This window comes from Anolis carolinensis, chromosome 2 (assembly GCF_035594765.1).
Source record: "Anolis carolinensis isolate JA03-04 chromosome 2, rAnoCar3.1.pri, whole genome shotgun sequence".
NCBI classification, from domain to species: domain Eukaryota; kingdom Metazoa; phylum Chordata; class Lepidosauria; order Squamata; family Dactyloidae; genus Anolis; species Anolis carolinensis.
In genome coordinates this window covers 253720159-253778661 of record NC_085842.1, presented here as the reverse complement: position 1 = coordinate 253778661, position 58503 = coordinate 253720159, and the positions used below count along the sequence as shown (strand labels likewise).

The window sequence follows — 58503 nt, the reverse complement described above, 5'->3', positions numbered from 1 at the left end:
CAAGTTACCAATCTTGGATTTATTTTTATTAATCTCATATTTATAATTTATATTTATATGCTGCCCTTCAACAAAGTCTCAGAACTCCTTCCCTGAGTCACAGAAGCAATATGTGTCGTGATCATTCATGCAGGAGAATGGAAGACATCATATATCTTTAAGCATGCATCCAAACCTATGTTTTGGAAAATACGTATTTTTGTTTATGTTCTAATGTAACAGTCACATCTTTCCTATTTATTTATTTCAATTATTTATACCCCACCCTTTTCACCCGAGGGGACTCAGGGCAGCTTACAAGTGGCAATTGATGCCGTTACACTGTTATACAATGAACTAAAACATTAAAACAGTTAAAACAGTCATAAAATACAATATACAAAGTTTAAAACAATGCAAAGTGCTTATGCTATATGCACACACTCCCTCTTTGGCTGGACCCTAATGAAAAGGGAGAAGGCATAGCACCAGCTAGCACTGAATTAGCCAACTTGGGTGACAAGACAAATCCAGGCTTCTGCTAAAATAAATTGATAAGATAAATAAGCTATCTGTAGCTGAATGTATACTGTAGTCCAAATGCTGCAAAAGAAAGGAAAATGGCACAGAACAGAAGTAGGCTATTGGAGTCTCCAAATCTTGGGAGCGCAGCTCCCATTATCCTTTACTGCTTAACCTGTTAGCTAGAGCTGATGGGAGTTCTAGATCAATAACATGGAAAACTCAAATTGTTCACCCTACCACAGAAATGAAGCATCTGAGATGAAACAGAAGCTACAGTGACTGATTTTCCCAAAAGAATTTGGGGGGGGGGGGGGAGAGATTTCTCTTCACATGTTCAAGAGATTGTCTCCTTATGAATGGAAATCATGCAGCCTCTCAGATGTTGGACTGCAAGTCCTAGTGTTCTTCGTTGAGTATACAGATGGGTTGTTGGGAGTTACAGTCAAGAATATCTGCAGAGCTGCATTATTCCACTCTACATACCACCAGTAGACGTCATTCATTGCTTGAGTAGTTTATTCTATGAGAAGAGAGACACTTGGCTGCTAAAAACATTTTGCTGGGGAAAAGCTGGCATAGCTTTCACTTAGTCTAGTCATAAAAATTCCTGTGCCATGTAATGAGCAGGATCAGCACTCATCATTCCCACTCCAGGAACAGGTTTAATGGTAATGAGATGAAATGGGCCTAGATAAGGACTTGAAGGTACAGGATATTGCAAGGATTGAATAAATATTTCTACCTTCCTAATGATTAACTATCCAAAGCTTCTTGTTTGCCATGGTCTGGCATTATCTCAGTGCATTATAAAACACATTAGCACCAAGTTGTGACAGTGTTTTCTATAAATAGTATTTCCTAAAGAATAGAGAAGAGTACTGTTCTGACAGTTTTTGTTTCTCGCTAATAAAGCTATGTGTAAAATGGATCTATTCTAGTGTTTACCTGAAATGTATCTTAATATTCAGTTTTGTGTCCTAAACTACAGAAGATGGCCTATGATCTCTGAGTAATGTTGCGTATGTTCTAACATTGTGCATTGCAACTTTTTATGCTCTCTGTATCTGCAGTTGATCTATCATGGAATGTCTTTTTACAGTTTACCCCAGGATAGCTGATTTTCTCCCTGGAAGTACAGACAACCCCGATGATAAAATCTGTTCATCCCTCTGGAAATTTGACAGATTAGACTGCTTACACTTGCTGGGGCAGAAAAATCGGTGCATTTTGTGTCACTGTTTACAGAGAAGCAGACATTTTGGCTCCTGTTGTCCTCACTTCCAGTCCTTGATGCCCTGGCTAGTGTTGTGGGAGAGCCTATATTTGGAAACCGAATTGGTGGCAGCAACAACAAGAGAGAATGAATACAAAATAGTTGAGATCCATTGAGTCAGTTCTTTATTTCAGCCATTTTCTCATGGCCAGTTTTCTTATGCACATTTAATGTAGATTTGTTCTCATTGTGTACCTCATCTTATTCAAGGGCATGTTTCTGCTGTGAGATCTCCTTTTGTGGACGCCTGGTAAAAATATAAGGGCTGGGTTTCCTCCAGTCTGAATAGTCTCAGAGAATAAGATCTTTTGTGCCTTCCTGAGCAAGCATAATTTTACATACTAGTTTCTTCACAGATTCCTATGATTTCAGACTATTCCTTAAAAAAAAAAAAACCAGTGCTATGCGATCAGACTTATATTACAAGCAGAGCTCAAAAGTCAACTTTTTTGATTGTATAGTACAAACTCCTTATCCACAATTTTACTTACCCATGTTCCAAAATATATTTCCCCCAGAAGTGTTTGTGGGCCTCTGTAGGTTCTCCAGTTCTATGGTATGCTTCATTCCCATAGAATCATAGAATCATAGAATAGTAGAGTTGGAAGAGACCTCATGGGCCATCCAGTCCAACCCCCTGCCAAGAAGCAGGAAATCGCATTCAAAGCACCCCCGACAGATGGCCATCCAGCCTCTGCTTAAAAGCCTCCAAAGAAGGAGCCTCCACCACAGCCCGGGGGAGAGAGTTCCACTGTCGAACAGCCATGTAAGGTCAAAATATGGGGTTTGCTACTATCTACATGTGTGTGTGTTTTGGAATGTATCTTCTGTGGATACTGAGGTCACACTGTACTTTAATTCCACTGTTCCAAAACATTTTAATTCCATGTGATTTTCTTAATACATCACTACTTTAGAAATTCATTTGCATCCTATTTTTCACTGCTGGTGCTTCCTCTCCCCATGTCTCTAAGTGACCATTGGTTGGTTATGTGTGAGAGAGAAATCACATTCAAGCATGATGAGATATTGAATTATATTGCCTATTTTAATGGATACCAGACAAGGGAATGTATGGACGGATCACCATAAAGCCAGAATATAGGTTCTACCTAATCCTTCATATGATAGCAATTATATATTCCACCTGGTTCCTTTAGTAGGCTAAATCAAACAGCCCATAAATCTGCAGATGTGTTGTTGTGTATACCTTCAAGTCATATCTGACTTATAATTAATTTAATAAACTATTACACGGGTTTCTGTGGCTGAGAATATGTGACTTAACCAGGATTACCCAGTTGTGTTTTCAAGGCTGGCTGAGAATTCAAATCTAGTTGCCAGAATTGTGGTCCGACAATCAAACCACTGCACCACATTGGCATGCATTTCAGGTTATGATGACCCTAACCTTTCAGAGGGTCACCCAGTTAGGTTTTCATGGTCAAGCTGGTATTTGAACCCTAGTCCCCAAAGTTGTAGTCCAATGCTTATTTATCATGTTCTTCCTTATAAAGCAGTGGTTCTCAACCTGTGGGTCCCCAGATGTTTTGGCCTACAACTCTCAGAAATCCCAACCAATTTACCATCTGTTAGGATTTCTGGGAGTTGAAGGCCAAAACATCTGGGGACCCACAGGTTGAGAACCACTGTTATCAAGAAAGAGGGCTGTGCCTGATCAAAGCAACTTTTACACTGCACAATTACAGTGACTCTGATTTGGTTGCCTATGAAACACAGATTTGTAATTTGGTCATTTGCAGTATCTCTGGATAAAATGTTTAAATACCCCTTCCTGAACTATATATCTCCTAATACCATATGGCTTTCCAAGGCATTTAAAAATAGAAACATAGTGCTATAATTGTGAAAAGTCAGTGCCCAATAAAAAGACAGAACTATCCAGATATTCGATTTCATTTTATGACTACGCCTTTGCACGAAAGATCACATACATATGTCATCCCACTCCCAACACCATCCTCATAGGTAGTTCTTTGAGCTGAGCAAAACTGTCTTTGCTAGAAGCATTTGGTAATGTGATTGGTATTTTAGTTTATTGTGCATCTGCAGATATATTTTGAGAGTGTAAATCAGAAAAAAATATTGATGTAGCTGCAGGCAGATTAGATGGATGTGTGATATGTGTGTATCCAGTAAAAATTTGAGCATGAATCATCTACCTGAAAACAGATAAGTAAAGCAACATACATTGCCCATAAGGAATTTAGCAGACATTATAAATCAGTTCTTTGGTCAACATTTCTTTCAGGTGCAAGAAAAGCGCACTGTTCTAACACTGGAGCTGATAAACAGCTTCAGTGCAACGTGACTCAGGCTTCCAGGAAGAAATAGGTGTGTTGGTGTTACTTGGTTTGTACCAAGGTGAGGAAAAGCACACCAGCCCTCTCTTGCTCTCTCAAAAAAAGTAATGTATGTGTCTCTGCATCCCACAGGGAAGTAGCAAGAGCCAAAGGAATTCAGGCAGACTCTTTGGCTAGGTCACAATGTCTCCACTCTTATCTGTCTCCAGCTGTCCAGGGAGAGAAGATAAAAGAAGAAAAACCTCTTCTGCCATTGAGGCCAAAGCCAGCTCTTCCAACAAAGCAAACTGCTAGCACTTGAGTGAGGACTGTTCAGAGCAAACACTGAGATTTATTTGACAGCTCCCCACAAACCTACAATATAAATGAGATATGCTTCTGTTACATAGGCTCTGATAGCCAGCCACTCATCACATAGGCTCCCTAGGGAATGGTTGTCAAAGGAGAAATGTTTGTCGAGCATTTCAAGACTGACCTGGGGCAAGTTGCTCTCTCTCAGCCTCAGAGGAAGGCAAGCCCCCCCACACTGAGCAAACCTTGCCAAGAAAACCCCACAACAGAGTCGCCTTGAAGGCACAAAACAACAAATTTTATGACACCCGGGTCACTGAGCTCTTTCACTTTTCACAGTTTATTTCAGAGGAAAAACAAATGACATCTTGCATAAGATGCCTTCCAGTCTGCAGCAAGCCTGTTATCAATCTTTCAAACCATTATGTTATTTTGTTGCTATAGGGAACCATGGCTCCATTTATTTTTTAAATAATCAAGAGGAATATCAGAAAAAGGCATCTCTCTATCCTGTTCCTAATTCAGGCCACTGGGTGTGTTGTTCCATTCTCTGTCAGGTTCACAAAATAATTTTTTGTAATGGTTTCCCCACTACACTTCACAAGGTTTCCACGCTGATTTCTCTCTATTCTAGTTTCAATGTAGTCATGAATGTGAATAATATAATATACTATAATAATAATATGATAATATAATAATATACAATATATTAATGAGATAATATAATAATAGGATATAATAATAACAGAATATGATAATAATATGGTATTAATAGGATAATATAATAATGGGATATAATAACAGAATAGCATAATAATATAATAATAGGATAATATAATAGAATAATAGAATGGAATAGAATGATATAAAATATATTAATAGGATAATATAAAATGGAATATAATAATAACAGAATAATAATATAATAATATGAAAATATAATAGAATAATAGAATAATAATATAATGATATAATAATAATAATATAATATAATGATATAAAATATATTAATAGGATAATATAATAATGGGATATAATAATAGTAACAGAATATGATGATAATAATATGGTAATAGAATAATAGTATAAAATAATAAGTTTCATGGCATAGGATAGGAATAAGGATGAGAGGAGAATCCCTATGCGTCCTGTACCTTTAAGAAACAGAAAGAGCAGGACGAGTGGAAAGCCCTCTTCCTTCCCTCCCACCCTCCCTTGCCCTGGCTCCAGGAGCCAATCAAAAGCCTTGGGGGCGAAGGGAGCATGGCCAGGAGGACGGAGCCTTGTCTCCGAAGGAAGAAACGGCAGCGCAGCAGCAGCCACGGAGGCTGGGGGACAGGCAAGGCAAAGCCAGCAACACATTTATTTATTTATTTATTTACAGTATTTATATTCCGCCCTTCTCACCCCGAAGGGGACTCAGGGCGGATCACATTATAACACACATAGGGCAAACATTCAATGCCCATAAACACATCAAACAGAGACTGAGAGACACATGCAGAGGCAAGTTAACCTTCTTCTGAGGGGATGTTCGATTCTGGCCACAGGGGGGAGCAGCTGCTTCATCATCCACACTGACGGCACTTCCTCATTCCAGGTCGTAAATTAGTTAATCTTGCCTCCCCACTTTATAAGTGGTACCTTATCTCCTACTTGATAGATGCAACTATCTTTCGGGTTGCTAGGTCAGCAACGAGCAGGGGCTATTTTTTATTTTTAATTGACGGGTGCTCACCCCGCCACGGGCTGGCCTTGAACTCATGACCTCATGGTCAGAGTGATTTAAGGCAGCTGCTCAACAGCTGCGCCACAGCCCGGTCCCCTTTCTCTCCCTCCCTCGGTGTGTATGTATGAGTGCTGCTTCTGCCCTGCAGCCATGCTTCCAAATGGAACTCGGCTGCAGCCTTAGTTGCTACTAGGTCTTACTTTCAGGGGAGGCCTTATATTTGGCAATCCCCCCAAACCCCTACTAGGTCTTATTTTTTGGGGAGGTCTTATTTTAGGGGAAACACGGTATGCCACTGGCCCCCACTGTCTAATGGTAAGACTGGCCCTTCTTGTTGAGGCAGATTTGGGGTGTCATTAAAAGGCTGGAAATTGCTCATTCCTGACTTGTTTTATGATTGCATTACTGCTACCAGGGAGTAGAAAATGCGCTTGTAGAACATTCTGCTTCATGTGTTCAAATAATGTGTCTAGTTTTAAGGATTGCATCATCCTTAAATTGCAGGGCAGCATAACTATGGGTAAAGTAGCTATCAGGAAAGTGTGCCCAACATTATTTTGTATTGAGATAGACCTCATAGGAACTCCCAGGCTTTCTGGAACAACTTTTGGAAATCACTGCTTTTAATTAAGATACCCAGTCTGTGCAATTCTTTATGTATCTAGGAAAGATCTGGCATTCATCCTATTATTAAATAGGTAAACCAGACTATAAAGGAGACCCTGGTGGTGCAGCAGGTTAAACTTCTGAGCTGCTGAACTTGCTGACGGAAAGGTCAGCAATTTGAATCTGGGGAGCAGGGTAAGCTCCTGCTGTTAGCCCTAGTTTCTGAAAACCTAGCAGTTTGAAAACATGCAAATGTGAGTAGATCTATAGTTACTGCTCTGGCGGGAAGGTAACGGTGCTCCATGCAGTCATGCCAGCCACATGACCTTGGAGGTGTCTGTGGACAACATCAGCTCTTAAGCTTAGAAATGGAGATGAGCACCAACTCCCAGAGTCAGACACGATTAGACTTAATGTCAGGGAAAACTTTTACCTTTTAAACAGACTGTGTTGTAGTGATAAAGATTAGAAATTATATCCATGTCTGCCAGAATGCTAAAATACTACCTTCACTAGTTCATTGTTTGATTATTTTATTTATTTGTTTACCATACTTGTATCCCATCTTTCTAAACCCCAAAGCGGTCTCAAGGTGGCCTTGCAAAGGCAACAATTCAATGCCTCATCTAAACAATGAATAAATAAAACAATAAAACCAACCAATTAAAACATAACATTAAAAGAAGAATTAAAATCACATAATCCAGTCCATATTCCAGGGCCAGTTTAAAACAAAAACAAAAAACAACCCAAATGCAAATCAGACTAGATCCTGTTAATAAGTATTGTTCTATACTTATACATATGCATTTCTTTAATGTATCTGTTCCCATTCAAACAGATCTTCTGATTAAAAAAAATAGAGAGGCAGGTCTCATCTTAAGAAATAGTCCTTTGTTTGGAATTCTACGTAAATAATTTCACAATAACTGATACATATTGGAAAGCCCACGGGGTAAACTCAGAGGATGACATGAGCTACCACCTGGAAGAGCAAGAATTTAATTTGTTTTCAGATTCATGTGCTTTTCTTACCTCATGTCCACAAGTGGAAAATTATTTGTTGATACCAAACTCTGGTTTCCATTTGTGAGAGATCCCTTGGGGGATTTCTTCTCTGTATCCTTGATACAGTTTATCCAGCTGATGGAAACATAACATGATGTGTCCTAAAATGACCTTTAAATGATGGCTTCGGAATGGAAAAGTGCTTGCAAGCCTCTGGGTTTTTAAAAGTAAAAATTATAAGCCACAGAAATCCCCCTTTTATGCTCCACATTGTTATAGTATATATGAAGTTTAATTCATTTAAACAATTTATTCTGAATGCTGCTTTGGAGAATTGGGCTCAGTTTGCTAAGAACGGAATTTGTGAAAACTCAAGAAGAATGGGAGACATGGGAAATAGAAATGGGATAATAGGAAGGAGAGGCAAAAGAAAACCCCTTCTGAATAAATCTTGCCATGAAAACCCAGTGATAAAATCCTTAGGGTCATCATAAGTCTGAAGCAACTTGGAGACAAACAACAACATAACTTAGGAAGGAGGGATGAAAAATTTAGCCCTGGTGTATTTAAGGTGTATAAAACAAGAAAAGAATTACCCAGAAGGCCTTGTGATTTGCCAGATTTCATATCCCATGATACTTTATAAATATCATTGGGTGAAAAGTAATATACAGGCAGTCCCTGAGTTACAAAAATACAACTTACAAATGATTTAAGAACGGGGCTGAGGCAACAAGAATTGAGAGGAAACTACCCCTTGGAAGGGAAATTCACTCCTGAAAGAGTTATCATGGGTAAAATGATGTTGCACTGAAGCTTTAGCACCAATCCTTGTTTCCACAACAAGCCACATTTTTCAAAATCCAATTCTCACAGGGACAGAAAGTGAGGGAATTTTTCTGAACAGGGGCACGGACCGCTAAGCAAACACCACTAGGGTGTTACTCCTTCCCTATGCTATCAATATAGATATAGATTGTGTGTGTGTGTATGTGTATATATATATAATTTTGATAGGATAGGGAGGGGGTAATGGCTGGAGTTACATATATGGCTGAAGTTACATTTAAAAATATACCTGTTCTGACTTACATACAAATTCAACTTAAGAGCAAACCTCCAGAATCTATCTTGTTTGTAACTTGGGGACTGCCTATATAATCTAAACAGTGGTTGTGAGAGAGCTGCTGAACTTACCAATACAGAAATTCTAAATTAGAGGGTTGATTCTTAACTCCACTTACAAGCAACTGAGCTGAAGATGTGGCATGCACACATCTCGTGTTTTCTAAAGGAGAAACAGCTGAAAGGACCATAGGTGATTTTGGAGTGACTGAATGAAGACATCTACAGTGCAGAATTAATGCAGTTCGACACCACTTTAATTTCCATGTCTGAATGCTATGGAATTATGGAGTTACAGCTAAGCTATACAAGAACTTTAGTCTTTTCTACCCATGACTGCTGGTTTGTCACCAAACTACAACTCCCAGGATTCCATAGCATTGAGCCATGGCAGTTAAAGAGGACAAGAAGAAGAAGAAGGAGGAGGAGGAGGAGGAGGAGGAGGAGGAGGAGGAGGAGGAGGAGGAGGAGAAGGAGGAGGAGAAGGAGAAGGAGAAGGAGAAGGAGAAGAAGAAGAAGAAGAAGAACAACAACAACAACAACAACAACAACAACAACAACAACAATCTTTATATCCCACCACCATCTCCCAGAGGGACTCGGCACGGCTCACAGAATACTCAAGTTGTGACATACAGAATACAACAAGTGCAAAACAAAACAATTAACAGTCAAACATAGCATCATAAATTCACAGTACCCCTTGGTAAAAACAATACAATACAGCAATTGCTGTAGATAAAACAGCAGTATTCGATCTGAGAATTCTAAAATGCGAATAAAGAATCTAAAGGTCCTCATATGTATTATCAGAGTGTCTAAACAGGTTTGTTGGAAAAGCCAGGTCTTTAACTGTGTGCAGAAGGTTTTGAGGGGGTGGGCTAACCTGATCTCCCTGGGGAGGGCATTCCAAAGACGGGGAGCCACCACTGAGAAGGCCCTCTCTCTCGTCCCCACACTTGAGACGGAGGTGGGACCGAGAAGAGGATCTCCTTGGTAGATCTTAAAGCTCGTGCCAGTTCATAGAAAGAGATGCAGTCTCGATGATAGTTTGGCCCCAAAGCATATAGGGCTTTATAGGTAATAACCTGTACTTTCAATTGGGTCCGGAAACACATCGGCAACTACATTAATTCTGCAGCATAGATGTACCCTAGGAGGAGATGGCCATTTTTCAGATCTTAAAATCCCACTGCGCTTTCTAGCTGCTATTTCATAGAATCATATAATAATAGAGTTGGAAGAGACCACATGGGCCATCTAGCCTCCAAGGAAAGTGCTTCCACCATACCCTGAGGCAGAGAGTTTCACTGTTGAACAGCTCTTACTGTCAGGAAATACTTCCTAATGTTCAGAGGGAATCTCCTCTCCTACAATTTGAATCCATTGTTCCGAGTCCTAGTTTCCAGGGCAGCAGAAAACAAGCCTGCTCTCTCTTCCTTATGGCATCCTTTCACATATTTATACATGGCTATCATGTCTCCTTTCACCGTTATCTTTAGCAGCCCTTTGTAACTGCTATTGCACACAAGACATCATATGCAGAAAGTATCAGGGAAAACCCTTACAACCTTTCAGAACAAGGGCTGGTTTTGAAGAATTACCTGTAAATTGAATCCCAAGCAAAAACTGACTTGGACATACAGAGCCAATCAGTAGGTGGCAGTGGTGGTCATTGGTAGTCATAAGATGCAAATAGCAAAAGTTCATTCAAAAATACTGCATCACATTAGGAAATCATTTTGGACAGCAGGAATAATTCACTCCTACTCCTATACAAATTAATCAGAATGCAAGGAAATAAGTAATTCCTTTAATGTTAAGTTTCTGTTATTTCAAGAATATCCTAGTTGTGTATTACTCTTTTTGAGCATTTGGTCCGAATGCATAATACATGCATGCTTATAGTCCTGACCCCTATAATCTAAATATATGGTAATTATGCAGTTTGAGCAATGTATGATCAATGCTAGTCTAAAATTGGCCCAAGGGCATACAAATGTACGCAGAGAGCTCCATCCATGGAAACATGAAACTTGGTCAATCCCAATCCCTGTTTCCATACAGACGTAAATGTATTTGGGCCAGATTAATAACTATTCAATACAACAGATATGTGGATAATATATACATCAGTGTCTAGAAACAGAGCTAGCCATAGTGGTAAACTCAGAATGAGGCTTGTTGCCATGACAGTTAAAGTAGAATCATAGTGCTATATATTGTGTGTAATGTGAAAGAGAAGAATCGAATATCATTTTTTTACAAGAGAGGGCTGCAAAGCCAGCTAAGGTAGAATTAAAGTTGCCTATATTTAAGCTCATGTCATCCTCTGAGCTTACCCAGTGGGCTTTCCAATATGTATTGGTTATATGGCAGATTCTGTTTCCAATTGGATGCTGAAGTATATGTAGTTTTTTAAAGGCAACGTCGTCCCTTTCTCCAACATGTAATCGTTTTTGAAATCTTTCCAACTGTGCTATAGGAAGTGATTGGAAAAATGACCCCTCAAGAATAGCCAAAATGAGAGCAGTAATCTGAAGGAGTCACTTTCTTAGTCTCTGTGTGCAGTGATACATGTTGAAGTACAGAACTGCATACCCTTAGCAAGAACATAAATTAAAAAAACTAGCAGTTAATAGCATAATACCTTTTGCGACTTCGATTTAACTCTACTTGAACTCTGTGATGCTACCTTCCAAATCCATCATATTTAGCTTCCCTTCTTTTTTAAAGAAAAACAAATAAACAAAACCATGAACTGTTCCTGTGAAGTAGGGGCTCAAAGAAAGGGAAAGAAGCATCCAGCCTTTGCTCACTTAATTCCCTCACTCTCTGGTATTCTAAACTGTCTCAAACAAATCCAAACTTTAAAGCCTCATTATCACTGAATACAATTTTCATAGTCGAAGGTTCAACAGTTTCCATCATTTTTGCCCTGACAAAATGTTCTGCCTTATCATGCCTTTGTGTTACCCTGCTTTCCAATTGAATCGGTTAACCTAGGACCATTTTTATTTTTAATTGTTCTTCCTGATAAATAAGTATATCTGTCTTGACCCTTTGTTGTCCCTTGGAGGAAATATTGACAATGGGGACAGTAAAGTCAGTGAATAATTGGGAACTTGGTTTGGATGTTAATGCATTTGTTTATTTATCGATAGGTGGTAAATGCGGCATCAAATTGCTGCCTTTGTAAAGCTTCCCTGAGTCCCCTTTGGGGTGATTAGATTTTGAACTACAGTCCCCTGAATTCCAGAGCCTTCACAGCCCTTTTATCACTTGCTATCTGAACTTTTTAGAGTAGAGATGCTAAAGACTGAACGGAATACAGTAGAGTCTCACTTATCCAACATAAACTGGCTGGCAGAACGTTGGATAAGCGAAAATGTTGGATAATAAGGAGGGATTAAGGAAAAGCCTATTAAACGTCAAATTACGTTACGATTTTACAAATTAAGCACCAAAACATCATGTTTTACAAATCGACAGAAAAAGCAGTTCAATACACAGTAACGTTATGTAGTAATTACTGTTCATATGAATTTAGCACCCAACCATAGCAATGTATTGAAAACATTGACTACTAAAAAATTGACTAAAATAAAGATAGAATTGCATAAAATGAACATACAGTAACAACATTGTTGGAAGTTAAATCCGTAAAAAAATTTAGTCCTTGCTGCCTAGAGAAACAGCTGTGGATCCGAGCGGAGGCAGACTGCATTGGATAATCCACAACGTTGGATAAGTGAAGGTTGGATAAGTGAGACTCTACTGTACAAGCAAAACCATTTGCCCTGCTCTTGCTGAATTATTGTCCTTTCCAAGATAGCTTTGAGGAACTCATAGAATTATATGGATGCAAGTAGCTGATATGTGAAAAGTCCCATAATACACCGTTAAAACAATTTCATTTGACAAAAATTGTAGTTTATTTAGTTTGTCAATAAAAACAGGTTGCCTTATATAAGCTCTTTAGTGCTTATCACGGAACTTGGTCAAGTAAGGTTTTTTGTCAGAATCTGATCTACAAACACATGGATTTTCTCCAGTTCTGCCCTCTTTATTGTACTGTCTCTTTCGCTGAACTGACAAAAAGCACTGTTTATGTGCACTGAAAAACTGCACAACTAAAAACCGTAATGCACATCATGGCATCAAGATTAATTTTAGGGGTATGCTTCTTAAGTTTACAATGGAGGAATAGCCAAATAGTGCGGCAAATTATACACCTTTAGCGTATCTATAAAATATCCAAGACTGAATCATGCCAAAATGACTAAAATGAGGCTAGAGTACTTTTGTCAGATCACAAGATGAAATGATTCATTAAAAGAAATCAATAAGACTTGATATGATGGAAGTCAGCATGAAAACAAGGAGACCACAGAATAGATCTATGGAGAGATTCAATCAAGAAAGACACAGCTCTAAGTTTGCAAGACCATAGTAGGACTATTAACAACAGAGTGTCTTGGAGGACACAACAGTTATTGACAACAAGAACAATATAAAACAGCATATCTAAACAATATTCTTATAATATGGTACTGCTACCTTTTTGGAGAAAAAATGCATTAATATGGAGCCTAAAGTCTCAAAAGGAATTTGAATGGGAAGTAATGAGCAAACATGCTTAATCCAGTTATGAAATCCTTTATTACTGCATTGTTCACATCATCTTAAATTGATTTCCATAGTGAAGCCAAATCTATTTCATTGTAAGTGTCACAAGCTCACTGTAAGAGTCCTAGGAGGTGTAGTGGGAGTGCTCAGACCCCTCTAACCACCTCATCACATTGAGATGGGAAAGCATGAGATTCCTGTGTGTGTCTTCAAGTCACCTGTCTATTGATGGTGACCCCATATGTTTTATAGGGTTTTCTTAGGCAAGAAATATTCAAAGGTAAAGGTTTTCCCTTGACATTCAGTCTAATCAAGTCCAACTCTGGGATGGTGCTCATCTCCATTTCTAAACCAAAGAGCCAGCGTTGTCTGTAGATGCCTCCTAAGTCATGTGGCCGGCATGACTGCAGGGAGCGCTGTTACCTTCCTGCTTAAATGGTATCCATTTATCTAATCACATTTGCATGTTTTCGAAGTACTAGGTTGGCAGAAGCTGGGGCTAACAACGGGAGCTCACCCTGTCCCACGGATTCGAACTGCCAACCTTCCAGTCAGCAAGTTCTGCAGCTTAGCGGTTTAACCCACTGTGCCACCGCAGTCCCCAAAACTACTTAAAGGTAGTTTTGCCAATTCTTTCCTCTGAAAATACCATCGACAGAACAGATATTATTCTCATCCAAAGTGTAGAAGGGCCTAGTCTTTCATATCCTGAATTTTATATATGATATTCCTAAACTAGTACGTAGTTTGTCCTTATGGCCTATTTCATTATGAATGTCAAAGTAAAATTTGATTACCAGGCACAATCTTTTCTTTTATCTCAAGCAGTAAAATGTATTTGGTCCAAAAATGTTATTGAATTTGAGCCATTGTTTTGTTAGCATGTTTTATCCAGACTACTTAATGAATATGGAATCCAGCCATTTCCATTTCAGGTTCCCTTGCTATTCCACCAAACTGGATCAGATTTAGGGTCTATGAGGGCAATGATACATCATGAAATTATACAAAAAACTATACATGACTGACAAGTCACAATTCTTTTCCAAGATGTTAGTAAGGATAGAATGAAATCAAAGTGACTTGAGCTAGTCCAGATTCTTCCTTAATAGGTGACTATTGCAGCAAATATAGATGCCGTACATGAAGTACAGTATCTATTAATCTGATAAAGAGTTCTGCATACTGTTAAAAACAGCAAAAGAAGCACCAGTGACATGCATTTCCTTACATTATCAGTATTTGTTTGTATATATGGATTTTGGGGCTTCTGGAAAATAGCACCAACATGAGTTTTCCGGTTGCAGACAAAAGTTCTTAGGCAATGAAAGTTTTACTTCATATAATCCTGGAGTTTTTTCTAATTGCAGCATCTATCTTTCACATCAAAGACAATGAATTAACATCAAAGACTTTTTAACAATAGCTTCTAAGGCTTGATATCTCATTGTTTACAGTACAAAACTGCTGGTGAATATCCTTTGCATGCCTTGTCTCTTTTCATCACCAACCACACTGCAAGGTTCAGATGATGTTTATCATGGTCCCAAGTTGAATGAGTATATTCAGATTTAAAGGCAAAGGTTGTTCATGTCCTCTAGTTTTGATTGAATGTCATTCTGTGTTAGAAAATGTTCAGAAGAGATCAAAGTTGCCAGATAGTTTAATTTTCCTTCCTTGGAGGTAAGTGGTTCTTTGCAAACATTTTTTTTTTGTCCGGGGGACCCCAAACTTTAGAAGAATGCAACATTTAAATATGTTTTAGAGCATTCAATCCTTTTTTTCAGAGTAATTAGATTTGAGCCTTATTTGAAAGCAGTAAAAAGATACTTTTTAGTCAAAATTAATCACTCTAAGACATTTTAAAGGAAACATGAAGGAGACACTGTGGGAAGCATTCAATGAAATCCACTGAAGGATGTCCCCAGATGATCGAAAGATCTACAAGAAAATTATTACTATTACTTTTGATTAACCACAGGTTGAAACATCTTGAGCCTTTTTATTAACAAAACAGCCATATTTTCAGCATTTTGAAGTGTCTGGAGTTTGTTCTGTCTGAAAGTTTGAAGGATCATCTTCTAAATAACCTTCCTCTTTGGTTTAAGTATAGATGTCTGGGAAAGTCTTTTGATCTGCTCAGTATCTTTTGCAGTAAGCTTTGACAGAAATACTTCCTTGAACATTCTTAGCTTCCTCCACCTGGTGGAAGCCCTGATGTTAAGAAATGGCCTGTTTTATCCTATGATCTGCTCCATCCATCCTGGTTTATATTATGATCTGATTGAAACAATATCTCTCTGACACCACTTGTAAGAATCCTTGATCCCAGGACAAAAGTAATGGCAAAGCTTTCCAACTAGTTGTGAATGCATACTTGGAAGTGGTTAGGTATACATATATGAATGATTGAGACTACATTTGTGTCTACTCATGCATCATCCTTTGTTGAGTTGCCATCCTACTGGACCACAGCCAGAGTTTGTGGCCATGATGTTTCTGCCTTCATAAGCCACTAACTGGCCGTGGAGTGCATTCTAGCACTGGTTGTCTGTATGGATTGTTGAGCAAGTAGGTTTGAGCAATTACCACCTTCTTTTCTTTACTTACTTACTTAGACAACCCCCCGTAGCCTGAGGATGATGGCCTTCCAAGTGTAGTGTCTTGGTGATGGATTCATAGGTGGCTGTGGAGATCTATTCTTGACCTGCATATTTTTCCACTGTGAAGACATCTGCTTCCAAATGGAAGGCGGTACCGGTCAGGGTTAGCTTGACATGCCTTCCTCTTAGCACGTTTCTCCCTTAAACCTTCCATTTGTGCCTCTTCAAATTCTGCAGCACTGCTGGTCACAGTTGGCCTCTGGTTAGAACACTCAAGGCCGAGGGCTTCCCAGTTCCTGATGTCTATTCCACAGTTTTTAAGGTTGGCTTTAAGCCCATCTTTAAATCTCTTTTCCTGTCTACCAACATTACATTTCCCGTTCTTGATTTGGAAGTATAGTAACTGCTTTGGGGGACGGTGATCGGGCATTCAGACAACATGGCCATTCCAACAGCGTTGATGGCATAGGAGCATTGCTTCAATGCTGGTGATCTTTGCTTCTTCCAGCATGATGACATTTGTCCACCTGTCTTCCCAAGAGATTTGCAGGATTTTTCAGAGGCAACACTGGTGGAATATTTCCAGGAGCTGAGTGTAATGTCTGTACCACCTTCCACAATGACATTAAAGAGACATACATTGACCAGTGTATGTCACCAACAAGATTCCAGCTGTTTTTCCATATCCAAGAATTGCAGCCTTTCAGAAGAGTGATCAAAAAAGGCGGGTGGCAGCTTATTCTGTAGGCTGTTTTTCAGAATTCATGCAGTTTAGGAAGAGTACCATACACCTCTAAAGGAAGTGAGAAATAGCAATACTTTATCACCCCACACTTGGGAAGCGATGACTACTCCTAATACATGATCTTACATCTATTCAGAAATGTTGTCTTCAGTATAAGGCAGCAGGATTACTACCTTATGGGTTTTATGTATCTAATTTTATCTGTTCAGGTCAGTAACAGGATTATTGTTGCTGTGAACTCTAAATGATCCACCCATATATGTTGCGGATGTCATATTATTCATTTCAATAGTTTTTTTTAAAAAAAATCTCACTTTACAATAACTAACAAACCATGTCCCTTCAATTTAATGCTTTCCTGACCTTCAGGTTTCCCTATAAAATGCTATTAAAAACTTGTTTGTTGTTGTAAATTTCAACAGCAGACGAAGATACCATGAGGACATTTTTAAAAGGTTATAGAGGTGAAAAATTCAATGTAAATATTGTGATACATACCACTAGCATTTTACAGAAAGCAAAGCTGATTTTCAATTTTCATGATAACGTTTAAGTGGCTCCAATGGGGTATTTTGTTTCCACATATTGTTGTTATTCTTGGATAGCAGATATATACTTTTATTGCTCTAATTTTTTACCTTCAAGATTAGTATGACAAGCCATTGTGCGCTACAGCATTTTTAAAATGAGGGGGAAATGTATTATTTTAGAAAGTATGTTGTATAGCATTCCACAAAGAAAGCAAAACACATTAAGCTTAGATCTCAAATGGGCTATTCTAGGATTTGGACTCAGTTCTCTCTCTTAGAATATGCTGAGTAAGCCTTTTCAAAGAATTATTAGAAGAAATAGTCAAAGTACTGAGGAAAGTGGCAACATCTCCTTTGTTTGAACTATGTTGAATCTGTGTCCTGGAAACAATAGTGTTTTTACTTGAAGGACATCTGTATTGAGTCCAAGAGAAAAGAAACATTTGGCAAGTAACTTATAAATGTCATTTTGGAAACTGCTAGATTAATTCCACCTGATCAGGGGAGTGGGAATAAAAACACCTTAATAATGCAGAGAATGTACAAGAAATGTTTCTAAATGTGAAAAATGTAATATGAGTCTCCAAAATAAAATCAGCTTATCCAGGAATAAATGTGGAAGATGCTATTATCTTCTCTATTTGTGTTTTGCTACAGCACAGTTCAGCTCTGGAGAAAAACTGTGAATGCTAAGAATGCTCTGCATAGCACATCTATTTGAATATTGGCACATCAAATACACATTAAATTATATTTCCCTGCAAAAGAACAAATATATAAACTATAGGATATCATTATAAACTATAACTATCCCAAACAAAAAAATACTCCAATACCTGTGTAAAATCAGACTCAGAAAATCACCAGCTAATGTGAAACTAACATAATGTCTGTTCAGATTTGGATATCAATAATCACTGGGCACGTTTGCACTGATACTATACTGTGGCTTTAAGATGATTGCAGTAACCACAAAATGCATGCCATCAATGCACGTTGCAGCTAGGATTTAAGGCTATACAACACATTAAAGAAAGTCACAGGACTCCAAGATAATCCCTTTAATGCATTACAGCAGATCCCAATAAATCCCAGATCCAAGAGTGAAATCTGCTCTGCAGAATACGGAAAGCATTGTAAATGCCTGCCCTTGCTGAAGTACTTTGTATGGGAGCCGAGGGGGCTGCTAAAAATGCCCCAAGCTAATTGACCCCCTGAGAGCAGTAATTAAATTAACCTGTTACTGCCATTTTCCTTTTTTAAAAAACTTCCTATGCTACTAAGTGCTGATCTTGGAAATGGGGGGGAGGTGTTGCATGACTAGGCTGCGTAGGCACCTCTAAAAGAACCCTGGAACCTTAGAATATAAGCAAAATAGCTGTTTATTGAAGATTATAAGTAATCACAAGCAAATAAAGTTCAGAGTCAATAAAATGGGTTTAAATCCACAAGAACAATGTACTTGAAAATCTTAAAGCAAGAGTCTAAGAAAGTCACTCAAAAAACATAGTCCAAACCAGATATCGAACTCAGTCCCACGAAAGGCATCAAGAATAGTCCAACAAAGATTCAATTCCAAGGTATGAGACAAACTGTAACCACAGGAAAACAAGACAAGATTGCAGGAACAAACTCCCAGGTAATCCAAGGTAATAGAAATCCAAATAGCAAAGTTACTGGAACATTCAACTGGATTCAAAGGCAAAACAAGGCTGGAACTTGAAGCAAAATCCACAGCTACAAGAAAATTCAGGAATACAGAGCAAAGATCTTTCTCTCTTGAATTGCAATGTTGCCACCTTTGCTATGGCAGAGAAGAACCAGGCATTTAAGGAAAATCCAAGGTCTTTCTTTCATGAGAAAACTCTTTCTCTCATGAGAAAACTATTCATTAGAGTGCTTCAAAAGCAGTCGTTTACTTCTGCGCAAACATTCTCGTTCCCTCCTTTGATGAGTTATCACTCCCCTCCTGTCAAACTCATTGTCCTCCTCTAAACTAAAATGTCCATCTGGCACCTGGAGATTTGGCCTTCACTGCAGGGAGGAATGTGGTTCACAATACCTGCTTGCAACCATTCCATCTCTGGTCCCAGAATCCACTGGGACAAACTCTGTCTGCATGTCAGGCCCAAACTTTGGCTGCATGTCAGGCCCAAGCTGAGAATCCTCTGGAAAAACAGGTGCAGGGACAATTACTGGGTGAATGAGCCCCATCTCAGGCTCAGGCTGAGGTACAACAGAAGGGGAGAACCTGCAGAGCAGTTTGAGGCCAGATTCTGTAATTAATTTCACTAGCTTCAAACTAGTTCCAAACCTGTCAATCTAATCACCCATGCAAGAAAACTGGTTTCCCCCCCGCAAACCAGTTCCAAGTTGGATTTTAGTATCAGTGTAGATGGGGCCACTGAGGACCAAGTTCAATATGGTTTAGATTATTTTTATTGCATTCATGTCCTGACTCCCTCCCTCTCCTATGTAAGATTCTATACATGGCTCACTCCACCTTGCTGCTCCAACCTCACAACTATTCTATACAGTAGGTCAGAGTGAGAGAAAGTAACAGGCACAAGGCTGTCCATTCAGTTTTGTAGTTCATTCCAGACTAAATTGTAGAATTCCCAAAGCTAGACCAACACTATAACACAACAACTTTCACTCTTTGTCTCAAGTGAATCCTGATCCAAAATAATCCCCCATGTCATGCCCATATATTTATTCCCCGTTAGATGAAAGTAGCACCCATCATGTTAGTCTCTTAGCAAATGGTCAGTATGGGAAGGAGGCTACTGACTTATGATTTCATCACCCTGTCTTCTGGCTCCATCCTAGGATGTTTCCAGGATGGAGTCAGGACAGAACCCGTGAGAGCCCATCACACAATACAGGGCTACTTCTGGTGGGACTCCCTCCTGGTAGCATCTTAGGATGGAGCCCAAAGAACATGAGATTGCTTAGAATGGGACCAGCATGGGGGGGGGGGGGAGCCAGGCAGCAACACTTTCTGTCAGACCCCAGGCAGCAGGGCACCAAGAACCATACACGGAGGCCAATCTCTATCTAATATCTTTATTAAGGAAATATATAAAAGTAATAAAAACAAGTGAAGAATATAGTTTAGAAGCAGACCTTTCAAATGAGGTCAAATATAGTCCAAAAATGTATTGTCCAATAAATGATATTAGAGTTCAAAGTCTAAATCCAATACCGAAACACACACTATTGCCAAGCAATAGTGTGGGGAAATGCCAGAGTCTTAGGAGTCCAAGGTAGCTTGACAACAAGGCTGGAAATAATCTTGGTTCTTTAACAAGGTCCGTGACTAGGAACAAGGCAAACAGTGATTCTTGGAACGAGATCCGTGGTTAAAAGCAAGGCAAGGTAGTACTTGAATTCTTGATCCGGGAAGCAAGGAACTGGGGTTACGAAGTCCACACACGATCTTACTCCTGAAGCTGCTCTGTTGACTCCGCAAAGATTCTCCCGCGTCAGGCACCTATATTGGGGTCTCGTTTTCCCGCCAACAACCTCTTTCCCTAGAGAATGGGAAGCGAAACCCAACTTTGTCCAGATGCAAGACTCCTTAGAATTTCCCAAGGGAAGCGAGTCTAATCAGCCTGTTGTTTGGCAGCAATCCGTAAACTCCTGCGATTCTGTTCCCTCGCTCCTCTGTCAGCACAATAGGACTCTCTCCTAGGGAACGGAGGCAAGGAATGTCCAAGGTCTGTTTTACTGAATTCTTGGGTACAAACATCAACATCCGGCAGGTGAAAAGACTCCGGCTCTTGTTGAACCGGCGAAAACCCCATGTTTTCATCTTCATCTGCCTCGATGGCACTAGGAACAGGACTACAAGGCCCATGAGGCATCACACTTTCCCCCATATGATGGGGAAAGTGGTTATGCAGGCGATGCAGGGCAACCATTTCCCCCCACTACCCTACAGATTTATCACACTGCCTGGTGAATCCCATATTATGAGGTCCTAAGCTGCATGGCAAGTACAAAGGCTTAAGGGGATGCTATTACATTTTTTTAAAAAAATGTGTGCCATGATAAAGACACAAGTCATCATGCCATGTCGTCTACATTAGTTTTAAGCATAAAAGACAGGATGAAACACATGAACCAGAAAATGATATTCTTAAAATACTGATGTCTGTGACATATTTCAATAATCTTGAGCAGTGTCTTCATAGATGTAGTAGACACTAAGCTAGAAATTACAAAGAGTGACAGAAAAAAAAAATATTGGGAGAAGATAAGCAATCAAACAAGACCACCAACTAAATAACTCAAGATTGGTCAGAGACTTTTGAACAAAAGGTGTTATGGGGTCATGCAGTACTGGCTAGCGTTTCCAATTGAGTGGTGAATCCATTTCAGGGTTTGTTTAGTTTTACAGAAGCTGTCCAATGGAACGAACCTATTTGAGGACCTTGGACAGCTCATTTGAAGCCTAAATTAAAACACGATGTGATTCAGAATCCTACTAACGTAAGAGTCATGGGCTAGCCCTGCAACCACCAAGATGCCTTTTCTTCTGTTGACCTCCTGGCCTAGCTTCTCAACCAAGACCACAACTAAACTTTCAAAGCCAATAATGTACTTTGTTGGAAAGCTAAATTGAAAAGATTCCAGAAGCCTTTAAAGCACAGGATTGATACCCCTCCATCTTTACTTTTCTTGAAAGTACAATGCAGAAAGTCAACAAGGTACTGTAGTTAGAATGTTAGGCTGGGATCTGGCAAATCCATGGACAAGTTCCTACTGAGTCATGAAACACTCTCTCCTAGTGGAAACTACAAAGATTTTTGTGGGACTATAATGAGGAAGAGATAAGTTGTGTGCACTGCCTTGAGCTCATTGAAAGCACGTCAGGTTATAAATGCTACATATAAATAAATGGGACTCAAGATTAGGGTGGGTTTTTTTAAAGCAAGAGTCATTTGACCACAGACTAGGGCCAAGAAAAATTATTGCTTCTTCCAGCTGTTGTTTCCAGACTTTGATTCTAAGCCAGGATGAGATTGTATCCATCCTGTATCTAAGGACAGTGTGAATTAGATTTCAGAGAAAGACATGACTAAGCTACAAAGCATGACCTTTCGCTCTCACTAAATACTTAAAAACAAAGAGCACTCCACTTAAAGCCTCTATTATGCCAAGGTCCTTGAGGGATTGACTCCAAAAGATACTTTTATTTTGTAATATTTAAAGTAAGAGAGAGGCGTTGGATGTTATTATGAACAAACCTACTTACCAAACAGTCCATTGCGCCATCGCATAGTGATTTTGCTCTCTTTCACGTCTTTTTTTGGTAGCGTCAGTATGTGTGTGTTGTGCAGAAGAAAAAGTGGCTACCATTTGATATGTAATGTCCTGCATATGTTTAACACATTATGATCCAAATGCTTTGTCATTTAAATTTAATAGATCCGCCCGCACAAAGATCACAATGTGTTCTCAGTGTGAGAGGAAAATTTGATAGCTAAAAATAAATTAAAACATTGCTACCCCCAAAGGTTAATGCAACACAGTCAAAAAAATTTATGGATGTTAATAGCATAAAACAGGTGCTTATAATATTTGTGAACCAAAGTCCACACTAGAGAGACCACGCCTTGTTTCCACCTGCAGGTATATTCTTTTGTTACGTCTGTTTTCAAAATTATTTGTTTTGCTTATTTCTTATTCCTGCCTGGAATTTTTTCAAGGGGAAAATATTAGCAGCAAATTAACTATAATAATATTAAATTAAGGATTAAATAATACTGTATATTAAAAGTATATAATTTAAGATTAAAATAATAATAAACTATATAAAATGTATATAAAATACAATAAATATATGGTGTACATATGTTAACTGCAATTTATAATATAACATTTTGATTTCCCTCCACCTTTTCTTGTCTTTTATCCCTTGAATCCAATGCATAATGCCTTTCCCCTAGAACTGAACCAACAGCAACTAATCGTTTTTCCCTTTACAATACTTTTAAAAAGAAATTGCTATATCATTCAGATTATAATTCCTGCCTACCATTTTTGGTTCATCTTTCCATGCTTTCATGTTGCTGCTATTTGATTATTTTGATTGTTTTTGCAAGAAGATCAGAATATATCCAGTCACAGCCACATGCGGAGACAATGGTATGCTAGACCCTCAGTTTGAACTTAATGGGGATTAAGATGGTGGTGTCCATTTGTAGATTCAAAAAGGGCATGGAGTGATGCCTCTGAAAATAAAACCAGAGAATGGAAGGTGATAGCTATGTTGGTCTGTTGCAGACAAACATTTCTGTGGCATCTTAAAGATTAGCCAGTTCTACTTGAATTAAGATGCATTAGAGCTCTTTGTTGTATTTGAAGTTGCAGATGTCAATCCCTAATAGAGCATAACAGAAACTCATTGATTGAAAAGCTTTCATCATGCAATGTAGCAGGTAGCAATAAATAACCAAGTATTTTTGATGCCAGCTGCACATAGATAGGCAGTATAGTGTATCTTCACATATTGTCTACAGGTCCCCTACTGAATACACACAAGAAGTTTCTGATACATTTCATATACAGCTACACTGAATCACAGGCTGGAATTTTGCTGATGATCTACACAAGCATTATGCCTACCTAAGTAATTCTTGCAATTATCTCAAAGGCATGCACTTACCCTGTTTAGACGTTTTGGACAAAAAATTAACCCAAAAACCTGGGTCAGCTTATCTACAGGTCAATGTGAGTACTGTACCCTTGTTCTGAGATAGATGATGATGATAGATAGATAGAGATAGATAGATAGATAGATAGATAGATGATAGATAGATAGATAGATAGATAGATAGATAGATAGATAGATAGATAGATGAAGCATCTCCTTCCTGCTCCCCCCCCCCCCCCCCCGGTGAAAAGATCCTCAACTTATCTCCATAATTTTGCTCCTAAAATCTACCATCAAACTAATACCTGAGGCCAACTTATACATGAGTATGTTCAATACTTTTGTACTACTAGCAACCTCCCATATCTCATATCATTAATGGCCAAGGGAGGTCCGGGGGCAACCATGAACTATCTAACTGTGTTTATGCAACTGGGCACAAAAAGAAAATGGCATCTCCCTAGACCTGCCTCCTCCTGTAGCCTGCCTGGAATTTGAGATGCAATAGTTTCTTCTGACATTATTATAATAGTTTATAGCATCTCAGTACACATCTGCTTTCTGTATTATATAGACAACAGGAAATAGAATTATACCATATTTTTATTAATGGCTAGTGTCTACACCTTTAACAGTTTCATGCTGAGCATATATACCCAAAGAAGATTTTTATTCTCCCCAGGATATAATGCTGGTGGTAAATTCCCTCATTCACTATATATGCAAAAAAAATCACTCCTGTCTCTAAAAGCATGCCAACTTTATATGGAAGATTGGTTTCCATTGGTTTGACTTTGTAAATTCTTTTGCTTAAATCCAACTGCTCATCCCATGGCTGTCCCATTAAATTGATGATATTTCTATAAACATTGAATTACTATTTAGCAATTAATTTGGTGGTTCATTTAGGTCCTTTTTTCTTACCATGGAATCCTCAGCCTTGCAACACATTTCAAGTATTGAGAAAATGTTATGGATGCTTCAACAAAATGCTTTCCAATGAGGCTGTGGCCACTGGCCAGTAGATAGCAGGGACAAGTGATCAGTCAAAATATACTTTTATTAATGGTACATCTCACAGTTCTGTAAATTGCTCTTATCTTAATGTTCTGTTTCTTTTCTGCTTCCCAGAGGCCTTTGGTTGGACACTACTACAAACATAGTGCTGGAAAATTAGTTGTGGACGAGTGAGTTCTCCAAGAATACAAACAGAATATAAACCCTAAGATGAATTTGAACCACAAATAACATGTTATATTTCACACTACCTGTGCAAGGTCCCTACTGGTAATGGTGATGTGGACAACAGCAAACAATTTCCTGTGGAGATGCCATGCTGAGCAAAGACCTTTACAAGTTCACTGGCACAATTGTGTCCATGGATGCTGCACTGGAGAATGCTGTCTTTGGGATGTTTCAGGGGCGTTTAGGCACTGATTATCTTCAGTACTAACTGGTATGTTTGCCTAGGGCTGTTTACATCCACATGTGGTCTGTCTCTGATAATCCTTCCTTCAGTCTTTGGTTTGTGGTTGCTCATTCCTCTTCAGGAAGACACAAAAGACAGTAGAGTGCTATGTTACCTATTGTGAATCTCATCTCACTGGTAATCATTGTCTCTAAATATGGCCTCAGTAAATATATCTTTTTCCAACTATGTCTTGTTTCTTCTCCATGGTATATGAAGATCACTACAGAGCTTAAGGTCAAACACTAGTCTTCAAACCCACCAAGCATACACAAGAACCATGAGTTTTTGCAAGCGCCTCAATCAAATATTGAGACACTGGCACACCCATTTCCATTTACCACAGGTTTTTGTTCTTTTGAGTTTTGTTAGCTTTTTGAAGACTTGACATGATTTGTTCTGATCCAAGGTGAGATAAAGAAACTGCAAAGGGAGGTGTTAACACAACAGGATGGATAGACAGTGATTAGATGTGGCAGAGCTTTAACTTGCTCCCCCATTGAGCTATCTCACTACATTATTCTTAAGAATTCTTCTGCTTAATAATACCTCAGCAGAAGAGACAGCCTATCTATTCTGTGCATACCTTAGAGTGGATCTAGTCTCAATTCAATCTGCAATTTATTTACTTGCTTATTCTTATTTATCAGATGTAGGCCTTTCTACCCCAGTTTTAGTTTGGAAAAGCCCTCAAGATGACTTAAAAAGGAACATAATTCATTTACAAAATTTATCAAGGCTAAAAAACCCAACTCCTAATGGCACTGAACTGCGAGGAAGAACATATTATCTTCAAGACTTCCACTGTTCAAAATGGTGATCCCTGCACTACTGACAGTACCTGGAGACTGTTCTGATAAGAAACAATTGCAGCCAAAAGGCACAAATATGGTGCTGACACTGGACAAGAATTATTGTCCACATCAGATAGCACTGCTCTAGATGTTCTGGACTGCAGCTCACATCATCCATAACTATTCAAGCAAAGGCTGACTAGAGTTGCAACTCATCAACAACTGGAAGGCCTTGTATTCACCTCTACAGGTAGTTTCTGGGCAAATAATAGGTGCATTTCAATTGTTTGTGTGTCTCCAGGCACACACACTGATTTTAAGGTGCCCATGGTTCTCAGAATGTATTGCACAGAGAACCTCCTCAATGTATCTCTTAAAATGCACCGAGAGACAATGTGAATTCTTTATCACATCCTCTATTATATCTTCCATTATGATAACTTGCCATTTTTAGACCTACAGCAAAAAGACACATTCTTCAGGGCATCTCTTGATCTCCAATCTCATCCTACAAGGTCACTCTGCTCTTTCTGCCGGTGCCATCTGCTCATGTAGGAGGGACAGATGCAATGGAGAGGGATGTGTTTCCTGCTTATCTCAGGCAGGGGGCTGCAATGCTCAGGAAACGAGCTGGGTCTTCTGGTGGTTTCAAAATAGACTTCCACCGATGAAGGATTTTTTATTGCCCTCCCCCACCATCACCAACCTCAAATAAAAAGTACAGGGGTATATATTTCCTTGCCGCCCTCATGCCACTTGCACTGAAGCAAGGGCCATTATTATAATACTTGTCATCTGTTGGTGTCGCATCGAGACCACCTTAAAAGTAAGTAAGCTGCTTTCGGTTGCCCTCTGGACTATACATTTCAGTGATGTATGCAGCAGTAGGAGCAGGGCGGTGGAGAGAGTACAAATAAATACATGACTGTACCTCTAGTAAATAAATTTCAGGACATGAGAGAAACCCAGGGAAAGGTGCCCAGTTAATCACCATTCTGAGAAAGCTTAGTAGCGCTGGCACAGAAGAGAAATGGTAGGATTATGTCCCCTGTCACAGGCAGTGGATATGATATTGCAGGATTCTTCTAGGTAACAGGGATGGATGTTAGTTGTGTGCTTTTCAAGTCATTTTTTATTTATGACAACTGTAAGGCAAATCTGCAACAGGGTCTATTTGGCACCATTTGTTCAGAGAGGCTGTGTGCTTGCCTTTCTCTGAGGATGAGAGAGTGTGACTGACTCAAGGTCACCAATGGTTTCTATAGCCAAGTAGGGATTTGAACCTTGATCTCCAAGTGTCCTAATTCGACACTCAAACCACTACACTATCCTGGCTCTTTTATAAAGACAAGTGTAACACAGTTATCTTACAAATGTCCATAAAGTTGTGTCATGCATTTTTCAAAACATTTTTTCCTGTAGATATGGCATCAAATAAGAGGAATATTCCAGCCATTATTGAATCTCTGCATTCTTTCTTGTACGAAAACTTCAGTTTGTCTCTCAAAATCCAAATATTTAGCGCCAAGCATTGTTGTTGGGAATGGAGAAACCACAAATGATACATTACATAAGGTTATTCAATCAGTTTCAATTATATATGTGATTAATCTGGAAGTGCAATGAGAGAACAGCATCAGTTTTGGTTGTTTTGTACAAGGAAGTCTACAGCTGACGTGACAGTTATCAACAATCCTAAAATCCTACTTACAACAATTTTCATTCTTATGATTACATTCCTCCAGTGTAGTCCTATACATTACTGCTCAGTCCCATTGGGATCTGTCTGGCTTTACTCTTGGATAAATTGGCATAGTATTACATTTTAATCTTCTTAAATGTTCCAGTAGTTGTTACCTGTTGTTAATGATTTCAGTTATAAGATCTCTGGATGGAAACCTGTTTGCACGTTGTCTTCTGAAATTAGTGGAAATGTATATTTGTGCAGAGGACATCTGTACCCATCTATTCAAAAGTAAGTCCCCATTAGGCTTTATTAGCTTTATACATGGGGAAATGGGCATTAAGTTGCAATCCAAGTCTTTCAAATGTTCAAGTTTTGTAACTATTATGGTTAGTGTTAATCCCAAGAGTCCAAAGGACATTGTCTTCTGAAATCAATTGAAATATATACTCATTCAATATATATCCTAAGCATATTTTCTCAGAAGCAAGCCTTACCAAGTCCACTGGAATTTGTTGGTGTGTACCTTTGAGTCACTTATCATTTACGGCAACTGTAAGGTGAACCTACCATGAGGTTTTCTGGAGTTGAGAGTGTATGACTCATTTAAGATCATCCAATGGGTTTCTATGTCCAAGTGAAGAATCAAACCCTGGTTTCCAGAATCATAGTCCAATGCTCAAACTAGAACACCATGCTGGCCCTTAAATGAGTACAGGATTCCAACCTTAATGCATGAGACAAAACTGTTGAAAACTTGTCCTCATTAGCAGGATGTATTCCTGAAATTGATTAACCTATCTAAAATTTGGCTCATCAAACCATTTTCTCAGCTGCTTTTTGCCATGTAAATGTAGACTGTGGACTATGGAAACTGTTTTCACCTCTGTCAGTCTGCAGTTCTGTTTAGGCATTATACAGTTGCAGCTGTTTCTCTTTGGTTCTGGGAGTGGGCATGAGATGTCCTTGAGCTCACTCTTCAACAAAAGAATCACCCTTGCAATATTGTGTTGATTGGGTTTATTATTGCCACCCTTCCTCCAAGCAGCGGAAGTGGAATGCATTAATCTTCGCTTCTCCACCTGATGCTCACTCATCACAACCCTTGAGGCAGGTCACCTGGAGAACAATATCAGAATCAACAAGAATTTCACAGCTCAGGCAAGACTTGAAGATGGATCTTTAACTACTACATCACAGGGTGTTTTATTTGTAAAATCATAACCTAATTTGATGTTTAACAGGCTTCTCCTTAATCTCTCCTTATTATCCAACATATTCGCTTATCCAACGTTCTGCCTTCCCGTTTATGTTGGATCAGTGAGACTCTACTGTATATATATAATATATACACATATGCATACATACACACACACACACAGAGTATATATAAATTGCAAAACAAACACCACAGGGGTGTTAACCCTTCCCTATGTTATCCAAAGCTACACACACACACACACATATACATATACATACACATACACATACATATTCATACACACAGAGTATATATAAATAGCTGGAGTTACACTTGAAAAAATGTACCTATTCTGACTTACATACAAATACAACTTAAGAGCAAACCTACAGAAACTATCTTGTATATAACTTTGGGACAACCTGTACTAGAAGCCAGAAATGATTTGAAGACACACAACAAAAACAAATATTTTTCTACCTTTAAAAATATACCAGAAAAATGGATGGTTTCACTGTAGAGAGGGGCCTGGAGTGAGATCTAGTCTACTGTTTGATTTTTAGATATGAAAAAGACAAGCTATGAAATTGACATAACTCTGTGGGTGAAGAAAGTTGTATCTTCCTCCCTCCCTCCCTTCTTTCCTTTTTTTTTTGTCCTGATCAATGTTTCAAAGATTGGGGGAGGGGTCTTTATTTGCTGAGCTTTATTTTAGGCTTTATTTATTTATTTATTTATTTACTTATTTACGTAGTCAGTTATGAAAATAAAACAGGGGTGAACCTCCTGTACCTTCTTTCTTTGCTGAAGCAAGCAACTCAAGCAAGGGAAGGGAGAAGAAAGACTGAGAGAGGAGACACTGCAGCAAAATTTAAGACATGACCTTATAAAAATGATGTGCTCGCCAGCTTCATGTCTTTGCTGAAAACTATCTGGGAATTAACTATAACAATAGTGCTATGCATATCACTAAACACAAGTCAGCTGCCAGAAGCCCATTTTCTTCCCTGCTTTAAGCCTCCTGTGCTGTTTCAAGGTGATGTTGTTTCCTATGTCAAAGATTTCATATTCATAAGTCCTGGAATTTGCAATTTATTGATTGATCAATTGATTAATTTGTTTGATTTATATCATGTCAGTCTGTATAATGCACTTATTTGCAGAAAATTCAGGCTGCAGGATCTATTTTGGTGTTCTTTTATCTGCTACAGTCACAAGGTCCATGAATTGGAGCCAAGTCATTCAAGATGCTTAGAATTAAAGAATTTTGAAAGGAAACATGACCTGTTCACCTCCTCAAACACACAAAATGATTCTGGTTATGCCAGACTTTTTTTTTACATCACTGGTAAACCTTGGAAGCACTAATTTTTTAAAAAAGATAACTCCCAGAATTATTTAGCCAGTGTCTAGCAAGATCTTGAAAAGGTTACTTTATTTCAGTTACCAGTACTTTGTTTATCTGATGGAGCCCCCGGTGGCACAATGGGTTAAACCCTTGTGCCGGCAGGACTGATGACTTGAAGGCTGGGTTGCTGACCTGAAGGTTGCTGGTTCAATTCTAATTTGGGGAGAGTGCTGATGAGCTCCCTCTATCAGCTCCAGCTCTATGCGGGGACATAAGAGAAGCCTCCCACAAGGATGGTAAAAACATCAAAACCATTCAGGCGTCCCCTGGGTAATGTCCTTGCAGACGGCCAATTCTCTCACACCAAAAACGATTTGTAGTTTCTCAAGTCGCTCCTGACACACACAAAAACTCTGATGTGATAGATCACTGGGCCTTTTTTCACAACATGCCAGAAAGCAGCATCATATTTGTGCCCAATGATTAGAATGCATTCTTTCTTTCCTGATATTGCAGCCAATAGCTTGTGGACTAGCACCAGTCCACAGGCCACCATTTTGAGTAGCATGGCTTTAGTGGATATCTGTAGTATTTTATGCCAGCTAGAGTTAAATGACCAGGAATTAGTAATACTTGCCTATCTATTGCAAGTAAATCCACTTTGTGCCTACTGCTGATTTAGGCAAAATCTGAAGTAGTAAGTAATGTCAATTACATACAATTTTACTTGTTATGGCTTGGCTCCATCCAAAGAAATCTTGAGGTTTGTTGTTTGGTGGAGCATTTAGAAGCCTCTGATAGAGAACTCTAGTACACTTCCTAGGACTATAGTTCAGAACAGACGAAAAGGGTTAAGGCCCCGTCCACACAGCTGAATAAAATCCCACATTTTCTGCTTTGAACTGGAATATATGGCAGCGTGGACTCAGATAACACAGTTCAAAGCAGATATTGTGGGATTTTCTGCCTTGAAATTCTGGGTTATATGGCTGTGTGGAAGGGCCCTAAGATTCTGGAGGTCAGGGTTCAGATCCCTGCTCAGCCAGGAAAACCCACTAGGTGACTCTGGGCAAGTCACATACTCTCAGCCCGAGAAAATCCTATGATAGGATTGAGGTCCAAATTCCTTCGGGGAGAGGGGATGGGGTATAAATAAAGTTTATTATTTATTATTGTCTTAGGGCAGTCATAAATTGGAAATTACTTGAAGACAGCATCAACAAAATTATGTAGGTTAGACAAGTACATGGATTTGAGTCCTGTCCAGGGGTATAAATATAATAATAATAATAATAATAATAATAATAATAATAATAATAATAATAATAATAACAACAACAACAACAACAAAAACAAAAACAACAATATTTTCAAACTGTGCTACTTGGATATATAGTGGATGATGCTTCCCCTTCCTAGGGTTGAGGTACAACTCAACTAACAGATTTGATAAATGGAATGGGAGAGCATCATCTTGTCAGGCAGCAAAATGTCTGGGGTCAGACCATCATTTCTTGAAATATTATGTCTTCAGCAGGGCCGGCCGGAGATATCGCGGCCTGGAGGGACCTCCGCTGCTTTCTGGCCTGCTAGAAAAGGCCAGACGGGCAAGCGGGAGTAGCGTGGGAGGCGGAGCCAGCTCTGACGCCGCTCCCCCCCCGCCCAGCGTGCCTTGGCCCCGCCTCCCACGCAGCGTGGGAGGCGGGGCCAGGGCACGCTGGGTGGGGGCGGCGGCGCCAGAGCTGGCCCCGCCTCCCACGCTACTCCCGCTCGCCCGTCTGGCCTTTTCTAGCAGGCCAGAAAGCAGCGGAGGTCCCTGTAGGCTGCGATTGCGGCCTGGAGGGACCTCCGCTGCTTTCTGGCCAGCTAGAAAAGGCCAGACGGGCCAGGGCGCACTGGGCGGGAGGCGGGGCACCGTCAGGGCGGTGCCCCGCCTCCCGCCCAGCCTGACGGCGCCCCCCCGGGCCTGCGCCCGAGGCGGCGGCGTCAGGTGCCTCAATAGTGGGGCCGGCCCTGGTCTTCAGCTTAGATGCCATTTTAAAAATATACATGCAACTCTGATCTATTCAGTAGCATGGTTCCAAATGTAGTGAAATAACTCTATTCAATGGAGCCCCCAGTGGCACAGTGGGTTAAACACTTGTGCTGGCAGGACTGATGACTTGAAGGTTGTGATGCTGACCTGAAGGTTGCCAGTTCGAATCTAACCCAGAGAGAGTGCAGATGATCTCTCTGTTTCAACTCCAGCTCCATGCGGGGACATGAGAGAAGCCTCCCACAAGGATGGTAAAAACATCAAAACATCTCGGCGTCCTCCTTGCAGACAGCCAATTCTCTCACACCAGAAGCGACTTGCAGTTTCTCAAGTCGCTCCTGACACACAAAAAACACTTTTCAGTCATTAGCCAAAGTAATGATAGAAACAAGCAAGTGAGGTCCATTTTCACACATACCTATTACTCAACTTCCCTAAGGCATCCAATGTGCCATGGTGCCTTTAACCTCTGTGCAAGCCAGACTCTCAGAATACTACTGTTTGGAGACCTGTTATGGTAACCTGTAGTATTCTGGTATTGCATACCCTCCAACATCTCACAGATAGAATCATAGAATAATAGAGTTGGAAGAGACCACATGGGCCACCTAGTCCAACCCCCTACCATGCAGGAAAAGCACAATCAAAGTACCCCTGACAGATGGCCATCCAGCCTCTGTTTAAAAGTTTTGAAGGAAGGAACTTCCACCACACTCTGAGGCTGAGAGTTCCACTGCTGGAAGCTGTGATACAGTCAAGCAACATCAAGAGTGTGGTCAAGTTGGCAAAAATGGCTAATGAGGAAGAACACACAAGATAGGAGAGGATGCAGACATTTGTTTTTGCCTCAGTCTACTAAGATCTTGTCTCTTTTTTTCCTCTCCCCTGTTTAGTTAACTGAGTTCAAATTACTTTTTCCACTTTGAATTCAGTTTGCAGGAAATGAGGTAGGATGGATAAATAATGAAGACAAAGGGGGAAAGTGAGAGGCGAAACTGGAACATTTTAAAAGTGGTACAACAGTGGGTTAATTGAGATGTGCTGTCAAATCAAGACAGTTGGAATGTATAGTACTGTCTTGAGAGCAAGGATGGCTCAAGAAAATATGAGCATAGACAGTTCATATTACTGTACTTTCCCCCCATTCTGCTAGAATAAGATGTAAACAGGAAAACTTTTTCCTCTTGGAGCATGATTCTGTAAATTGTTCACAGAAAATAATTCAAGGAGGCAATGGGGCTTGGATTCCATATATAGTGTCATTTTTACCCCATTCTTTAAAAAAATGACATCCCCTGGGAATTTTGTTGTCAGTCCTTAGAGTTCAAGTGAGTTATGCAATGGCTACAATGGATCAGAATGTAGGTACACTTAATCCCATTGCACAAACAGAGTTTAAGTACACCTAACCCTGTCTTGGATTGTCGCCATTAGGTTTAGACTGACAAGCTGTATGTATATGGAAATGTACTTGCTTGCTAAATGCTTGCTAAATAAAGGAATGGGTTTTTTTTAATTGAATAGATGCACTTTAAACACCTAGGTGGTGGACATCAATGACACAAGTCCATTTGGACAAACAGAAATCAATCTTATGTGGCCTTCGGGTATCAGCAATATGAATTCAGTGCATTTGATATGATGTTGGTAAGAAGATGATAAAGCTCTTGTCTCCACAGTCTTAAAAAAAATCATACCTGATCCTGATGCACAACGTCTGTGATGATTAGTTTACAATGCACTTCTTTGAGATTCAAACCATCTTAAAAAAAAAACCCTTGCATTTCACTCTGAGGTTTTACAGATCTTTTAGGTGTGTGGCCCCTGGCCAGCCCTCCAGGTGGCATCACTTCACTATGTGTTTCCATGGAGGAGATGGTGATGGGAAGAACTGGTTGGTGGGAGGTGAGCAGTCACACCAAGAAGTGACAATTTCCCAGGCTGAATTTTAACTTTTATGGATCAATGGAATCTTGAAACCACAGCTCTTATTATTCCATAGCTTTGAAACATAGCAGGTAAAGTGATGTGAAACTGCATGAATTAGTGTGTAGATGTCCCCGTAGGCACCAGTAATGCTGGATGGGGAAGGTGGGAGTTAACTGTCTTTAAAAGTAATAATTCCAATCTTTGGTTGTTAATATTTCCAGCAAAGTAACCCTGGACCTGCTGAGGTGTTCGGACTAGAGAGGGATTAGCCTAGGCTAGCATCAACTTCATGTTTTTTGGACTAGGGAAGGGGATTATAGAAACTGTAAGGTAAAGGTACAGGTTCTCCCCTGACATTATGCCCAGTCGTGTCCGACTCTGGGGGTTGGTGCTCATCTCCATTTCTAAGCTGAAGAGCCAGCGTTATCCATAGACACCTCCAAGGTCATGTGTCTGGCATGACTGCATGGAGCGCCATTACCTTCCTGCCAGAACAGTACCTATTGATCTACTCACATTTGCATGTTTTCGAACTGCTAGGTTGACAGAAGCTGGGCTAAAAGCAGGAGCTCACCCCACTCCCCGGATTCAAACCACCAACATTTCGGTCAGCAAGTTCAACAGCTCAGCAGTTTAATCCGCTGCACCACCAGGGGCTCCTATAGAAATTGCACTCTCCTCATTATTCTCCAAAATAAAAGATAATTCAGATAAGGTGGGAAGACTAGACCTTACAGGAGGCATTGTCTGCTTGAAATCCCTCTGCATCCTGCAACTCTCTCTTTGGCAGGGACTGTCCCAATTAATTCCACTTTTTCCAATTGTTTTTACATCTTAGAGTGCATTGAATTATTGCAATCCAATGCCACTTTAATTACTGTGGCTCTGCAATGTAGATGCACCTTTAATTTCCTTCTCCTACTTTACTCCTTCATTCTCAGTTTACTGCAACTGGTGCAAATGGAGCTCAAAATGCACTCGGCTCTGTAGGGGGAAGAAGAGAGTTGAGGCAGGGAGAAGTCTTGACCACCCCACTAGGCAAACTGCTGCACCTTTTCTTAGTTTTATGTGGATTTTTTATAATAATTTTTGCAATCTTGTGCTTTGATGTCAAAGTTATTTGCACATAGAAAAGTACTGCAAGGAAATATTTTGTCATGGTGCAACTTCAAAGAGCAGCCCTTCATATTCTGTATACTAATGACTCGACCCCAGAAAGCTTATTCCAGACATCAACTTGCATGCTAGGATTGGCTATAAAAGCTAGATGAAAAATGCCTCCATTCTCATTTCTTTCCTGAGCTTTTAGACCAGGCAAACCAATCAAGATGCTGAGACACAGTCTATCACACTTTCCACATAACAACATTAGTGGCATTTCCAAATTTCCATTTACCCTCTTTGGTAATGTCGTTTCTTTCCAGTCCCTGCGAGGCCTACCTTCCCAAATTCAATCTAAAAATAATCAATGCACTCTAATATGATTAAACCTAAAAATAAGCCTTCCTGTGTTATCTTGTGCAGTAAAAACATTTTCTGAAGTCTGTCCCAGTTATTTCTTTCTGTTGGCAGGCAATGCATTGCCTCGGCCTGTTTACAACTGACGCTATGTCAGACATGATTGCCTGGGAGCAGGTTGCTCATTGTTGTCCTTTAGGAGGCTTGTCACCATGGACTTAAATTAAATCTTGTTCAGTCAGAACTAATGCAGCCGTAACAGGCCAGCTCAGGTCAGTCCTAACTCTGGAGATTTACAAGACAACTACTTGAAGTATTTCACATAGTTCGACAAAACATTAGGGTCTTCATGTTGTTGCATGCTTAAAAAATAGTCAACAGCTAATGCCTGCTTCAAGAGAAAATTGTCAATTTTCTAACACGCTCTTCGCCATATCTCCTGTTATATAAACATCCAGCTGATTGGTAAGAACTACATTAAGTACAGAATGTATTAGATGTGCTGTTATCCTCAATCCTAAATTTTCTGAATCAATACTGACATAGCTAATATTCAGCTGTCCTACTAGTTATTCCTCCTGCTGTATGAAGGACCAGATCACATGAGATGCCAGCCTTCCCTGCACTTGTAAATCACCTGTACTTTGACTACAATGCCTATCATCCCCAATTAGTGGCTTATTGTTCCTCCTTGTTAGGGTTGATGGGAGATGTCATTCAACACAGTCCCATTTAGAATTTCAATGACTATTTCTAGAATCATAGAGTTGGATGAGACTACAAGGGTCATCTACTTTCACCCCACCCTGAACTGGGGTGTCAGACTAGGAAACCACACCAGATTTCCATTATCAACAGCTTTTTTCCTGCTGCTGAAGGAGGGTTTGTTCTTTTTTGGCCACAAAAGTGTTTCATGCAGTAATTGAAAAGATGGGTAGAAATCCAGTGGTCCATTGGCCATGTATAGAACTAAGTCAATCTACACCAGGCATGGGTAAACTAAGGCCTGTGGGCCAGATGAGGCCCCCTGTGTGCTTATCTCAGGCCCGCCTCATTTTCTCTGCCCTCTCAGCATAAGGACACAGTGGCCCGCAGCATTTTTATGCACAAAGGACAGGGAGGAAGGCACACAGCAGCTGAGAGCCCTCTGGAGCGCTCTCAGCCACTCCTGTCTTGCCCTCTTCCTGACATAAGGACAATGAGAGTGGCCCCATCCTTATGCTGAGGGAATGGCTCAAGGAAGGCACCTAGCAGATGAGAGCCCTCCGGAGCATGCTTGGCCATTGCCTACCTTGCCCTCCTCCTGACATAATGCTGAGAGGACAGGCTGAAGGTCAGAGGAGGAGGATCAGGGAGGAGGATCGGGCGTTCAGTCGTTTTCCTCCTGACTAAAGGATGAGGTGGAGCAGCCCACCTCACCCAGTACATGCTTGGCCGCCCTCCCTCCCAGCCTGGCCCTCTTGGTCAGGCCCACAATGCGGCCCCAAGGCAAACAAGTTTGGCCATTCCTGATCTACACATACCCAGAATCTTCTATTTCATGAGAAAAAAAAAGGAAAACAGTGCCACTCCAGTTGGCACCTCTCTCCTCTAAGCTAAAGCCCCTCATGCCTTGTTTTAGCAATGTTTTTTTTTGGGGGGGGGGAGGGGGGGTGGAGTTGATTGGATAAGATGTCCAGATCTCAAGACCTAGTGAAAGGGAGAACACTCAGAGTGTGAACTCTGCCATAGAGATGTGTGTACATGTGTCTTTCTCATTTAATTCTTAATCACAAATAATGTGCAGCTATAATTGATGCCTTATATACTATTCTTCGTGAAATCCTTGGGGCTGACCCATACAATATTCTCAGGCTATCACAAAGACCCAGAAATCCTAGATTTAGCCTTCCAGCCATTTCTAGGTTCTCCATGAACAGCAGGTGTTGTCAAGGCCCTTAGATCCTTAGTGTTTTTCTCTTAGAGCAGAGGTGAGTTGGAGGACAGCTAGATCCAACTGCAGGTTCTATCTCCCATAAGAAAAAATGCAAGTTAACAGAAGACAGCTAATAAAAGAGCAGAGAAGAGCTTGAGAAAAAGATGCCATTTGAAAAGACCTGCTTCTCATTTCAAAGAAGATGTGGTGTTCCCAAAAACTTACAGCAATGAGAGTTTCCCTTTTACAAGGGATTCTAGGGGCTGTCCAGAAATTCCTAAAGTAGGCACCCCCCCCCCAAAGCACGTGTTAAGCATCAATTGGTAGTTGCCAAATTCCCTAATTGTCCCAGTTTGGCAGCAACAGTTTTGATTTATCTTCTGTCATTTTTTGGCTTCTTCTAAAATGTCTCAACGTCTCTTATCTCCTCCAACTTTCTCCCTTTGTTGTTAGCTTGTTAATTCAAAGTGTAAAAGTAGTTTACACTCAATTAACTTAGTGAAGGGGAAAAGACAGGAGATCTTGCCCTTCCCTGTAAGCTCAGGATTCATCTCTACACTTTAGAATTAATTTAATTTGATACCACTTTCATTACTTCATTGCACAGGGCTTTTTTTTTTAGCATTCTAGGATGCTATCCCACCAGTCCAGTGACGGATGGGCACACTGCCCATCATACAATATCAATGGACTTCCCTGACCACAACCAAAGTGGAAGCATCATATGATGCATCCCTCACAACATGGGAAGCTTCCTGTCTTGTGCTAGCTCCAATTGAGTTAGCATGGATTCACGTGGATTTGGAGACGCCTCCACTCTTTGTGATGGTGGGAGCATCACCGCAAGGGAGCATCATACGGGGTGACAGATTCGCCCTGCTTCCCCTCAGTTCACAGGCAGGACACTTTGCCTGGCTAATGTGATAAGGTCCGAACTACCATGGCCCAATGTTTAGAATCCTGGGAGTTGTAGTTGGTGAAATGCCAGCACTACTTGGGAGAGAAAGCTAAAGGGAGGCTATAGCTTCCATAATTCCATGCACCTATAATGACCCCATGGAGCCCCCGGTGGCGCAGCAGATTGAATTGCTGAGCTGCTGAACTTGCTCACCAGGAAGTAGAGTGAGCTCCCGCTGTTAGCCCCAGCTTCTGCCAACCTAGCAGTTCAAAAACATGCAAATGTAGGTAGATCAATAGGTACTACTCCAGCAGGAAGGTAATAGTGCTCCATGCAGACATGCCGACCACATGACCTTGGAGGTGTCGATGGACAACACTGGCTCTTTGGCTTAGAATGGAGATGAGCACCAACCCTCAGAGTCAGACATGACTAGACTTAATGTCAGGGGGAAATCTTTACCTTTACCACAGTGATCTCAGTTTTCACACTCTGCATGCCAGCAGTTCATACCAACATGTCACCAGCAGCCCAGAACACATGTCATTTTGCTTCTTCCTGGAGCTAATTTTCAGACATTTTGGTTAAAGTTGTTGAAAGGAAACCAGCATTTTTGGTAATCTGGGAGTTTTGAAACTTAGGAACTTAGGGGATAACCATACCCAAAAGGTGATAGGTGCCACCTGCAACAATTGACTCACTTTAGTGCAAATTGTTCTCCAGATTCAAATTATTAGAACATTTAGCTCAGAACTAGCTATTGGGGAGACAAAATGGGGATCTTGATTTTCTTCCTATTAACTTTCCCCTTAGTCCACAAATTTCTAGCATTACAGAGAATGAAGCATTAAAAATCATTCAGACCTAAAAGTCTTAGATTTCCTGTGTTCACAATCCAATGGGATCTCTCCACACTGATCAATATAACCCAGGACCGATTCTGCATACTGTACAGCAAATCAGCCCTAGTATGGGTCACACAAGATCTCCCCCAGCCAAATGCCTTCTGCCATCAAATGCTGTTCTGTGCTGCTAGGTGGCCACCATCCTCCTACCGTCCGTATTGTGGTGTTCTCTGGCTGAAACCTGGGTCCTGCATCCACTGTCGTCTGCTGTAACGTTGACTGGGGCAACAGAGCAAGGAGAAAGGGGTAAGAGCAAAGAGGAGAAATCCCCCCGACACCACTCCCTTCCTAGAGGCCTGGTTGATGTCACTGGGGAGACCATCATGACATGAAAGGGCAGGAGGGAACTGTGATTGCAATCCAGTGTTTCTGCACTGCCGGAGCCCGGGAAACACAGAATGGCAGGCAGCAGGAACAGTTGTGGCTAATTCTATTTTGGAACTGGCAGATCTGTTCTGATAGACTCAAAGTTGGAGGATAGTCAGAATTCTGGGCCAGAATTCAGAGTTTCTCCTCAACTTTAATCAATGAAGGCCAAGACCACGTTAAGGTAGCCTTGTCCCCTATTACCCTCAGGTCAGATCTGTGTGGTATCTGGCTATTGCAAAGCTAATCTGGCCCTACACCAATCAAAATTTCAGTGTAAATGTGCCCCATGTGTCTTTGCTCAATGCCTAAACTGTATTGCTAAATTCTCAACTGAAATATAATGCTAGAAATTTGGGAACAGAAGTAAAAAAAAAATTATGGGGGCAATGCCTTTACTTGGGGAATATGTCCTTGTTTTGTATACACAGCCCACCATTTGTTCTGCATCTGGTTTACACAAACTTGTATTTTGAGCCGATTCCAAATACCTGCATACACCAGACAACAAATAAAGCCTGGTACTTTTGTCTCTTGAACCAAACTCTTACAAAACTAAAGTACTACAAGTATCCTGTGACGGGACAGAAGGCTGCCGCTGAAAGAAGAAAAGTCAAAAACGCTGCTGGACATGCCACACAAATCCAGTGGCCTTGCTTAAAGTAGCTTTGAAAACAAACAGACCACTTCAAAGAGTTTATTTCTGTGCTTGACATACAAGATCTTTGGATTTCCAGTCCAATAATTAAATTTACATGAAGATTAGTAGTTCCCCGCTTTGTTTTTCTTACATGAGCCTGTTAGGAAAAGAGAAGCTACTGAAATTTGTGTGGTCTAAGAGATGCAAGCAGTATAGACATATGTCTAAATATTCTTTTTCTCTCTAGGATAAGAGATATAGAAGTTGAAAGTAAAAGAAACTGGAATCAGCAATAGCATTTTGATGGAGATAGAAGAGAGTATCATGCAATGTTAATCTAAAATAGTGGTACATTTTATTCTCTCTGAAGCTCTGTTCAAACATTTACTATTTCCAAATTTCTTAGGAAGCATAATTTCATAAGAAATGTCAGTGCTTTACAGTGTACTTTTTTTCCATAGGAAACGTCACTTGTTTACCATATATTATGTTTCTTAGGAAATACAATGCCTTTTAAAATGCCAGTGTTTTGTGATTAACCATATTTCTTAAGAAGTACTGCACATTTTACCATATGCCATATTTATTAAGAAATGCCACTGTTTCATCATATACTATATTTATTAAGACATGCCTCTGCTTAACTGTCAACTATATTTCATAGGCTCTAACCAATTTTTTGACTATACATTATTTGTCTTAGAAAATACTACTCCTTCAGAAATGTCCATGTGTTATCCTCCAACATTTCACAGATGAAAACTTGGACACATGTGACCAAGCAATATCCCAGTGAGATCAAGATAGCAAAAATTATCAACAAGGGAGAATACTCAAGCCAGGGAAGGTTGCAGCAATTTGGCTTTGCCTGTGCCTATTGCCTGTGCACCCTTAAATGAGTGCAAACTACTTTTGCACTTTGAACTCAGTTTGCAGCAACTGATCGACCTCATCATATGGGGCTAGATTCGGCGGCAAACAGCAACCTAGCCCCAGTCACCCACGGAGCCGGCCGGCTCTGATCACATGACATCATGCCAACTCCATGAGTGAAGGAGGGCGGAACTGGTATGCTCTAGCCACTCTGCCAACACAGGAAGCTTCCCGTGTTGCCATTGCTTCATTGAGGGAAGACGCACACTCCACGTGTGCACCACACTTCCCTGTGTGAAGAGCTGCCGGAGGAGCCCAGCAAAGCAGGACATGTGGTGGCAGCTTCCCAATGCCTAGTGGCGAAATAATTATATGGAAATAATAATAAGTAAATAAGAATATGTAAAGCAAAGTGAAGAACCTGCTTTGACTGAAGTCAAAAATCAGAAACTCCTCAAAGCACAGCAGACAAAAAAACAGTACAAGCAAACCACACTACAAACTAGAGCTGACAGCTGGCACAACAAAACATTGCATGGAAAGTTCCTTGACAAAATTGAAGGAAAAGCTGATAAAGAGAAGACCTGGTTATGGCTCACAAATGGGACCCTGAAGAAGGAGACAGAAGGCCTGATCCTTGCAGCCCAGGAGCAAGCCATCAGAACAAATGCAATTAAGGCCAAGATCGAGAAATCAGCTGATGACCCAAAATGCAGACTGTGCAAGGAAACCGATGAAACCATTGATCATATCCTCAGCTGCTGTAAGAAAATCGCACAGACAGACTACAAACAGAGGCACACCTATGTGGCCCAAATGATTCATTGGAACTTATGCCTCAAGTACCACCTCCCAGCAGCAAAGAACTGGTGGGATCACAAACCTGCAAAAGTATTGGAAAATGAGCATGCAAAGATACTGTGGGACTTCCGAATCCAGACTGACAAAGTTCTGGAACACAACACACCAGACATCACAGTTGTGGAAAAGAAAAAGGTTTGGATCATTGTTGTTGCCATCCCAGGTGACAGTCACATTGACGAAAAACAACAGGAAAAACTCAGCCACTATCAGGACCTCAAGATTGAACTTCAAAGACTCTGGCAGAAACCAGTACAGATGGTCCCGGTGGTGATGGGCACACTGGGTGTCGTGCCAAAAGATCTCAGCCGGCATTTGGAAACAATAGACATTGCCAAAATTACGATCTGCCAACTGCAAAAGGCCACCCTACTGGGATCTGCGCACATCATCCAAAAATACATCACACAGTCCTAGACACTTGGGAAGTTTTCGACTTGTGATTTTGTGATACGAAATCCAGCATATCTATCTTGTTTGCTGTGTCATACAATAATAATAATAAATTATTGTCTACACCCTGCTTTTTCTCTCCACAAAGGAGACTCAAAACAACGAATTGGCCTAGCTGCTTACATGTGCCCAAAGTATTGCTTTACTCTGGATTCTTGAGGAACATTCAGAGCAACCCACAAACTTTGTTAATGTGATTCAAGGCCAAGTTAATCCAAATCAGCATCATGCAGCTGCCATGGAACTGATCCCCCTTTTTTTCGGGATAAATGTTCAATGCAGATGTGCTACAGGATAACCTGCAGTGCTCACCAGAAGGTGTAGAACAGCATAAAGATTGTCAAGAGACAATTCAGTGTGAGTCTGGATTTTCGTTTCTGTGTAGACTCACTCTAAGATTCCACTATGACTTCCATTGGGACATTATATGGACTTGCGGAATTCATAGTTTTGTGAAATACTAAAGTTCCCTGGCTTTTAATTCTGAATAGCCCTCCCTAGACTGAAAACTCCATAATTCCATAGGAATTTCCCAAGGCAGTTAAAGTGGAATTATAGCACTATAAATGTATACTCTGAAAGGACTCTAAGTAAATTTGAAAGTACTACACATACATAAATAATCTTAAAACACAACAGAAGAATATTTCCCTAATTTTCTAACTGTAGTTACAGAGATACCAATTGTTTTCATCCTTTTCTATTATGAGATGTGTTCCCATGTGTATTTTTGGTTCTAACATAAAATCCAATCTCTTAGATGTGGCTACTAGAAAAAAATGCAATAAAACAGGAGGGAAGCCCATTGACTTTTTAAAAGTAAATATAGCTTTTTAATAGAACATTAATCTGCAATTCACTACCACAGATAAATGTTAACCTTTCTCCTCTCATTTAAAATTAAGTTTAATATTTCAGCGATTAACTGAAAAATCAATATGTTTCTTCATCGAAAGCCATAGGCACAACCATCTGCAGCCATTTCTAGGGTCCCTGGTGCACATTTGCTGACAATTTATCTCCTCATAGAATGGTCTACTGCCTAAGTTTTGTGATCATTGGTCCCAAGGCAGCCTCTTTATCTCTTGCTGAGTATACTTTTGTCAAGCCATTTCTAATACTGATGTTATTCCAGCAATATTCTTTATAAAAATGGTTGCATTGGAACAAAAATATATAAATAATCCATGAAGAAAATCCTATAAATGTGAGATTTAAAAGTATTTTTAAAACAATCAAAAGCACATGAACTGACTAATGACCTTATCACACAGGGGACTCCCCCCTCCCATGCCCTTTTGCTAGCAAGTGGGGTGAAACAGCAAGTGAAAGGGGTGACTCCGATGCAGCAATGCTTCCCCATCACACTGAGGAAGTGTTGTCACAACAGGACAGAAGTGTTCTAAGCCCATTGTAGCCAGCACAACATGGGAAGTCTCTCATGTTTAGGGGGAAGCGTCCAAGGGCACTTCCATCCTGGCTGGGGGCAAGGCCTCTGCTGGAAGTCATATGGCATCGTGTGATGGCTCAGTTCTCGAAGAAGGCTCAAAGCATCCTAGGACGCTTGTTTTGGTAAGTAAGTGTGATGAGGTCCTAAAATGAAATACTGTCTTGGCCAAGAATTTTTGAATGAATCACTTTAAGGGCAAATTCCATTTACAACAGAGAATGGACACTTCTTCCTCTTCATGGCTCCTAGTAAGTGCTTGATGTTTGAACCTAGGGTATATTTGCACTGTAGAATTAAAGTGGTTTAACTCCACTTTAATGAGTTTGATTCAATGCTATGGAATAATGTGAGTTACAGTTTTACAAGATCTTTAGCTTTTTCTGTCAAACAGCATTGGCACCTACAAATCTCACGATTCCATAACATTGAGTCATAGCAGTTAACATGATGTCAAATTGCATTAATTCTGCAATGTATATGCACCCATAGAGAGAGCAGGAAAGTGGAGCATGTTTTCCAGATCCCTGGAGTTTAGGAACTTTGATGCCCAACATCACCAAACCTTAATTTTTGTTATAGCTGGGTATTTAATTATTTAATTAATTATCATGCCAGAAGTGAACCGAGGGTACAGTTGTAATGTATTTGAAAACACAAACAAAGTTTTAAAAACTTGGCATTATACTAAATGTCCTTTGACCAGTAGCTGGCTACTTGGGAGTGCCTCTGGTGTTGCTATAAGAAGGTCCTGCATTGTGCATGTGGCAGAGTTCAGACTGCATTGTAGTAGGTGGTCTGTGGCTTGCTCTTCTCCATACTCGCATGTCGTGGACGCCATTTTGTAGCACCATTTCTTAAAGTGGGCTCTGCATCTCAAGGTGCCAGAGCGCAGTCTGTTCAGCATCTTCCAGGTCACCCAGTCTTCTGTGTTCCCAGGAAGGAGTCTCTCATCTGGCATCAGCCACTAACTGAAGTTCTGGGTTTTAGCCTGCCACTTTTGGACTCTCACTTGCTGGGGTGTTCCTACGGGTATCTCTGCAGATTGTAGAAAACTATTTCTTGATTTAAGACATTGGCATGCTGACTGATACCTGAACAGAGGATGGGCTGGAGATGTCAATGCCTTGGTCCTTTCATTGCTGGCTGCTACTTCCCGGCGGATGTCAGGTGGTGCAATGCCGGCTAAACAGTATCATTTCTCCAGTGGTGTTGGACGTAGACATCCTGTGATAATGTGGCATGTCTCATTAAGAACCACATCCACTGTTTAAATGTGGTGAGATGTGTTCCACACTGGGCATGTCTGCATGTTTACCTGGGTCTAAACATTCTAATAGAGTGAAAAGGACAATTGTAAAACTCTGATTTGTTGTGTACTTTCAAGTCTGGAGGTGAGTGACATACCATGATCAAGCGGGGAATTGAACCTTAGACTCCAGAATCCTAGTCCCAATGCTCAAACCATTATGCCACTCTGGATCTCACATTCTTGTTATCTTTTTAAAAAATAAATTATACAAATTGGATTTTTCATTCCAGATATTGAAGAAGTCTGAGAGAATGTGCATATGTGCCAGAGATACATTGATAAGTACTGCAGTCCTCTAAAGAACAGAAAATTAGATTGTTAGTAATCCACAGTAATTGATATCTTGGCAATGCCTTGAAAATGTCATTGCTACTTTCCCATTACTTCTCTTAATCTACAGATGCCACAAAATGTCTTCATTAATATGCCAAAGTGAGAGCAATAACTTTATCCTGTGTTTTGATCTAAAAGGTCAAAGCAACAATTATATGGAAGTGACAGATATTTTTCTCGCAGACACTGCTAGGTGAACAATTACAGTTTCCAAGTGTTGAAGCTTTATGAATGAAAAGCTCGTTCATTTTTCTGAAATTTGCATTGCAAAGTAGGGCAACAGCACAAAGTTTATTAAGGGACAGAAAGTTCTTCCAGACTGTAATCTGTGTGAATGTGGGCTGCCTTTTCTATTTTCAGAACATGAACAGTCCGTATTTTCGCCATGAAGTTCTGGCTTGTGAGACTGGTGAGCTGAAAAACTTCTGGGAAAAGACAATTGAGAAACAAACTCAACATTCTGAAGCCGAAAAAGACCGTAAAAAAAGAAGTGCACTGACAAAGTAGGTCCATAATTTTATTATTTGGCATTTCATGTGATAAGGTTTTAAAATTAGTACAGGAGAAGATATATTGCAGTGGCAGAAGTGGGTGGATGTGAATGAGAATCCAAGAAAGTGCTTTCTTACAACAAAGAAATCAATGCTCATTGACAAAATTGGAACTAAATGAGGCAACATAAGGGTCACAGCAGGTTAAACCACTGAGCTGCTGAACTTGCTGACTGAAAGGTCGGCGGTTCGAATCCGGGCAGCGGAGTGAGCTCCCGCTATTAGCCCCACCTTCTGTCAAACTAGCAGTTCGAAAACATGCAAATGTGAGTAGATCAATAAGTACCGCTCTGGCAGGAAGGTAACAGTGCTCCGTGCAGTCATGCCAGCCATATGACCATGGAGGTGTCTATGGACAATGCTGGCTGTCTTAGAAATGGAGATGAGCACCAACCCTCAGAGTCGGGCACAACTAGACTTAATGTTAGGGGAAAACTTTTACCTTTACTTAAGGGTCTGGAAATCAAGTATGATAAGTAGAATTAGTGGAAAGAGCCGAGTAGTTTTAACCTAGAGAAGGAAAAATGAGATTGTTCTTGTTGTATGCATTCCCCAATTTATGGCGACCCTTAGGCAAAACTGTGACAGCGTTTTCTGGGGCCCTATCTACACTGCCATATAATGCAGTTTCAGAATGCAGTTAAACTGCATTATGAAACTACATTATATGACAGTGTAGATGGGGCCTAGGGTTAAGAGTATGTGACATGCCCAAGGTCACCCAGTCCAACATTCAGACCATTACATCATATTGTAATTGCTTTGTACTCTCATTGACAATCATGACATTATAGCAATGACTATCAAATGACACTGAAAAGCAGCTTAAAAGCCCATCGGCCACTTGGAACGATAGAGATCTGATCTGCTGAGAATGGGATGTTGCAGAATTACCTGACTGGTCATCTCCCACCAGTGAGCAGGTTTTCAGGGAGCAAAAGCAGGGACTTCTGTGGAAATTTATTCCAACCCTTCATTTCAGCCTCCCTTGTAGGCAGGAGGGGGCTGGTCACTCCATCATGCTGTAGCCCACTTGCCAATACACCTCTATTGCTATGGCTGGCTGGCTGGTTGTCTTTTAAAGTAAGGCTGAATCCTGGTCTTCACAAGATGGATCGATCAGGCCTGCTGTAGCGTAAAGTAGTGCAAGTCTCTGGCACTGGGAAGGACTGAACCAAAAGATTTCCGATGTCCCCTTCAAATGATGACATTTTCATTAAGTGCTCCTCAGACTTTACTCCTGAGATGTTATTGGCCTGCAATTAGCAAAAGCCCTAGCCATGACAGCTGATGGTCAGGGATCTTTGAAATTGTAAGCTGAAGACTGATGAGCCAAGCTTGGGAATAAGCATTTTAAAGGCACACAACCTGGGGACATTTTTCATGGAAATAGGGGTCAAAAGATATCACGCGCAACCAATTTAAAAAGCACTCCTTTAAAACCTAGGCCACAATCATGCAAAGGGAGATGTAACTTCAAGATATGACAATGTAGTCTCATATTCAACCCCACCAATCCCCACTTTTTCTTAGCTGCAGTCCTAACAAATACAACAATTTTTTGGCTGTTAGTTATGCCAGCAATAGATAAGCATCCAGCTATTTTCCAAAAGCAACAGGGTTCTATAGGGATACATAGATGTTTCTGGAAATACCAGATGATGGTGTCATTGCTCTATGTCCTGCTATAGTAAATTGCTGGATATTTGTCTGCTTCTCCCCCTGTTTCTCACTGATCAGGGAATATCTGAATTAAAGGGCTGCAGCTGAAAAAGGTTTTGGTCACTGCACATTTAGCAGAAGATTCCAACTTACTCAATAATAAAAAATGAGGTCACAGTAGTGTAAATAATTTATACTCCCATAATTCACCAATAGGATTCCAGTCCAATATGAAGCATAAACTCATTTCATACTATGAAATTCATTGGTTTGCCATAAGTTGACAGATGACTTGAAGGCATACACATCGGTGTCACGATTGTTCCTATATATCAAGGGCGGCAAGTAAGCCTCAAAGATTGATGAAAGAAATACCTCAATAAATGGGATTAGCAAGACATTCCTTTCCTCTTTCCTCTCACTCTTTTCAAACTTCTTACCATACGTCCATTTGCAAGATACAGGGAGAAAATAGAAATAACACACACACACACACACACTTCATTTTGGGCCATTGTGGCAAGGGGATTTGAATAGTTTTGGTCCAAAAGAAGAAATTCTTGAAATGTTAGCAAAATGGAGTTGGCAAAAAGGAAGTCTGTTGAAGTAATACTCCATTAAATGCCACCAGAGGGAGAAATATACTGTGTGTGGTCATGAAGCCTTCTCCACAGTGACATCCCACTTGGCACCCCTTGGAAGCCTGATTGACACCAGCATTAGTTTCATTCCAGCATTACATTAAAACCTGGCTTTTTATTAACACCTCTCGGACCTAATGATTTTATCCAGATCTAGTTTCATAACATTTTAAAGTTATAAATTATGCAATTGTTTCATAAGTTTTTATTGTTTTAGATTCTAAATCATTCAAACATAATTGGAGATTTTACATATACAGGGTGGAATAGAGCTGCAGTATTTAAATAGATTTCAAAAAGAAGTCAATCCATAGATCTTAAGGCATGGGTGGTTACATATTTTTCAACTAAAAAAAAAGGTAAAGGCTTCCCCAGACGTTAAGTCCAGTCATGTCCCACTCTGGGGGTTGGTGCTCCATTTCTAAGCCGAAGAGCCGCCGTTGTCCGTAGACACCTCCAAGGTCATGTGGCCGGCATGACTGCAAGGAGCGCCGTTACCTTCCCGCCGGAGCGGTACCTATTGATCTACTCACATTTGCATGTTTTCAAACTGCTAGGTTGACAGGAGCTGGAGCTAACAGCGGCCGCTCCCGCCGCTCCCAGGGTTTGAACCTGGGACCTTTCAGTCTCCAGTTCAGTGCTTTAACGCACTTTGCCACCAGGGTTCCAATATAATTATAATTCCTCACCATTGACCATGGTGGCTAGTGCTATATTGTATTCTGCTTTGCTTTAGAAGATTTCAGGGACTGTCTCAAAATCCAAAATGGATGTTTTTAAAATGATTTTAAAAAAAAAGTCTCCAAAAACTTTTAAACTGGATTTCTAAACCTCACCTCTGAGCATGTAAATCCATCGGAATGCATGAAGCCAAATGTGTCTGGAAGCTGTTCTCATTTCTCAAGACACCAATCTATAAATTATCCCTCACAGAGTCAGTTTAAAAATGCAGCTGAAATCTTTCTTAGCCATGTAGTCCCACAGAGAAACGCAATGAATGTATTGAGTGACTGCAGTTGACAGGTCCAGAATGGCAACAGTTCATATCATCTTGCCAGCAACCACTTCCAAAGGAATACCTGCAGATTTCTGTCAACAAATACACAGATCACACAAAATCCAATTACTAGTTCCAAGTAGTGTTGACCTACTCAATCAGTGAGATTATATTTACAGTTGAGAGAAACATGGGAAATCAGTGAAATTTACACAAGATTTATGTGTTTGATTACAATTCAACAGCATGATATAGTTGGTTTGTGTATTGGACTGAGACCACTGAAACATAAGGATTTGAGTGAACTTTGGGTTTTTATTTATCCACAATACTGAGAGCCAGTGTGGCATAATAGTTTGAGTGCTGGACTGAGATTCTGGGAAATCAGGATACAAATGCTCATTTGGGCATGGAAACCCACTTGGTGAACTCAGTAGAAAGGGTTTTTCCAGTTATTTCTTCTGAAATAAGAGTCTGCAATACCTGGCATTCATTGGTAGTCTTCCATCCAAACCAGGGTTGACCTGTCCAAAATCAGGCAGGATCTGGTACCTTTAGGATATTTAGATCTCTGAATCTGATAGTCCCAGCTACAGTAGTAAATTAATGGATCCATCTGGTCTTTTAATGGAGAGACATACAATGAGTTCTCTAAAGCAGGGCTTAGAATCATAGAATCATAGAATAGTAGAGTTGGAAGAGACCTCATGGGCCATCCAGTCCAACCCCCTGCCAAGAAGCAGGAAATCGCATTCAAAGCACCCCCGACTGATGGCCATCCAGCCTCTGCTTAAAAGCCTCCAAGGAAGGAGCCTCCACCACAGCCCGGGGAGACAGTTCCACTGTTGAACAGCCCTCACAGTGAGGAAGTTCTTCCTGATGTTCAGGTGGAATCTCCTTTCCTGTAGTTTGAAGCCATTGTTCCGTGTCCTAGTCTGCAGGGCAGCAGAAAACAAGCTTGCTCCCTCCTCCCTATGACTTCCCTTCACATATTTGTACATGGCTATCATGTCTCCTCTCAGCCTTCTCTTCTGCAGGCTAAACATGCCCAGCTCTTTAAGCCGCTCCTCATAGGGCTTGTTCTCTTCATAAACTTTTTCCACTTGTGACCCCTTTCTACCCCTTTTTTTACACAAGCCCAGGTATAAATCAGCATTTGCAAGGTTTGCTAAACAGGCTGATTTTCCTTTTTGTGAAGTACAGCTAAAGCATTTTCTACAGTCCACTGTAAAAATTTGCATGTTGTTGCTAACAGATTTGTGGAAATGTCTAAAACAGCCGCTAGGCGGCATTCAGAAACCTTTTGCTGTTGCCAAATATTTCACCATCTCTGTTTTCTCTTGTGAGACCCCATTTGGGTTTGGATCCATAGTTTCTCTCTCTCTCTCTCAGTCACATAGTCATTTCTGACTCTTCGTGACCTCATGGACCAGTCCACGGCAGAGCTGCCTGTTGGCCGTCGCCGCCCCCAGTTCCTTCAAGATCAGGCCAGTCACTTCAAGGATCTCGCCCTTGGTCGGCCTCTCTTCCTTTTTCCTTCCTTTTTCCCCAGCATCACGATCTTTTCCAAGCTTTCCTGTCTCCTCATGATGTGGCCAAAATACTTCAACTTTGCCTCTAATATCCTTCCCTCCAGTGAGCAGCCGGGCATTATTTCCTGGAGGATGGACTGGTTGGATCTTCTTGCGGTCCAAGGCAAGTTTAAGAAAGCACAAATATAATGGTCAGAGTGTTAAAGAGACCCCTTGTGAATGTAACCAAGCAACAGTGAAATGAGAACTTTATTGACCATCAAAGTTATTTTTGCTAAGCAATGCAAATGCTAACCAAATACCTCTCTCTCTCAATTAGACTCAGACAAGAATGGAAAGAAAGGCTGGAGAAAAGACTGAAGATGCTAGAAGAACAGGATGAGACTGAAGAAACCCATAACTGATCTTCATGCACATCTGTGTTTGACAGAAATATGGCCATAAGCTAAATTGAAAGATGAAAGTTTGTGTTCAGGCACAGTTCTAATGTATGGCTTGTTTTCATTCAGAAACTTCACTGAATTTATGTAGGAAATACATGTACTGTAGATACTGCTTTTTGAGTGTGTCTTTGAATATTTGACTTCATCCTTTGGCTAGCACAGTCACCCTTTATATTCCTCTTGAAAGTTTTCTTAGCACTATATCATACTTTCCTAATTGGTAATTTATTGTTGAAATGATGGATTTTAGATTTGTAATATAATTTGCCCTGTTTTTCAGGCACTTCCAGTGTTATGTTATTTTACAGCTTTTCATCAATTATGTAGAGCCACAAATAAATTTACTAAATAAATAAAACATCAATGTTTTGTGAATTTCTACCACTTTAGAGTCAAGGAATGTCTAAATGACATTCACTTCAAAGAGAGTTAGCACCTCTCCATAGTTGCCACAGGGCTCAATACAGCCTTGTTTCTCTTACAGGATTAACTTTTAGAGTGATTATACATTTCATATTTCATATATACACTTAAAATATGGGACATAAAGATTATGCAAATGTCTTGGTCTTGTTAATCTTACAGTCATTCCCATGACTTTAATGAATTAGATTGCATGGATTGTCAGGGCCATCCCAAGCATTTTGGTGTCTCAGGCAACGGACAAGATGCTCCTCTGCTTTTCCTTGTACAGAAGTACAGTGGGCAAGCCTGATATTTGAATTTTATTTGAAACAAGACTCAACTTTGAGAATTTTATTAGAGAATTTGAGAATGTTATGAGAGACAAGAGAAAACAACACACCTGAGAGCAGCAAGTATTTTAGAAGATGTGGAGCTGGCCACGTGGCATATTGAACTCTGTTTCCAACAGAGAAGAGTGTTCATCTCACTCTGGCTGAGCACTGACCCTCCTAGAGATATTTTGCAAGGAGAAACAAGACTGCTTTTGGAGTCTGCTAGAATGGCTCTTCTCAAAATTGAGAATTTTTTTCCAGGGAGAGGCCATTGGAAACTCAAGAGTTCCACACCTTGATTCTCTAGGCTTTGAGCCAATGCACCAGCTGAACTTCTCTCTATAGATTTGGGCTGAGGACAGGGCCAGCCTTGTAGATATTCTACTTCTTTACACACACTGCTGGAATCGGCTATTATCTGTCTCCCCGCTCTGTCCTGGCTTCCCCCCTACCTCATCACATGGGGGAAGCCTGTTTAAGCTGGCTCGACCCATCTTTCCCAATGGAAAGACAGGGAACTTTCCATTGTCAACAGCCAGCAATTTTTCAGCAGTGGCAAAGGTTTTTTCCAGCTCAGCCATGGAGCCACCGCAGAAGTACTTCTACGGGCCATCGGACTCTGTGGACAAACTTGCAAATACCTGTCAAAGCCGTCAAAAATAAGCCCATGTGAAGAGGGCAATTGTCAATCTAATGCATGAAAAAATAAGACTACTATCAGAGTTGGCAAATAGGTCACTCATTGTCACATTGAAGGAATGACATTGTCTAGCATCTTCAAGCAGAATGCATGAGCAGCCCCAATTGAAATTTTCTGAGATAATTAAAAAGTTATCTGTGATCTTTGGTCTCTAATTACCATTTCATACAACTGAGCAACACTCAAAACTAAACCAAAATCTTTTTTGACATTAGCGGAGCTTCAGCAGCACAGTTGTGCTGGAAGACTGGAAGGATATAGGAGTGCAACAGAGTGAAGGCATGGGGAAGCTTTCCCCGTACACACTTCCATGACCAGTCATTAGTTATTTGTATTGGGAGCACCTAAACATCTAGCTGATGTTTAGCTGCCTGGGGACAAGTCTTCCACAAGGAGTAAAAGTTACCACCTTATGCAATGTAAAAAAGGTACGAATGCTTTAACCCCCATATCAGAATAAGCAATCAATATGGTATTCATCATCTGCCCTGATGAATATGTGCCTGTGAAAATATGCCCCAAGATACATCTTCCCTTAGCCTTCTCTGACATTTCCTCATATGTAGAATATCTTTATGTAGAATATCTTTCTATACCATGTATATCTGAAAGCCCTCCAAGCTGTGATGAATAGAACTATAAAACAGTTTTCTTTTCAAGTTAATAATTAGCTAATGTTCTCAAACATTTTGTTATGCTTCTCATGCAGATATGAAAGACCTCTGTAGTCATCTTTTGAGGTGCATAATTCACTATTCCCTTTGTCTTGCAGAAAGGAAAACTGCAGGAAAGGGTTTACAATTTTTAGAAACTCAGTATGAGCCAGACTAATAGTTTGAACTCACAAATCCACAATTCAAAGCCCTGTTTGTTAGAAAACACCCCGGTTCCTCTCATTCATATTTTCCCCATCTTTCCCCTATTAAAAGTGTATGTTGAGTTTTCCTATTACAAACAAGATACTTGTGCAACATTAACACACAAAAACCCAGAAAAGGTGTCATAAATTTTGACATAATTTTCCATATTAATGGACATTTTGCATCCATTTGTTTATGTAGCTTTTCATAGCCAAAGCCATTTGCCAAATATTTAATACTATGTGGGGTAACAAAGAAGAGGAGGAGGAAAAGCTGAAGCAAGATGGTTTTCCATATTAATGGACATTTTGCATCCATTTGTTTATGGCTTTTCATAGCCAAAGGCATTTGCCAAATATTTAATACTATGTGGGGTAACAAAGAAGAGGAGGAGGAAAAGCTGAAGCAAGATGGGGTTTGAATTGCCAGATTGTACAAGTCTCCAAGTTTCATGCCAAATGGATAAATCTTAGAGCAAGAGCAGTGTCTTGAAATTAAGAGGTTCTTTGTTTAATAGAAACTATTGTAGACTCTCTAGGGAGTCTACCTGGCCAACTTCTCCACTTTCCCCTACCTAATTCATAAATCACAATCAGCAATTTCTGCCTCAGGTTCCAAAACATTTAGCCATCCTAGTATTCACCTCATCTTAGGGTGATACAACATCTGCGATCCACCTCAGGTATCAGTGTGGCTTCGGACAGTACAAGGTAGAATAAGAACATTTGTTGTCTTACCTGCTTTAGATAGGAAGGGAATATAAAAGTGATTTACGTATTACAGTTGGGGCATCATTACCACAAATTTTCATCCAAGGAATCAATCAACCACAGCTTGAAAATATCACACATACAAAACAACTTCCTACTGGCAAGCCTTGATTTGCCATTTTATATAAGGTGTACCAGTTTACCAAATCATTGTATATTTTAGGACTTCAGCATTCACTGATATTGGTAGCCACAGGAGCTCCCAGAACCAAATCCCAGAGCATACCAAGACCTACTGTAGGACACTCTCGTGTGAAGGGTTGAATAGGCTTGAAATAGGTTGAAAAGGTTTTCCCCTTATATTAAGTCCAGTCATGTTCGACTCTGGGGATTGGTGCTCATTTCCATTTCTAAGCCCAAGAGCTGGCATTGTCCATAGACACCTCCAAGGTCATTTGGCCAGCATGACTGCATGGAGCGCCGTTACCTTCCCACCAAAGCTGTACCTATTGATCTACTCACATTTGCGTGTTTTCAAACTGCTAGGTTGGCAGAAGCTGAGGCTAACAGCGGGCGCTTGCTCCGCTCCCCAGATTTGAACCTGCGACCTTTCAGTCTACAAGTGCATCAGCTCAGCGCTTTAACATGCTCTGCCACCGGGGACTCCTGAATAGGATCAAATGGACTCCAAAAAAGGTTCAAACAATTAATGAAATAATGCTCAGATTCCCATGATTAAATATCCACAATGCATATTTTTCACCTTACAATTTTTACATCTAGTAACAGTGGAATAAGATTGAGATGTTAAAAAGAAAGTGGAAAATCTTTTGATTAACAGCTTTTTTCACATTTTCTTTATGAGAACACTGCGAACATATTTTATTGCTGGATTTAGTTCCATTTTCATTTTTTCCATGAAACTCACTTTTAATGTCTAGATGAATTATTTTGGCTCTATTTTCTACAGAAGTAAATTTTGAACTGAGGGTCATATTATCTACATTAAGACAAGTACCAAAATCCTAAATTCAATTTCTTTCCTTCTTTTTTTTCCAAGGGTGATCTGGTGAGCAGTTTTATAAATTACTCACAGCAAAAGTGTGCATTCCCCAGGAATAAATGCAATTTAAGATCAATCAAAGCTAAAAAATTCACGTCTAAAATGCCAAGAAAGTAACTAAATCAGAAGAAGAAACATTACTCAATAAAATCAAAGGTAAATTGAAAAGACAGGACTATAAATCTTTCATTCATCTTGAAGGTCTTTATATAGAAAAAGTATCAAAGAAAGCAAAGACCAAACTTGCAATCTTTTTTTAAAAAAAACATATAAAATCCTGAAAACAGATATCCCAAAGCAGCATACGATCACAGCTTTGTGGTCTGCCGCAACTGCAGTCTTGTGATCAAAGACCAATACTCTCAGGATCACAGTGAACCATATCTGCACAGCAACCCTTTCTTCTTAACTTATCAAACCTGAAGCTAGTGCTGAGTCTTATAAAAAGAAAGTCAGATATGTAACCATGTGAAAATATGGCATCACTCTCCCTGCCATTGTCTTTGTTGCTTGAACTTAAGATATTTTACATTCACAGATAACTTTGACTCCTGCTTGTCAAGTGTTAATTGTCATTTTTCAATTTGCACAGCCCAAGGATGTGGACAGGATCCTTGGACAGATGAGAGCCAGCACATGCGTGTTAGATCCTTGCCACTCTTGGCTTGTCAAAAAAAAAAAAACAGGCGACTAACTAAATCGATAGAAGTAATGGTCAATGCCTCACTAAAAAGGAAACAGTTGTAATTTGCTACTGGAAAACAGACACCCCTGGATCCCATGGTACTGGATAATGATGGGACAGTTCTAATATTACACTTCTAGACAAGGTACTGGAACACATAATGGTTGCCCAGCTCCAGGGATTCCTGGGCGAGAAGGATTACCTAGATCTAGTTCAATCTCATTTCAGGCCAGCTACGAAACAGGAAAGTCTGGATCACTGGCAGATGACAGGAACTGGACAGAGGAAGAGTGTCCCTGTGTACATTTACACTGACTGTCCTGAAAGGCAGGCAAATCACCTCTGTGGCAGCTGAACAACACATAGAGCTGAATCAGATTCATGTGAGTTAAGGTCACTTTAACACAGATTTGAATTATGTTAAGCAAAGTCACAGGTTGCTCCAAATTCTCCCTAAGAATCCAGATCAAACTGTAATTTTGGGCTCATGTTGCTCCAAGATGGAACCAGCTGCAACTGTTTTTTTTCTGGCATCCTATTTTCCCTGCGGGTGATCTGGGGACATGGAATGACAATCTTCGCCATTCTAGTTGCGGCGAGCAGAGGGTATGACATGGCACATGTTGGTCACTCATTACATGGAGTGATGCTGGCTGGAACAATGATGTGTTGGAAAAGGAGAATTGCCCCCCCTCCACCCAACACACACACACACACACTCACACACATACGTTACTCTGGTGTCTGAACTGACTTCACTCCAGGGGATGCGTGCCTAACATAAGCCATGTCATGACCACTGGCCATTGCTACATTGGTAATGGGGTGACAGTCTAAACCATTCCAAGCCCCATCCATCCACTAACTTACTAACCTGACACATTTGTATGTGAAATTGATTTTTATCCACAGGAATCGATACATACATCTCTCAATTAATAAAGTCTCAGAATAAAAACTCCTCTTTACAAAGTTTTTTTTATAGGAGCACAGTCATTTTCATGTCTTCTGTCTTGCTGGGTCCTTTTTGTTTGTTTGTCCATGCTATTTGCAGTATTCGTATTGAAAAGATGGTAAAGGAGGCCAAGAGAAAGGACAGACTTTATAATGTTGGGTTGCAATAGTACACAATGCAATAAAACCTGACCTTGAAAAGAATGGGTGATCCTACTGTAGCCTTGTATACTTATTTACTTACTAACTCATTTACTTAGCATGTGTGAAAAGCAAAACAGAAAAAAGAGGAAAACAAATTAGCCCACCACATAAAAGGCGTAAAAACAATTCACCACCAAAACTGGAAATCATAAGGAAAATTGAACTGCTGAAACAAAAACAAAAAATCCTAGGGTGTATTTTGGAAGATGCTTTCAAGTGGTCTCTAAGGGTAAAGGTAAAGTCCAGTTGTTAAGTCCAGTTGTGACCAACTCTGGGGGTTGGTGCTCATCTCCATTTCTAAGCCAAAGAGCCAGCGTTGTCCATAAACATCTCCAGGTCATGTGGCCGGCATGACTGCATGAAGCGCCGTTATCGTCCCACCAGAGTGATACCTATTGATCTACCCACATTTGCATGTTTTCGAACTGCTAGGTTGGCAGGAGCTGGGGCTAACAGCGGGCGCTCATTCCACTCCCGGGATTTGAACCTGGCACCTTTTGGTCCGCAAGTTCAGCAGCCCACGCTTTAACACACTGTGCCACCAGGGGTCCCTAAGTGGTCTCTAGAAAAGTCAAAATATTTTTGTTTACATATATAACACTTACTTGACCTAGTTGGTCATATTGTTAGTTTTGATTTAAAAGTTTGCTGAACAGCTGGAATTGCTCTTCTTTTTAGCGATGTAGAGCCTAGCATTATTATTTCCATGTTATTTCTCGATCTGGTTCCAAAGTTGCTGTTAAAGTAGTGAAACCCAGGTACACATCTAGCTTTCTGAAGTATGCCTGTTATCTATATAGGTGGTGTAAATAGTAT

At 40.3% G+C, this 58503-nt stretch overlaps 1 protein-coding gene across 2 annotated transcripts; it reads left to right on the top strand.

Annotated features, from left to right (window-relative positions):
• Window positions 1-26923: 26923 nt before the first annotated feature.
• Window positions 26924-52138, top strand: fam240a (family with sequence similarity 240 member A). Of its 2 annotated transcripts, none has more exons than XM_016990984.2 (3): window positions 26924-27116; window positions 46309-46451; window positions 51651-52138. In XM_016990984.2, the coding sequence occupies exons 2-3, from the start codon at window positions 46312-46314 to the stop codon at window positions 51733-51735; spliced, it is 225 nt and encodes a 74-aa protein (XP_016846473.1). In that variant the 5' UTR covers window positions 26924-27116; window positions 46309-46311; the 3' UTR covers window positions 51736-52138. The 2 variants fall into 2 exon arrangements, with proteins under 2 accessions (XP_016846473.1, XP_062828162.1); XM_062972092.1 differs by lacking the exon at window positions 26924-27116 and adding an exon at window positions 39833-39909.
• The last annotated feature ends 6365 nt before the right edge of the window (window positions 52139-58503 follow it).

What these genes read in the sequence shown, in the direction of transcription:
- fam240a (XM_016990984.2), top strand. Translation starts at nt 46,312, where the DNA reads ATGAACAGTCCGTATTTTCGCCATGAAGTTCTGGCTTGTGAGACTGGT. An exon ending in AAAAGAAGTGCACTGACAAA is followed by an intron (nt 46,452 to 51,650) that starts GTAGGTCCATAA and finishes TCTCTCAATTAG; the next exon opens with ACTCAGACAAGAATGGAAAG.